Genomic DNA, 72089 nt, shown 5'->3' with positions numbered 1-72089 from the left:
CCATGGCGTTTGTGGCACAGAACTTTGGGGTAACCCCGAGTGAGGCACAGTTCCGAGCGTTGCTAAAGTCGGACCTCTTGAAATTGGCCAAACATTTTAACTTGGAGGTCCGAACTAATTTGAGGAAGGCAGAGTTGCAGGCCACGGTGATACAATCTATGGTGGGATTAGGAACATGGGACGAGTTAGCCTGGGAGTGGCTACCCGAAGAACCAGAAGACGTTGAGCTCCGGAAACTGGAGTTGCAATTACGGAGCCAGGAACCGATTAAAGAAGAAGAAAGGAAAGCAGAAAAGGAAAGAGCAGAAGAAGAAAGGAAAGCAGAAGAGAGGAGAGAAGAGAAGCAAGCAGAGGAAAGGAGAGTGGAACGAGAACTCCAGGAAAGGTTAAAAGAAGAAGAAAGGAAAGCAGAAAAGGAAAGAGCAGAAGAAGAAAGGAAAGCAGAAGCGAGGAGAGAAGAGAAACAAGCAGAGGAAAGGAGAGTGGAACGAGAACTCCAGGAAAGGATGAAAACAGCGGAAAGGGAATTAAAGGAACGTGACATGGAGCTTCAGCAAGAAATCAAATTCAAGGAGCTGGAGTTAATGAGAGAACGGGGAGAGGCACCACCCTTGCTGACGGGGTCGACACCTAACCAGAAAACCTGGGATGTGGGCAGACATGTGAGGCTGGTTCCACCGTTCAGTGAAAAGGAAGTCGCGAAATTTTTCCCACACTTTGAGAAAGTGGCTCGACAATTAAACTGGCCGGAGGAGGCCTGGACCATACTCGTGCAAAGTGTGCTGGTGGGGAAAGCTCAGGAAATTTATTCGGCGCTACCAATGGACCAATGTGCAGACTATGAGGTACTGAAGAAGCACATCCTCAAAGCCTATGAGTTGGTTCCGGAAGCTTACAGGCAGAAATTCAGGAATGCCAGGAAGAGGGAGAGTGAGACCCATGTGGAGTTTGCCAGAGTGAAAGAAAACATGTTTGATCGGTGGTGTGAGTCAAAAGGAGTCGGGAAAGACTTCGAAACATTGCGGGACTTGATCCTGGTGGAGGAATTCCAGCAGTGTGTCCACGAGGACATCAAAGTGTACCTGCAGGAAAAGAAAGTACCGAAGTTGTGGGACGCAGCCACCATGGCAGATGATTATGCCTTAACCCACCGAATAGGGGTCCACAAACCTAACTCCTCGCCTAGACTTCAGCAGGGGAGTTATGGAACACCCGGTGCGGAGAACGACCTTACATGGCGGCGGCCTCGAGATGATTATGGGGACAACTATGATACCCCAACGGTTAGAAATCCGAGGGCTACGGGCCCAAGACAAACTTATTTTTCGGGGGGCTCAAGGCCGACCCCGAGGTTCTCCCCCGGGCCTACTTGTGCTTTTTGCCATAAAACTGGACACTTGATGTCCCAATGTTACCTCCGAAAAAGGGAGAACCCGGAACGGAATCAGTCTAGTGCGACTCCGAATGCACTGGCAAGTGTGAGAAATCATTCTTGGAGAGCAGAGCTGGGGGAAGATTCCCCTGTCAAAGGTACGGCGTCCCGGGAGAACCTTGTTCAGGAGGGCTACAAACATTTCATTTCAGAGGGGTTCGTGTCGCTGGATGGCGACCCGAGTAACCAGAAGCCAGTTAGGGTATTGAGGGACACAGGAGCACACCAATCGTTGATGCTGGAGGGCATTTTGCCATTGTCGGAGAAGACGGCAACTGGGGTTAGTGTGCTTTTACAGGGGGTCGGGGGCTATGTTAAAGCTCCGCTTCATGTCATCCAGTTGAGTTCTGAGTTGGTATCCGGGCCGGTCACCGTAGGCTTACAAGCCACCCTTCCTGTGGAGGGAATCTCTTTTATTATCGGGAATGATTTGGCCGGGGGGCGAGTTTCGGGTAATCCAATAATGGTGGACAAGCCCAGTAAGGAAAATAACACCACTCGGTTAGAGATGGAGATTCCGGGTATCTTTCCATCCTGTGCAGTGACTCGGGCTATGGGTAGAAAGCACGCGGAAGAGAAGGAGGAAGAAAGAGAGGGGGAGTTGGAACCCTTAGAGGTACGGGAAGACAACTCGAAAAAGGGAAATAACCAGGGGAGGGATTCCCAGGAATTTCGAGAAATGGTAGCGTCTGGAACGCAAGGGGACGTGGAGTGTCCGTCGGAGACCGCGGAGAACGAAGTGGAGCAAACCGCGCTGGTCCGAAGGAGACTAGTGGAAGAACAACACGAAGACTCGGAGATCCAGAGGTTAATTGAGAAAGCCGTTACGGAAGAAGAGGCTACGAAGATACCTGTGGGGTATTTCATGAAGGGGGAAACCCTAATGAGGAAATGGAGGCCCCCGGAGGTGCCCGCAGACGATGAGTGGAAAGTTCACTATCAGATTGTGGTGCCACCGCTGTACCGGAAGGAGATCTTGAGTTGGGCACATGAGACCCCTTGGGCCGGGCACCTGGGAGTGAACAAGACCTGTGACAGGATATTGGTACATTTTTTCTGGCCGGGACTGCGACGGGATGTGGCGGAGTTCTGCAAGTCCTGCCATTCTTGTCAGCTGGTGGGAAAGCCGAATCAAAAAATCCCCCCCGCCCCGTTAAAGCCAATTCCAGCTTTTGAAGAGCCATTCAGCCGAGTCATTGTGGACTGTGTGGGCCCTTTACCCAAAACCAAAGCTGGACATCAATACTTACTGACCATCATGTGTGCGTCCACCAGGTTCCCCGAGGCAGTGCCTCTGAGGAAAATAACGGCGGCAGTTATTGCAAAGGCCTTGATTAAATTTTTCACTTGGGTTGGCCTACCTAGGATCATTCAATCGGATCAGGGGACCAATTTCATGTCCACACTGTTCCAGCAAGTGGTACACCTGTTGGGGGTGGAACAAGTAAGATCCAGCGCCTACCATCCCGAGAGCCAAGGGGCCCTGGAAAGGTTTCACCAGACTTTAAAGAATATGATCCGAACGTATTGTTTTGAATGTGCCAAGGATTGGGATGAAGGGATACCCCTATTGTTGTTTGCGGCGAGGGAGTCCGTGCAGGATTCCTTGGGATTCAGCCCGTTTGAACTGGTGTTTGGACACGCAGTGCGGGGACCGTTGAAATTGGTGAAAGAACAGTGGTTACTACAGGAGTCCCGGACACCGATGGTGGAGTATGTGGCCACAGTAAAAAACCGATTGGCAAAGGCGTGTGAGGTGGCACGACGGACTTGAGAAGGGCCCAGGGGAAAATGAAGGAGAGACATGACAAGACCTCGCAGATAAGGAATTTCAGTCCTCAGGACCGGGTGTTAGTATTGCTGCCCGTTCCAGGTCAGCCCCTCCAGGCTAGATATTTCGGTCCTTATGCAGTGGAGGAGAGGGTGAATGAGACAGACTATGTGGTGACCACTCCCGACCGACGAAAAAAGCGACAGTTGTGTCATGTCAACCGACTGAAGAAATATCATGAGAGGGAACCGGTGGAAGACGTAGTTCCTGTCTCACCGGTCGTACCGGTGACAATGGACGGAAACGCCGGTGTGAAGTTTGATAACTTGGATGACCAGGCCTGCCCCAAATTGACGAACACCGAAGTGTTGAATCATTTGGATGAGAAGTTAGGTCATTTAACAAGGGAACAGCAAGGACAACTGTCCAGCCTAATGTTCGAATTTAAACATTTGTTCACAGATGTACCTGGTCGTACGGACTTAGTATATCATGATATCGAGGTGGGGGAGGCCACTCCAGTGAAACAACACCCCTATCGGATGAACCCGGTGAAGATGGAGTACCTTCGGAAGGAGATGCAATATATGTTGGACAATGACATCATCGAACCAAGCAACAGTGAATGGAGCTCCCCATGTGTGTTGGTTCCGAAACCCGATGGCAGCTTCCGGTGTTGTACGGATTTAAAACGGGTGAATGCAGTGACCAAGACCGACTCCTATCCGCTCCCGAGGATTGACGACTGTATTGATCGAATAGGCCCAGCTAAATTTGTTACCAAATTTGACTTGCTGAAAGGGTATTGGCAGATCCCTCTTACCGATAGAGCCAAAGAAATCTCAGCTTTGGTCACTCCGAATGGGTTATATCAGTACAAGGTCCTCCCTTTTGGGTTGAAGAACGGGCCGGCGACATTTCAACGACTGATTAATAGGCTCATTGCAGACCTGGAGGGGGTGGAGGCATATCTGGATGATGTAATCATCCACACCATGACCATGGAAGACCATATTAAGCAAATCCATGCATTTTTTCAGACGATGTCCGAGGCAGGTCTGACCATCAACTTAGCCAAGAGTGAATTTGTAAGAGCACAGGTAGTGTTCCTCGGCCATGTAGTAGGGCAGGGTCAAGTACAACCAGTGACCGCCAAGGTAGAAGCTATCGATCGCTTCCAAGTCCCAAAGGGGAAGAAAGAGCTGATGAGATTCTTAGGTATGGCGGGGTGGTACCGGCGGTTCTGTAAGAATTTTTCGGATGTGGTAGCCCCTTTAACGAGTTTGTTGAGAAAGGAGACCCCATTCGTTTGGGATGGCAAATGTCAGGCGGCCTTTGCCCATGTCAAAGCGATACTAATGAGCTCTCCGGTCCTAACCGCTCCGGACTTTCAGGCACCTTTCAAGTTGGCCGTAGATGCAAGCGATGTGGGGGCTGGAGCGGTCTTGTTACAGGAAGATGAGGATGGGGTGGACCACCCCGTGTGCTACTACTCCAAAAAGTTCAATAAACATCAGGCAAATTATGCCACCGTGGAGAAAGAGACCCTGGCTCTCCTGCTAGGGCTTCAACATTATGAGGTGTATTTAGGAATCACGTCCTTTCCCATAAAGGTCTTTACGGATCACAACCCCTTAACCTTCATTCAAAGAATGAAAAATAAAAATCAGAGGTTGATGAGATGGAGTTTGGCTTTGCAGGGGTTCAACTTGGAAATTGAACATGTACGGGGCCGGGACAATGTCGTGGCGGACGCTTTGTCCAGATTGAGTTAATCTGGGGGGGGGGGGGGGGGGTTGAGTTATCTGGTTTGTTTCTCCAAATTGGCCGGCAAAGAAAGTTTTCGCTGGGTTCAAACTTTCTTTCTTGAAGGGGGGGAGTGTTACATATTTATGTGAATGTATGTGAATTACCATTCAGGTCTTTGCTTATCCGTGTGTAGTATATTAAGTTGTTGTGTAGTTGTTGTGGTTGGAGGGTCAGGAGCCCTTCTGAGGGAGTGGCCGGAAACGGAAGTGACCGGAAACGGAAGAGGAAAAGAGACGAGGAAAAAAGGACGAGTATTATTCTTCCTCGCCCCGCACCGACAAAAGGTGGGATCGACCTTGCGCTGCGTGGAAAAGCGGCGTTCCGATCCGAAGCCTGTCTGGCGAGAGGAATTACCGGGACGTGTACCTGCCCGGTGGAGACGGCAAGTTGACGTGGGGCCGTGCATCGAACCCGCGTCTGGCCTCGTTCGCGGCACCGTCCAAACAGACGCGTGCGGGTCACACGTTGGGGGCCTAACGCGCCTTGCAAGCGGCGTGGGGTTTGGCTTGCTCTACCGTACCCGCTCCGCGTGGCCACGAGGGGCTGCAGCCACGGTGCCTGGTACGATACCTGCCCGGTGGAGAAACGTCCACCCGGGGTTCGTTCAACCGCCCGAGTGCGGGGACGCCGACCAGTATCTTGGTCAGGAGGGGCCCAGAGACATTGTGAGGAGCAGAGACCGAAAGGGGGTGTGAGTACTCACCGGGACACACATATATAAGATGGCCATCTTACTCATAGGGAATTGGTTGTGTCATTGAAATATTGTTGATGGTTGTGTATTGTTGATTGCTCGGGGAAAATCTCCGTGGTTGTGTCATTGAAATTGTATGGTATCATTACCATTGGAAATATATCCTTGAAAATCAGTTGTCTCCTGGGTGAAATTCATATGGATTGCGTGGCGAAAGCGCCTATATAATACAGCTTGCTGGCGGAGTTCCTCTCACGGTCCGGGGGTCACCGAGACCAGGTATTCACCGAGGGGACCACGTAACACACTCACTTCCTGATACAACTGTCCAAGGAAACACCTTTGATTCATATTTCGACAAGGTATTCTGCCCAGGAGTTCGCCACGACTTGAAAAGATCGACAAGAGTAGACATTGTCTGGGAACAGTATCGTGCACTGATAATCAAAGGAGGCACAAGGGAAAAACGAGCAACAGGCACCCGACAACGCGTATCTGGTACTGCCAAAATCCCAGGAAATTGGCAGAAGTTTCAGGCGAACGTTGATAACAAGAAGGAACTGTTCTCATTCCTGTCAAAAAGATAACAGAAGGACAGTTCCCAGATGACCAGGATGTCTACATCACTGCAGGTGATCAAGTCCACCATGTTGGAAACAGTCCACCAATGGATCAATGCAACCATGAGGAAGCTGACACTCGTGTCCTAGTACATCTCCTCCACGCCCTCCAAACATCGTCACTTGCGATGGTTCATACTGGAGACACAGATGTTGTCGTAATCCTTCTGAGTAATTTCCATCACATCAAGGCTCTGAATCCGGACGCAGAAATCTGGATCTCCTTCAAAGCGGGAAAGACAACCAGAATGATCTCCCTGAACACTATCGCCACAAACCTGGGCACGACAACGTGCAAAGCCATGGCCCTCTTCCACGCAAAGCCATGGCCCTCTTCCACGCAAAGCCATGGCCCTCTTCCACGCAAAGCCAAGGCCCTCTTCCACGCAAAGCCATGGCCCTCTTCCACGCATTCACTGGATCAGACAGCACGTCTTCCTTCAAGTTTAAGGGTAAGCAATACTGCCGCAAGTTGATGCATGAAGTTCCATCCCTCATGGAGGAATTTGCAACTATCGTCGACACTCCATTCCAAACATCGCCAAGGCTGAAAGAAGTGGCAACGAACTTTGTCTGTAGGCTGTACTCCAATGAGTCAAACGAGGACAATGACGTTGACCTCGTCCGAATGAGGGTGTTCTCACAGAAGACGAGGGACGTGGAGAGAATCCCCCCATCGAGTGATGCTTTGGATCAACATCTCAAAAGGAGTGTCTTCCAAGTGAGCATCTGGACAACAGCCCAAAGGTCCATGATGCCTGTCAACAACCCCACTAATCATGGGTGGAAGGAAGAGGACGGCAAGCTGCTTCCCATTTGGACCTCGCTGCCCCTCACCAAGGATGTATTCCACCTGGATGTGAAGTGCACTTGCACAAGTACCTGCGCTCTGTGCAAGTGCATGAGGGCAAAGTTGAAGTGCACACGTCTGTGCAAGTGCAAATGCGAGAAGTAGCTGGACCAGAACAATTTCCAATACTGACATGTACATATGGTCGATTTGTAAGTCACTTTCTTATTAAAACTATTGTTCAAGGAGTTATTCAAGCAATTGTCTAAGCAGTTACTCACCGCCACATTGTAGCACAGTTAAAAGATAAATAAAAATGTCACTATATCATTGGGGCCGAGTATAATTGTCCAGTTTATTTTTTTTTAAACATGTTTCAGCTTTCCGGGCCTATGACCCTTGGTCTTTTTTTGTGCTATGGGCAATGTGCTTGAAATACAAGTTGCTACTCCTGATCCTGAATCCATACATACCTCATATGTTCAGATCGGATCATCCAATCAAACGTTATAACAGTTTCCATATTTCGCATAGGCCGGTGAGGGGTCAGGAACCCCCCACGTCCCCAGAAGCCCGATTTTTGATCTGAGTGCTTGACACTCGAACCAAAATTGTGCTATAGGCCCTTAAATTCAAATTGGTACTGAAAACGAAACTTTTGCCTCAATTTGAAATGAAAAGAAAAATTATCCATGCACGGCCCCCCACTATTTTTCTATAGCTTGTGTTCAAGGCTCGTGGGGGAATTTGTGCACATAGAACATGGAGGGAAAAAATAACTTTTGTGAGCCATCTCTGAACCTTTACCAATTTGATGACATATTATATAGGCAAACACGTATTGTAGTCAGGTTCACTATGTCAATAAATTATATTTCGTTCAAAATCATGGTAGATTAGCAAACCTATACATTTTTGGAAAGGTTATAGCATAAGGAAACTAAAAATCAATGTTTACATTTGGAGAGATACCTGTATGGCGGCCATTTTGAATTTTCAAAATGGCCGCTGTAAAATACATATTTTGTTCTATTTCTGCCTCTAATTACCCTAAAAACTTTAAAATATACTAAACCTATATTTTCAGGGACAAGGAATCCAATGAAAGTATCAAATTAGTGCTATGGGGAATGGTAAGACACGAATCAAAGGTTTTGAATTGCAAAATACTGTCTTTATATTCGCGATAAGTTGCATAATCAAATACATGTTATCATTTTGTACAGGCAGTTAATAACATCAAAATGTGTCACAATAATTCATATCACCAAACATACACAGGCAGTCAGCAAAATCATATATACACATGCAGTCAGTATAACTTCACATCTACACAGGCAGTCAATGACAAAATATACACAGGCAGTCAATGGCATCAAACATACACGATTACAGAATATGCCATTCAGAGTTCGTCATCACTGTCCTGTGTGTCGTATCCGACAATATAGTCCGCATCGTTTTCACAGTCCGTTCCAGACAAGCAAAGGTCGGTCAAATTGATTGGCAAATCGAATTGGTCGAATGGTCGATCGAATCGAATTCGATGAATCGAATCGAATCGAATCGATCGAATTGGTCGAATGGTCGATCGAAGCGATTGGTCGAATGGTCGAATTGGTCGAATGGAATTGGTCGATTGGTCGAATTGGTCGAATTGGTCGAATCCAATTGGTCGGAATTGGCAAATGTAAACATTGATTTTCAGTTTTTCCATGTAATAACGTTTCCAAAAATGTATAGGTTTGCTAATCCACCATGATTTTGAACGAAAAAACAAAGTGAACCTGACTATTGTGTATTCTTATCTGGATTTTGCTTTTTCTCTTTTTCTATAAAGGCAATATCAAAGTTCGCCTGCTGGGATTCCCTTCTGAACCCCAAGCTCATGAGATACACCATATATGTGTTTGCTTATTATTACCACCTACACGCAAAGGGAAAAGCGGGGTTAAGCAATTGGTTCACTTTGTCCGTTTGTCTGTCTACAAACGTCGGTTTATGATCGAGGAACTACTTGATTTCAATTGAATGTTATATTTTGAACACGAATCGGAAACATGAATTGGAAAATGAACATGTAGCTTAACAGAACTTTGGCTTTGAATTTGTCCTGATTGCACATGAGCAGAGGGGGGAGGGGGGAGGGGGGGGGGGCAAAAAAAAAATTCACGTTTTTCTGCTTGTCTGGCAATCAAACAGGATTGAAAATCATTCCAAACAGGAATCTTACTGTTTTTTTAGGATATCAAAAAGGGCACAAACAACAGGCTCAAATAACTAATGTAACATGTTGTTGTTGTTGTATTTCCCCTGGACAGTTCTCTTGAACAAGCCTGCATCACTGAGACAGACTATTGATCCTGCAGCAGCGACCCAGGGATCCCCCACATCCAGAATGGTGTACGCCGGCCTTAACAAAGTCAGGGGCACGACAAAGTTAGTTAGTTAGATAGAGATAGAGATAGAGATAGAGAGACAGACAGACAGACAGGGACAGGGACAGGCAGACATTTATGTCCTTTTATTACAAAAGTATAAAAAACCCAATACAACAACAACAACATGCATTTTAAGGCCATTTTCCCTGCTAGAGCGGGGGTTAGCCTTGCGGTCCCCATGACAATCTTCTCCATTTTGCCCTATTTTCTGCATCTCTCCTTGTAAACCCCCTTGCCCGCATTTCTTCTTCGACCATCTTTAGCCAAGTCTTTCTCGGTCTTCCCCGTCCTCTACTTCCTTCTACATTCATTTCCATCACTCTTCTCAACCAGTCACTTTCATCCTTCCTCAACACATGACCAAACCATCTCAACCTGTTCCTCTTCACAGCATCCATCACAGGCTCTATTCTCATCATTTGTCTTCCTCTCTCTCAACGACACTACGCACATCCACCGAACCATTCACATTTCCACCCTTTCCAGCCTTCGTTGCTGCTCTACATTCATTACCCATGTCTCGCTCCCATAAATCATAATTCATAACACTTCTCACACATGCAGCATACACCTTTCCCTTCAGCTTCAACGACACTCCCCTCCTCATCAGCACGCCACTCAGTTCCCGAAACTTCTTCCATGAACATCTCACTCTCGCAACCGTTGCCGAGTCTGATCCACCTTCTCCATTCAGCATGTCTCCGAGGTAGCAAAATGTTTTCACACCTTCCAGCTTCACGCCGTCTCCAAGGTCCAACTCAACATTTCCTCCATCGTGTGCTGTCGTGTTGTGCTTTGTGTGAATGATTGTGATGGATCCCTGTTTCGTTTCCTGGCTTATGGCGGCGTGTCTGCCCGTGAGATTTGCAGTACTTTGGTTTTTACTCGCCACCAAGTTGAAAATTTCGAACTGTAAGTACCCGCCATGTTTTTTCGTTGAGCCTCACGTGGCCTCGGTGTGCACCTCTCAACAAGACAGTCCATTTCCCCGTCTCGCCCCATCGCCCACCCTATCGCCCGCCCCATTGCACGCCCCATCGCCCGGCCCATCGCATGTCCCATCGCCCGCCCCATCGCCCACCCTATCGCCCGCCCCATCGCCCACCCTATCGCCCGCCCCATCGCCCGGCCCATCGCATGTCCCATCGCCCGGCCCATCGCACGTCCCATCGCCCGTCCCATCGCCCGGCCCATCGCATGTCCCATCGCCCGGCCCATCGCATGTCCCATCGCCCGGCCCATCGCCCGGCCCATCGCACGGCCCATCGCACGCCCCATCGCCCGGCCCATCGCACGCCCCATCGCCCGGCCCATCGCATGTCCCATCGCTCGGCCCATCGCACGTCCCATCGCCCGGCCCATCGCCCGGCCCATCGCACGGCCCATCGCACGCCCCATCGCCCGGCCCATCGCATGTCCCATCGCCCGGCCCATCGCACGTCCCATCGCCCGGCCCATCGCATGTCCCATCGCATGTCCCATCGCCCGGCCCATCGCCCGGCCCATCGCACGGCCCATCGCACGCCCCATCGCCCGGCCCATCGCATGTCCCATCGCCCGGCCCATCGCACGTCCCATCGCCCGGCCCATCGCACGTCCCATCGCCCGGCCCATCACCCGCCCCATCGCACGTCCCATCGCACGTTTCGCCCGGCCCATCGCACGTCCCATCGCCCGGCCCATCGCACGTCCCATCGCCCGGCCCATCGCACGTCCCATCGCACGTCCCATCGCCCGGCCCATCGCACGTCCCATCGCACATCCCATCACCCGGCCCATCGCCCGGCCCATCGCACGTCCCATCGCCCGCCCCATCGCACGTCCCATCGCCCGGCCCATCGCCCGCCCCATCGCACGTCCCATCGCCCGGCCCATCGCACGCCCCACCGCTCGCCCCACCTCTGCACGCACCGCTGCATGTACCGAGCTCGACTATCCACTCTAACTCCTCTATCCCGAGGCCTATTCGCTCCACTCGGCAAAAACTTTTGTCTTTAAACAACACCACTCGATTGACTCCTGGGCTCGTGTCAGGCCTCAGAGAACTTGAAATCGGCGTTGGTCTCCTGAGAAAACGCACAAAGCGAGGCGGGAGGAGAAAGCAGAGAAAAATACCGATTGTGATTTCTCTTCGCGATGAGTGACGGCCCGGCCCACATTTTAATAATTCCTGTGAAAAAGTGTCACCTGTCAACTTCAATAACCTCATCTATCCCTGTAGAACATACACAGCACCAAAACAACACCGTTCTGACCTGTATCTCGCCTTATTCAACGCTCAGTTTGTAAGTAGTCCTGACAAGCGAACCGAAATTACCTCTTTTATTCAAGATAATGATATCGACGTGTTTTTTCTGACCGAAACTTGGCTCCGACCCAGTGGCGACGAAGCGAGATGTGCTGATCTCACCCCACCTGGATACACCCTGCAGTCATTTCCTCGCTCCTCCAGGGGTGGGGGCGTGGCCGTTATTTACAGAGACAACTTCTCTCCCTTTGTCTCCTTCACCACGACTTTTTCGTTCGACCATTCATCCTACGAGCTAGCCCATGTCACCTTCACTCTGTCAGAAAACACTCTTCATTTCTTCTGCCGCTACCGACCTCCACCTAACCGGAAAAACAAGCTTACTGACTCTATGTTCGTGACCCAGCTTCCTAATCTGCTCGACCACTGCAATACTCTTCCTGGTTTCGTCTTGATTCTTGGAGATTTCAACGTCCACTACGACCAACCACAACATCCTCTCACTTCAAAGATCATTAACCTTTCTATTTTTAGTCTGTCTCAGTCTGTCTCCCAACCTACACACGTTAAAGGACACATCCTGGATTGGTTAGTGCACAGATGCGATGATCAGTTGGTGCAGTCCACGTCAGTGACCTGTGCTATCACCTCGGACCACTTCTGTGTCACCAGCCACCTGAGTATTGCTGTTCCTCGTCTTCAGCCCACCTTCATCACTGCCCGCAACATTCGTGCCATCGAACGTTCCGCCTTTAAAGAGGACCTTCGCACCCGTCTCTCTGGCCGTTCCTATGTCACTGCAGAAGACCTCGACTGTTGCCTCCGCACAGCGTTGGACTGTCATGCTCCAGCGACACGGCGCGCCGTTCCCAGACGCAGGAGTACTCCGTGGTTCAGCGCAGTCAGCGACGAAGTCAGGGCTGCCAAAAAGGAACGACGACGTGCCGAGAGACAGTGGCTGAAGACTGGCCTCACAGTCGATAAACAGTTGTATAACATAGCTAAAAGACTCGTCATAAAAATCATTCTGAAAGCAAAAACGTCATATATTTCTGATCGGATTACTAGGAGCTCCTCCTGCAAGCAACTGTTCAGCATTACCAACCGCCTGGTTGCCACCAAAAATAAATCCGTTCTTCCCACTGTGTTTCCTCAAAACGAACTACCCCAACGCTTCCTGCATTTCTTTCACAATAAAATTCAGTCAACAAGAAACAATCTTGACAAGCAGTCACTCCTTTCCTTCGATGATGCTGAACACTGCTTTCACGGACGACCTCTTAGTTCGTTTACTCCTGTTACTGAGGAAGTTGTCAAATGTACAATCCTCAAGTCAAACACAAAAACATGTGATCTTGACCCCCTTCCCACCGATTTGTTTATTGGGTGTTTGGACACCCTCCTCCCATTTATTACTGCAGTTATCAATGATTCTCTGACTACGGGTTCATTTCCGCTTCTCTTTAAGCAAGCTCTGGTTAAACCACTTCTTAAAAAGCCCACCCTTGACCTTAACGACATGAAAAATTACCGTCCTATCTCCAACCTGTCTTTCCTGTCAAAGATCACAGAAAGAATTGTGCTATCACAGATGAATGACCATCTAGTTTCAAATAATCTTTTAAATTCTCGCCAGTCAGCATATAGACCAGGCCATAGCACCGAGACCGCTCTCCTAAGAATAACCAATGATCTTCTGACCTCTCTTGACTGTGGTAAGGTTTCCGTTCTTGCTCTTTTGGACTTGTCTGCCGCCTTTGACACGATTGACCATAGTGTCTTAATTCGTCGTCTTGAAATCACATTTGGTATAACTGGTACTCCCCTTTCTTGGCTGATGTCCTATCTTACTGATAGAGTGCAAACAGTTGTTGTCAATGGCCAGAAATCAGCTCCTTCTCTGCTTTCCTTTGGCGTTCCCCAGGGCTCAGTCCTGGGACCTATCCTCTTTATTTTGTACACTCAGCCTCTATTTGATCTTGTTGCCAGACATTCAGTTGATCACCACGCCTTTGCGGATGACAATCAGCTGTACAAAGGAAGCACGATTCAACAAATCGTGCCCACTGTTGAAGTGTTAGAAGGCTGTATTGCCGACGTGAAGGCGTGGATGACCCAAAACAAACTTCAGCTGAACGATGCTAAAACAGAGTCTATGATTGTAAGATCGCACAGATGTCCTCTACAATGTTCACTTCCTACCACTATTCATGTTGGTGAAACCGATGTAAACTTTGTTTCGTCGGCCAAGAACCTTGGTGTGGTTTTCGACTGTAACATGACATTTTCCAAGCAAGTACTTCAAACTTGCAAATCAGCATACTTTCAGCTGCGAAAGATCGCATCCATTCGCCACTTTCTTACTCCTCAAGCTGCTCTAACTCTGGTCTGTGCTCTTGTCCTCTCAAGGCTAGACTATTGTAATTCTTTGTATGCTGCCTGCCCTCAGTTTCTCTTGGATAAGTTACAAAAGGTTCAAAACTCTGCCGCTCGTCTTGTCTGTAAGGCGAAGAAGTCTGACCATGTTACTCCGCTTCTTGAATCTTTACACTGGCTGCCTGTCTCTGCTCGTGTGCAATACAAAATTTGCACACTATGTTACAAATCATTATGTGGAACGGGACCTCACTATCTCTCCGATTTGCTCACTCTCTATGAACCTCGGTGACGGCTTCGTTCAAGCGACGACTCTATGACCTTAGAGCCACCGCGCACCAGCACCAAGTCGTTTGGCGAGAAATCCTTTTCCTTTGCTGCAACTCTGCTCTGGAATGACTTGCCTTCCTCTGTTCGACATGTTGACTCTCTTCCTGCCTTTAAAACCTCCCTCAAAACCTATCTGTTTCACAAGTCTTTCAAAGTCTAAGTCCTGTTTTCCCTTTGGTTTGAGGTGGGACAGAGATCGAGAGTATGTCTGTGTACATGTGTGGGGAAGGGAGGGGAGGAGGAAGGGGAGTACACATCTGTGGGTTTTGAATGGGGAGGGAGAGGAATAGGGCAAGAGTGAAGGTGTGTCTGTGTCTGTGTGTGTGTATGTTTGTGTGTGTGTGTGTGCGGTGTGTGTGCGTTCGCATGATAATGTAAAGCGCCATGAGGGTAGTTTACTCTGCATGATGGGGCTATATAAGACTCCTTTATTATTATTATTATTATTATTATTGTTATTATTATCTGCAGCTCCCTCTGTGCACACCTTGCATTTGAATGTAGCTGCCACACTGGTTAATGACCCTCTCAGACCACTACATTTTTGATGAACCCACTCAGCGCACATTGTACATTGAATGGAGTTCACTCCGACACCCTTCCTACACACAGCACAGGGCCACTTCCCAGTTTTTTCCACCTCACCACATGCTTTACCACTTTCTATCACCTTCGTCTTTCCGATATTCACCTTCAGACCTTTTGTCTCCATACATTCCTTCCACGTGTTCATCTTTTCCTTCAGTCCATCCATACTTTCCGCAATCAACACCAGATCATCTGCATACAACAACTTCCACGGTAAACCCTCCTTTACGGTCTGAGCCAGCACCTCCATCACAGCTACAAATAGTAGTGGACTTAGTACCGACCCCTGATGCACTCCCACCTTCACCTCAAACTCACCACTGTTCCCGTCCTTCGTCCTTACAGCTGTGCGTGCTCTTTTGTACATTGCCATCACAACTCTGATCAACCATTCCTCCACTTCTAACTTCCTCAATGCCCATGTCAATACTTCGCGTGGAACCCTATCGAATGCTTTCTCCAGATCAACAAACCCAAGATATAAACCCAATAAATGATGATTTAAAGAAAACAATCACAACAGTTGCACAAACATTTACATGATAAATAAACAAATTATAAGCAAATAAACACGCAAGTATTAAGGAAAACAACTACATAGTAAATACTAACTGACCCTCAGCTATTTTGCAAAATGCATCTCTCACACACCACTGCTTCTCAAAGAGTTGTACCTCTGAACAACAACAAAATTCCAGCTTCACTCTTGAAACACAGAGAGATTTAAACATTTCCAAAACATCCGTACTATACGAATCATTCTGTATCTTTGATTTCCTGGTCTTATATATCGCTAACTTGGCTTGCGCAAGAAAGAAATGAATTAAAATTGTTGTTGGGGTATTGAACCGCCCACTAGGACAAAAAATGAAGGCAGGAAAATCAAAAACACAGGAAAACCGTGCAAGTAACATTTTTAAGAAAACAAATAAAGGAGTCAACCGGTCACAGCGTACATACGCATGGGGCAAGGTTTCAGTTTGTCCACAAAATGGACATTGCTCACTTATCGCTTGCGAGAAGCGGTGAATTAGGGAATCTGTGGGTAGGATCCAATGAGGAATTCTCCATTGAAGATCCCCAACACGTTTCAGCACAGGCTGTTTATAGTACCACCCCCAAATAGGGTAAAGTGGAGGGGTATTCGGCAGGACTGCAGGCCATCTACAGGGTACAGGGAAGGACAACGAAGGAAAAAGGATTTTAAAGCATTGCACATATAGGGTCTTTTGATTGCTCCCAGAAAAGGATAGAGAGCGGCCAAAACGAATCGGTTCCAAACTGAGAGAACCAGATAGACAAAGATTGGGGAAGGGTGGAGAAGATTCAGAGGTGGGTATGGGAGGGTTGCTTGCCCAGCCATTTGAGGCACAGTAGATGTGAAGCACCATTTTCAAAAAACTGTCAACTCTGCGACACGATCTAATGCCAACCGTCAAAACCAGAGTGGTAGCACTGATCCACCTGTCATTGGTGGCGTTTCTCAAGTGACACACTGTTGTTACTGAGGCATTTATAACCTTTTGAATGAAGGTGCTTTCATTCACCCACTCACCAAATACAGAGTTGTGAAATAATGGTTCGTTGAAGAACATGGATCGAACATAAGTCGGGGGAGACAGGTAAAGGCTTGCCACACATTCAGTAGGCTTTGGTGAAAGGCAGGTAGCATCAATAGGTCTATCTTGGTCGAGTCCATCAGGAACAGCTCCTGTGCAAGGTCCAACTTCCCCGCTTGATGTAAGATGCATCTGGTAAGCTGTCTCCAGGCCAAACATGGTTCAAACAAAAAGCGCCATGTTGTTCATAGGCGGAAAGCCATGATGCGGCACTTGACATTGACCAGCCCTTGGCCACCCTCTGCAGTTGGTAAGTTTAGAATCTCTGGTCTCAGCCAATGCTTTCCGGACCAGAAGAAATTGGTGATGCATTTTTGTATGTCCTCCACCAGAGTTTTGGGCAGCTGCAGGGAAAGAACCTTGTACCATAACTTAGTGGTGACCAGAGTGTTGATGACTAGTACCCTACCTCGGTAGGACAGTTGGCATAGCAAGTTCCTCCATTTCAGTAACAGTACTTCAATGTGTGCCAACAAGCCTTCCCAGTTATGCCTCACAAAATTCCCAGGGCCAAGGAACACCCCTAGGAACTTAATCCCATCTCTTCTCCATGAAGGATTGGCAGGGAGAGGAGGAGGGAGAGTAAATAGGGGGGCAGGTAGGGGGTAGGTAGAGGGTTGAAGCCACAGCGCTTCTGTTTTTGTCCAGTTTATCTTGGCCGATGATGCCCTGCTGAAGAGATCCAATGCACTCATCATCAAATCAACATCTTCTGACTGTCTGATGCAGACACAGATGTCATCTGCATAAGCAATGCTTTTTAATGGGTGGGTTCCAAAAGTAACACCAGACAAGGACTTCCGAAAGGTATTTAAGAGGAGCTCAAGGGATAAAGCGTACAAAATTCCTGACAGAGGGCAGCCATGCCTTACCCCTCTCCCAACACAAAAGGGGGGGGGGGGGGGGGAAGTTCATTGTTTATCTTTAAGATAGCCGATATGTTTGAATAACATAATTACATATGGGATAGAAAGAGAGGTCCAAAACCAAAACATTTTAGCACTTCAACAAGATATTGTTATGTCTGGGGGTAAAGCAATATCTACAGCCAGATAGATCTGTGTAGGTAGGTATTCGACTGTCGCGATAGGGAATCTACATGTAATAAGTTCTGTTAGTCAGGTTTGTCGGGTTAATATGTCTGCTTGTGAACATACCAGGATGTTCGAGTGTTAGATAGTATAGGGATTAAGAATAACGCCCCTGTGTGTCCAACCTGGTCATCAAACCTTTGTCCCTTATGGCAATGCACACCTGTAGACACTTAGTTAGGCCCTTTAGTGCATGCATTAATTAAATTCCCTTCCCTGACATGACTTTGGAAGAAAACGGACAGGAAGCCAGTTCAGGGCACCGCCACATGGACCGCAGCCAGCTACACCTCCGCTAGGCCTCGAGTAACATGCTACGTGCTATGACCACGCTACACGCTACGTGCTATGACCATGCTACATGCTACGTGCTATGACCACGCTACACGCTACGTGCTATGACCACGCTACACGCTACGTGCTATGACCATGCTACATGCTACGTGCTATGACCACGCTACACGCTACGTGCTATGATCACGCTCCAGCCTTGTGAATCGGTGGAGGGCACTGATTGGGTGGCGCGCCGAGGCTGACGTCACCGCCGCAAGGTTGTAAAAAGGGCGCGCCGAACTCTATGCGCAGTCCTAGCCCGAGTTCGCTGGCTTGCTTCTGGGAGTTCTCTTGAGTTGAGTGGAGTTCGCTTGCTTCTTGCACGTTCTTTGGCTCTCTGGTACATTCAACTCTTGGGAGAGCTGACTGGGACTTGGCAGACCGATCTTGTGTGGAGATCAACCTCGTGTGGAGCCGCTAGCTTGCGTTGGACGTGTGGTGCTTGGAGCGAGGCTTGTGGTGCTTGGAGCGAGGCCTGATGGTGCTCGGAGGCGGACGGAGAGGGCCGTGTAGGACGTCGACGGATGCAAGACGACAAGACAGATAAGATCATTCCACATTTTCCCGAACATAAAGGACGTTTGTATGTTCGTAATTCATTCCCTCGTCTGTATCTGAAGTCTGGTGTGTGGGATCCCAAATTAGGAATTAGATTTATTGTCACGTTTACCTGTCCCTACCTTTTATTTGAATAAACCCTTGCATTATTTTTCATTCCTTGTTAAACCCGTGTCCGTTTGAGTTTGTTCGCCTTCCACAGGTACGCGCTTTTACCGCGGCTTCCACTTTCCTTCTTCCTCCCACGTTTCATAGTTAAATCCGTGTTCGGTCGTCGCCTCCAAGTAAAGCCGTTTTTGGTCCATCCGCGAGCCCTGGTATTAACCAAAGGGTCCGCGCGACAATATGTATGAGAAACACAGTCAAAAGCTTTCTCCTGGTCGAGGAAGATCAAGCCACAACTTTCATAATTAGTCTCACAGATTTTAATGACATCTCGGACAACAGAGATATTATCCTGAATATTGCGACCAGGAACACAATAAGTCTGGTCCATGTGTATAATGTCTCCTAGTAGGGGTGAGAGACACAAGGCCGAAGCCTTTGAGAAAATTTTATAGTCCATACACAATAAGGACACTGGCTTCCACTGTGATATGAGCAATAAATTTCCTTTTTTAGGAAGCAAAGTAAGCACGGCTCTCCTGCAGCTCAGTGGAAGTTCACCCTTCTTCAAGCTCTCCAGGAAAACCAGAAGCAAATCAGGTCCAATCAAGTCCCAAAATTTATCGAAGAACTCCACTGGCAGACCATCCAGGCCAGGTGATTTCCCTCAGTCCAGGCTTTTAAGGGCAACAGAAAGTTCCTCAAGCGTGAGCGGTGACTCCAGAGCAGTTCTTTGCTTTGGAGTTAGTGTAACGACACCATCAAACAAGTTCGGAACAAGTTCTGCATCGACATCTGTTGCCTGGTAAAGTGTGGAGAAGAAGAGTCTTGCATCCTTCTTAATTTCTACAGGGTTGGTCGTGAGTGAATTATCAGGACGTTTGAAAGCAGTAATTTGGGAATGAGGAAATTTTGTTTCAAAATCAAAGAAAAACCGGGTCGGAGAATCCAGGAGGTAAAGGTACTGAAAGCGTAGTCTCGTTAGCGCTCCTTCGGTTTGATTAGAAATTATATTATTAAGAAGAGACTTCTTCTCACATTACATAATCTTAGTTTATTTTGGGGGGTAGGATGGGTTTTTTAATTTGTTTGAATCTGGAGAATCTCCTTCTCCAGCTCCACTTTCATTCTGCGTTCTGCCTGTGTGTTTAGAAAATAAAACTGCTGACAGAAACTTCTAATTTGGACCTTTGTGTTGTCCCACCACAAATCGCTGGTCCTTAAAACTGGATTTGGAGCCTCTCAGTTTGGACCACACCCTCTCAAAGGCATTCCTAAAGGAGGGGTTATCTAATATGGAAATGTTTAGTTTCCAAAAAGAGTGGCGATTTGGAGATAACCCTACACGGTAACTCATGGTAATGAGGTGATGGTCGGAGAAACCAGACGGGGAAATTTCAGTGGTGAGGGAGAGGTTGGCAAATGGCAAATTTATATAAAATCTATCAAGTCTGGCAAGGGCCACTTGATTATTGGCAACCTTACACCAGGTAAAAATTGATGGGTGCCTGGATTTTGTATCCGCCAGATATCTTGAAAACCAAAATCTCTTATTATTTTAGATAACAGTCTGGCTGGTCCGGGGTGAGGTTCTGCACCATTCCGATCGCACTCAGGTTGCAGGGTGCAATTAAAATCACCGCCTATTATAATGCACTTCTGCAAGTCTAACTGCATCATGTGGAGTTGTAACCTGTCATAGAAGGTTCGTCGGTCTGTGCCCTTTGAAGGGGCATAGACATTTATTCAAGTAAAATTTATGTCTCCATCAACAAAATCCAGTGAAGCGAAATGACCTGGGATTATTTCCTGAAATGAGAGTTGGAGCGGGCAAAAATGGGGATTAATTAGAAAAGACTACTCCTGCTGTACGAGAGGTTGAATCGCTAAAGTAGCCAGCCTTTTTCATCATTTGGTTCCAAATAGCGTGAGACGATGGAGTAGAGTGGGTTTCTTGTAAGAAAGCCACATCTAGTTTCCGTTGCCTTACAAGGTTGAGCACTTGGAGCATCCTAGACTGGCTTGCACCACCATTTATATTGAGGCTACCAAAGATAGTCATAGAGATGTAAAAAAGGTAAGGAAAGGGAAATAAGCGTATCATCCTTTTCGTTCGTGTTTTGCCTTAATAATGTGTTTCTTAAGCCTACTGAATTGGAGTTCCGTGAAATTGTGGTCAATTTTGGGGGTATAAAAAAAATGGGGGGTATAAAAAGATTGTAAGACGGAGCAGCTCGCACCTCACCACACATGCACAGCCGCTATATTGCCACATCCAACACACAAACGGCCAGTAGGGGGCGAGAGAGAGAGAAAGAGAAAGAGAGAGAGATAGAGAGACAAGAGGGAATGGGCCAGTCCTTGGGGCACTTTGGCCGTGACCGTGCTGCCCTGACAAATCCGGGCAGCAGGGAAGAATGGGGAAGATTTGGCCCACGACTTGCATTGGGGGGTACAACCACTGAAAATAAGCATCCCTGATAGTAATGTAACGTGTTAAATAAGTTGGTGTAAAAGACGCTGACTTAACATGAAGACAATGCATCAAAGGCGGTAAACTTCCAAAACTTTTTTTTCTCCAGCCTTTAAAATCTTTTTCTTTCAATTGAATTGTACACTTGAACATTACTTGTATCCCATTCTTCCCTCCTGGTCTTCAAGACAGCTGTTCACCACCACCTCAGATTATCCCCAATCCAAAACCATGATCTTTTTTACCCCCATTAACTCCACCACCCACTCCACCTCCATCCCTTCTCATTCCAAATTTCCAGTTTTCCCTCCTGAGAGTTCCTTTCTGTATCCATCTTGTCCACCCCATGCATCCTCTCCGGCCGCCCATTTTTTGTCTGCCTCTTGGCTCCTCTCTGCTGTTCCTTTTTTTCCCCTGTTGCTTCCTGAATTGTTCAGTGTGCTGGTACTAGCTCTTCCAAGAGCCTCGACTATGTATACAAAAAATAAAAACACAAATCACCTTTTTGGCACTTTCAAAACCTTTCCGTTTAGCAGTACTTGAACAAAATATTACGGAATTTTGCGTCAAGACCAATCAAATTTTCCACTCGTAGACCCTGCCCATGTCCTTGTTTATCAAGACTGTGTGGGTTAAGGTGTTCTATGAACCCTATAAAGTTACACTGATGTTTACAAATATCTTTGTCCTGCATCATCATGTACCATATGGTTCTGCCAAAGCAGTTTCTTGGCTAGGGTTAAAATCCTGGATGGGTCACCACTCAGAGACTATGCATTTTTATACTCTGATGCATAAGAAAACGATAACTTTGTGTTCAATGCAAATATTGCACACCTTCATGAAAAAGAAAACGTATTCAAATCACCAGATTTACAGTCACGTGAAAAAGTAAGTACATCCCATGTAAAGTTTTGACTTTTTCAATATATTTCAACATACAGCTATTTGATCTTCATTTCAACAATATTGATAGATAAAGGTGATATATTATAACAAATATCATGAAACATTTACATTTTGTAGTCCATTGTACAATTTAAATAAACATAAATGCAAATTTCGCATGTGGAAAAAGTAAGTACACCCTTGGCTCTAATAGGTGGTATTGCCCCCTTTGGCAGAAACAACCTCAAGTTGGCGTTTCCTATAACAGTCTACCAGTCTCTGACATCGACTGGGAGAAATTCTTGCCCACTCCTCCATGCAGAATTATTTCAGCTGTGCGATGTTTGAGGGGTTTCTTGCATGCACAGCTTCTTTCAAATCCCCCCACAACATCTCCATGGGATTTAGATCCGGGCTTTGACTTGGCCATTCCAGAACCCTCCATTTCTTTCTTTTCAGCCATTCCTTGGTGGATTTACTGGTATGTTTAGGGTCATTGTCATGTTGCAAGGTCCACCTTCGGTTGAGCTTCAACTCTCTGACAGATGGCCTCACATTATTCTCAAGCACCCTCTGGTACAATGAAGAATTCATAGTGGATTCTATGATGATGAGCTGCCCAGACCCTGATGCAGCAAAGCTGCCCCAAACCATAATATTTCCATCACCATGCTTTACAGTTGGTATCAGGTTCCTGTGGTCAAATGCTGTCTTTGGTTTTCGCCAAACATGTCTTCTGGTACTGTGGCCAAATAGCTCTACCTTTGACTCATCTGTCCAGAGCACATTGTTCCAGAAGTGCTGGTCTTTGCCTAGGTGTTCATTGGCAAACTTTAGTCTTGCCCTAATGTTCTTTCTGGACAGCAAAGGTTTCCTCCTGGCACATCTCCCATGTAGATCAAATTTGTGCAGCCTCTTTCGATAGGTAGACTCGTGCACTTTGATATGAACAGTGGCAAGAGCTACCAGTAGGTCCCATGATGACATTCTGGGGGTTCTTCGAGACTTCTTTCAGCATCTTGCGGTCTGCTCTCGGGCTGAACTTGCTGGGGCGGCCTGGCCTGAACAAGTTGGCAGTTGTTTGGAATCTTCTCCACTTGTGGATGATCTTCCGGACAGTCGAATGATTGATTTCAAATTGTTTGGAGATCTTTTTTAATCCCTTCCCAGACTCGTAGGCATCTATAACCTTCTTTCTGAAGGCCTCAGAGAGCTCTTTTGATCTAGGCATGGTGACACCACACACTTCAACAACAAAGAGCAAACCAAACTAAATGTCTGAGGTTTAAATAAGACAGGTTCCTCCAAGATCCTCTCTAACGATGTTCTAATCATTTGCACCTGAGCTGGTGCACCTGAATCTAATTTTAGGTATTTGAAGTAGTGATAAATGTAGGGGTGTACTTACTTTTTCCACATGCGAAATTTGCATTTATGTTTATTTAAATTATACAATGGACTACAAAATGTAAATGTTTCATGATATTTGTTATATTATATCACCTTTATCCATCAATATTGTTGAAATGAAGATCAAATAGCTGTATGTTGAAATACGTTGAAAAAGTCAAAACTTTAAATGGGGTGTACTTACTTTTTCACGTGACTGTATACACAATATACATGGATATAAAGTAATAGCGAGTATGTCCACTCTTTTCCTTCCAACACATGCAATGAAATTTTTCTCGGGACAATTCCAAATAATTTTGTTATGGATAAACTCTTGTTGATTGGTGTATGTTGTGTCGTAAAGTACTCCAAGAATGAAGAATTCAGTAAGGTCTAACTGTTCTATTCAATCCAACATCGGATGCACTTCTCGTTCCAATCCTCTCCATGCTCCGTCCTTTTCCCTGAACTCCTCCTCCTATTGGCCACACCCCCTCTAGCATACCTTCTATGCACAACACCACATGTCCCCCTTTCTTTAACCACATGCATACCATAACTCAGTGACCAACTATATATATATAGTTAACTAGAAGATGAAATGTGGTAATGCCACAGCATGGATTAACCATAAAACAAGTAATAATAGACATGCAACAGTTTATCATAGCTTCCTTTTCTTACTCTCTAAGAACGTTAGATTACATCATCACATAATCTCATGTCCAGACTGGAGGTCTGCGAACTCTGGCATCCCGGCCGACCGGCACAGATTCTGATGTGTCTTGAGCTGGTGGTGCGGTGATGACAGGAAGGAGTGGTTGCTCAGTATCGTCTCTTCCATTCCCTTGGCAGGCAGATGCTAAATGAGAAGCATTCCAGATCCGTCCATCAGACAGTTTGTATGTGTGAGATCCTCTTCGCTCCATAACTTGGAGAGGCGCTGAAAATTTAGATTGTCCCTTTTGGAGGATGCCAGGTTTCCTCACTCGGACGAAGGAGCCACATTCAAAGTTCACATCCTTTGCCCCCCGGCGTTTGTCGGTGTACGCCTTTTGCTTGTTCTGCTTCTCTTGTACTACGAGTGCTGTGTCTTTGCATGATGGTGTGTTGGCCTTTGGCATCTGTAACCCAGATACATGCAGCTTGGTGTGCATCTCTCTTCCATGAAGCAGTTCAGCAGGTGATCGCTGTGTCGTGGAATGTCGGGTTGCCCGGTATGTTTGAAGAAAGTCCGTTGTAAATGTTTTCCAGTCTTTCTCCTCGATGTTAGCAGTGAGCAAGCTTTTTTTTAAGCTTCGATTGAATCGTTCTATTTCTCCATTTGCTTGCGAGTAGTAAACTCTTGACTTTCTGTGTGTAATGTCGCTGTCTTTCAGAAAGCTTTCAAATTCCCGAGAGGTGAATTATGAACCATTGTCGGATATCAACTCTTTTGAGTTACCTTCTCTACTGAAGACAGATGACAGGAACTTGATCACTGTCGTGGAAGTGACCTGGGAGGTGAAGGCAATTTCTGGCCATTTGCTAAAGTAATCGATGAGTGTGATAGCGAAACGACAGTCCCGTGGTGCAGAATCAAAGGGCCCCACTATGTCGATTGCCAGTTTCTCCCAAGCTGCGTCAGGATAAGGAACCGGCTGCAGTGGTGATGCGTGTGTCACTGCTGTCTTGTCGTGCTGCTGACAAGTAATGCAAGCTTTGATTGCGGACTGTACGTGCACGTCCATTCCTGGCCACCAGTACAGATCCCTTAACCGCTGCTTTGTCCTCACTATGCCCTGGTGAGTGTCATGCGCTAATTTGATGAAATGTGGTTGTAGTGCATCCGGGACAAGAAGGCGGTGAGTACCTCTCATCATGCAGTCCTCTTGTAATGACAGTTCACTTTGCAATCTGAAGTAAGCAAGGAGATCAGGATCCAGGTCTTTCAACGTTTTCGGCCAGCGCTTTGTAAGCATTTCCCGCAGCTTTGCTTGAACAGGGCAGCAAATACAGGCAGTTTTGAATTATTCAGCTGTCACAGCAGTGAGGGTTGATGTGAGCGTGAAAACCTCAACATCATCCTCCAGGCTTGGCTTGGCTCTGAAGTAGGCAGTGGCAGGCGAGACAAGCAATCAGCTGTTACATTTTCAGAGCCAGGCTTGTAGTGAATGTCATAATTAAATGACAGAAGCCGTGCGGACCATCTGGCCACGTGCATTCCAGCTCTTCCCAATCCTTTTGTGGAAAGCAGTGTAGTGAGAGGACTGTGGTCAGTGCGTAATGTGAAATGTCTGCCCCAGAGATAAGTGCTCCACTTCTCTGTCGCCCACATGCATCCAAGTGCTTCCTTTTCCCCTGTGGAATATTTTCTTTCCAATTTGGTCAGCGTTCGGAATGCAAATGCGATGGTTTTCTCTGTTTTGTCAGCGTGGATTTGCATCAGGACCGCTCCAAGACCATAATCAGAGGCATCAGTTGTCACGATGGTGTATAGCTCTGGATCAAAAAGAGCGAGAGCTGGACTACTGACAATCAGTTCTTTAACTGAGTCAAAACTTTGCTGTGCCTTGACTGACCAGGAGAAGGTGGATGGTCCCGGGAGTAATTCTCTCAGAGGTTCCATGACCGATGCATAGTTAGGGATGAAATTTGCATACCATGACGTGAGTCCGAGAAAAGAGCGCAAACTCTGCACGTCTTTTGGTGGGGGTGCTTGTGACACCGCAACAACATTGGCAGGGTCAGGTTTCAGTCCTGCGTGTGACACCACATGTTCTAAAAATGACAACTCCGTCTGTCTGAAGTAGCATTTTGAAAGGTTAAGTTTCAGCCCAGCTGCATCGATACGTTGTAGTATCGATGCAGCTCTGAGGTTTTTATCATGTGCTTTGGGAGTCCCTCCAAAAACGATTACATCGTCGAGGTCACACTGAGCTCCGGGCTGGTTTTTTTAAATGGCAGACATCATCCTCTGGAAACAACTGGTTGCTGAAGCGAGCCCGTAAGGGATTTGTTTGTAGCGAAACAGTCCCTCATGCGTAATGAAGGCAGTGAGGTCCCTGCTGTGCTCATGCAATACAACCTGGTGGTACGCACTTTGCAGATCCAGTGTGGAGAAAAGTGTGCTGCCTCGCAGCTCGGCAAACATCTCCTCCATATGCGGAAGAGGATATCCGTCAATCACCAACACTTTATTATTTGGTTCTCTTAAATCCACGCACAGACGAATCCCTCCGTTTTTCTTCATTGTCACTACAATTGGTGAAACCCACTCTGAAGATTCAATTGGCTCAATTACATCCAATTTAATGAGCTTTTTCAACTCCTGAGAAATAGCATCTCTCTCAGAAAAAGGCAACGGCGCAGCTTTTGCTGGACTGGAGTCACATTGGGTCGTATTTTAACGAGATGAATAAACCCCTTTGCACCGCCCAGGGTGTCGTCCTTGCTGTCACCTGTAACATTTGCAACTGGAGTTTGATTTGCCATTTTTTGGGTGGTAGAGGTGATGCGAACATTCAGCAATTTCATGTCGAGACATTCAACAATTGCATGTCGACTGCAGCAACCAGGTCTCTGCCCAGAATGGCAGTGCCGCTCCGCACGATGTAGAATTCAGCAGGTGCACAGTGATTCTCAAAAGTCACATCGGCATGCAGGCAACCACAACCAGGAATCGGGTTTCTCAGGTAGCTAACTTAGTGTAGTTTTGGCTCAGTCAGTGACACATGATTGAAACCTTGCATGTAGACAGATTCAGGAAGTATGGATACTGCCGAGCCTGTATCTAACATTAGTTCAATGTCCATCGGCTCTCCCCCAGCAACAGTAACTTGTACAGTGCCAGTATTAGTACAAGTCTCCCACTTTTCGAGTCCTATTGTCTACACTCAACACATTTACGTCCAGTACAGTCACTTCGTGAACGTGTTTTGAGCTCAGGCATACTTCAGCAAAATGTCCTCTCTTTTTGCAGCTGTTGCACTGTGCGTCCTTTGCTGGGCATCCATAGTAATTAGCTGTGTGGTTTACAGAACTGCATCTATAACACATCTTCCCTTGAGCCGGTTGGGATTGCTGATCTGAAATACCTCTCCCAGCGAGTCTAAAGGGTCTTTTGCTGTTCTGTGGATCCTGTGTCTGCACAGGGTGTATGTATGGCCTGTATGGCGCTGGTAGCCCCTTGGCCTATGATCTTGGCTTCCGCCATTGCCGACTCAGTCTGTCTAGCGATGGTTATAGCTTTCTGTAATGTCAGTCCCATTTCTAGTAGTAACCGTTCTCTAATGCGAGGTGAGTTTGTTTTCTCGACCAGCTGGTCCCGGATCATTTCGTCTGCCAGCTCTCCAAACTCACATGTGACGCCCATCTCCATCTCCCTTAATGAAGCAATGTTTTGTGACGTAGACTCGCCGCCATTTTCCTGACCACGTTGCCGAAATTTATATCGTTCTGCCACGACATTAACTCTTGGGACAAAAAAAATCCTCAAGGCCACAAGTGCAGTCTCATCGCTATTATCAGCTACTGTTAATGTATAGAAGAGTCTCTGACCTTCGGTGCCCAAGCAATGTATCAAAAGTGCGCGCTTTCTCGCATCAGCAAGTGTAGTCTCCTGTATCGTCAGCACCTAGTTTTCAAAGACACGAGTCCAGGCCGTAAAAGGCATCGAAGGCTCACCCGGGTTTTGCAGAAAGGGTGTCGGTGGATTCAAGTTCAATCCCATGCTCGCCGCCTGTTTGTTGTGTCGTAAAGTACTCCAGGAATGAAGAATTCAGTAAGGTCCAACTGTTTTATTCAATCCAACATCGGACGCATGTCCCGTTCCAATCCTCTCCATGCTCCGTCTTTTACCCGGCCACGACCCCTCTAGCGTACCTTCTCTGCACAACACCACAGTGTTCCATGCTTTTTCCAAGACCTTCCAAAGTTTTATACAAATTTCTGGGATTCTTTTATTATTTTCTTTGTCCAAATAGTCCCACACCGCTTCAATGATGTTGAGATCTGGGTTTTGATGGGGCCATTCCATGCCCTGAAGGACTTCAACTTCCTCTTTCTTTTGCAAATAAGTTTTAAATATTTCAGCGGAGTGTTTTTGGATCATTATCTTGCTGTAAGATGAAGTCTGGACCAATAAATCTTGCTCCATTAGGGAGAGCATGGTGGATTAAAATGTATTTGTATCTTGCTGCAGTCAATATATCCGCAATTTTCAGCAATTTTCCAACGCCACTTGAGGATATGCATCCCAAACTTCAATTGAACTTCCTCCATGCTTAATTGTTGGCTTCAAGTATGGTTCTTTGAGTTTCAGTTTTTCATCGTCTCGTATACTATACTGTCTTCAATTTGATCCAAATAATTGAAACTTTTACTCATTTGTCCAAAGCACCTTTAACAATGTTCCGTAGTTCAATTTCTGTGTTCTTGTGTATGTTTTTTTTTTAACCTGTTTAGTCTTATTTTCTTTTCTTAAGAGGTTTTCTTACTGAAACACATCCTTTAACTCCTGATTTTAAAAAGTCACCTTCATACTGTTGATGGATGGATAACGACACCTGAGCCTTCTGCCAGTTCTGTTGTCGGTTCAACCTTGTCTTCTTTCAAATATTGCTCATCCTTGTTAGAGAGATTTTTAGATTATCCAGTCCTGTTTTTTTTATTTATTGCAGATGATGTTTATCTGTACTTGCTGATTGTGCTTCACATACCACATCTTGAAAATTGAGTGGTGTGAGCTATTTCATTCAATGCTTCCCTTTATGCAGAAACACAATTATATAGCAATCTTCAAACTGAAAGTTTAGCCATTTTGTTTTAAGTTGGCAATTAATCTTGATAGATCTGTATTCTGCAGTATGAAATGTGGGCTTTTAGCTTTGTGGATGTGTGGAGAGGAACACCTGATGTTAATGATGAGGAACACTTGACAATGAGTGATCAATTCGATTTGATTGGTAAATGTGATCGATTAACTACTACAACACTTCAAATATTCTGCTCACGTATAGTTTACTTCAAGTTGTTGTGATGACAAGTTTTGAAGATTCTCGTCGATGTAAATTAAAGATTGCTAAATGATAAGCTTGGTTTATTCTCACCAAAACTAAACTGTATTGCGATACCAGTCAACTTTTTATAACGATCTGGTATGTCGGTGATTGAATTCGGACATTCGCCAGTCGCCACATTAAAATGCTATGTGCTCCTTCGTTGCTTAATACTAAAATTGGATAATAATGCAAGGTAGGGCATGGATAATATTATCAGTAGATTACAGATATATTTGAAATAGATGTTGCTAAACGTTCTACAGATGTACATGTTGTGTTAGGCTGTGATAAGTTAGGGATATTGTGGGAGTGAGTTTATGTTTTTTATAGGGGTTAGGGTTAGGGTATTGAAATCAAGAATGCTGTGATTTTTCACACATTAATAACCATAGAATTAGGACCAACAACTTTTTTCAACATAATTAATACACAAAATCAACCACACCGAAGAACCTGCCAATATCCCTAACTTATTGTGAGTCGTGTATATATATATATATATATATATATATATATATATATATATATATATATATATATGAGCGTACGCTGGATCAGCACGTCGCTGCAACCTCCCGCTGTGTCCTTGGACGACTCCTCAACACCATCCCGACACGCACCACTGTACTGTGTACACACCACGGAATGAGGTATTTTTACGGCGGCCGGAGTGTAAATCCTGCCACCAACCTCCTTGAGAGAGGACCCAGTACCCTGGTACTCATTTACACCAACCTCTGAAGGATGAACAGGCTGAGTCAACCCCACCTGGTATTAATGTCAACAGCTGAACAGAATTAGAACTCAGGACCTTATAATCCCAAATCCGCCGCCCTAACCATTGGGCCAACACCAGGTGTCCTCATTTATGTTATCTATCTATAATTCCAGTAATCTCTGTGTGTGTGTGTGTCTGTCTGTGTGTTTGTTTGTCTGTGACCGCTGTTTCTCGACAACCACGGGTCCGATATACTTGAAACTTGCCAGGTATATTGCTGGGGACCCGAGGATGTGCCTTTTCAAGGTTTCATATTAATCGGACAATTACTTACCGAGATATGTCCAAAAAACGCTTCAACCAATCAGAGAGCAGCGAGCTATCACGTGTGCCGAACCGTTAATGCAATGCAAGCGTTAATGCGTTAATGCAAGGCTTTTCGTTTTTTTCCCTCTTCTCTTTCTACTTTTCCTTGCGATTAAATTGCAAACAGCCAAAATACGTTGGCGCTAATTGAATAATTGGCCATTAACACTAAAATAATCGTAACTGCGATATGCCAACTTCCGGACAGTGCAGCCTTCCATGTTGTTGTTGTTTGCAGCAGCTGTTTGCAGCAAGGGAAGGCTTTTCTTTTTTCCCCTCTTCTCTTTCTACTTTTCCTTGCGATTAAATTGCAAAAAACCAAAATACGTTGGCGATAATTGAATAATTGGGCATTATGTTTTACAACTAATAAAAACGAATTTGCGATTCATTCGCTTTCCTGCGCGTTTGTGTACGCGATGGCGATTTCTTTACCAAACTCCGGAAGCCGTTCGCTTTGGACCAAACCATTGCATGTAAATAGAGGGGGGGGGTTCTGTGGTCGTTGCGAATGGACCAAACCATTCATGTAAATAGAGGGGGGGGATTGTCACTGTACTCGCAAGCCGTTCGCCGTTCGCTTTGGCGTTGCGAATGGACCAAACCATTTCATGTAAATAGAGGGGGGGGATATAATTTTAGATAGATATATAGTACGGGCATATATATAGTACGGGCATGCCCTAGTAATAATAAATGGCCATTTAAAAAATATTTGATGTACGTAGGTTAAAACACCTTTGTAAGACTAATACTTTCCTTAATTAAAATATCACTCAATGTCATTATAGGATCTGTGTCCCAGTAACAGCAAGGTTTAATGACCAAGCAATAATTTATCAGCCCTAGAAAATTCTCAGAAATGAGTGAATAAAAAATTTCCACAAACATTCATTGATGTAATGGTGACCATTGTAACATCATACTAAAATACGCAATTTGGTGTTTGCCTGTCTGTCTGACGATTTTTAACCGCGATACATTCCGTCGTTACTTATCCAATCTCAAACAAACTTGACAGGATGACTAAGGGTTACACAATGAAGGTTGTAGCGCATTCATTTGCCCCCGTCCCCAAGGGGGTTTTCGCCCCCGAGCAGGGTTTCCCCCACCATTGCCGTCAATGGTGTATAGAGTGTTGAGGTGTATATCCGTGTTAAGTTAGCTTTATCGTGGCGTTTTTCCAAGGCCGCTTCTAATAACAAAACTAACGATAATAGCATAATATTAATGTTATTACAAAACAATATAATACCATTAATATCCCACCTCCCCAAGGGGTTTTCCCTCCTTGAACAAATATCGAGTCAACATTTATAAATAGCTTATCATGGCGTTTTCGTTGGGGCAACCTCTACCGGAAGTAAAAATATAATAAACTACAAACACATATGATTAGCTTTTTAAACAGTCGTTAATGCTGTTTATAATATTAAATAAAGAAATTTGGAGGAATCCTGACATCCGTGAGGTAAGTTTTACTTACAGAACTGAGCAAAGATCTACTGTACTCTATATATCCCACAAGCGTTGGGTTAATAACATGACCCTTTTTGCCGCTAACGTGGCGTTTTTCGTTGTGAACTTTTGAAACTCGCTCCTGCCTTTTAACACGAAACTGAAAAGGAGGAAGACCGGGGTGTGCTCATTTAACAAGCAGCTAGCTTGCGCTTGCCAAGCTAGCCATTTCTTAACTGTTTTGAATGGAGTGTTATATATAATTATTACAGTTCGGAATTATTTAATTGAATGTCATGAACTGCTTTTATTTTTTCTGGTGGTTTCAAATGTTGATGAAGTGTGCTTCTTAAACTGGGCATGAAAGCCTGGATTTGCTACCGTTTAATCTTTAATGCATGGGGGGAGGGGGCGGAATGTCAATTATCTATGCCAATACTTCAGCTTTGCACCAGGTTTGCCTTGTTTCATAATTATTTTTTTTTACATTGTCAAAGAGTCACCCTTACATTAATGAATTTTTGTATAATTTCTTTTTTATTCATGGGTAGAATGTAATGCATTGTGGTAATGGGAATACACTACTCCCAATAAGTTAGGGATATTGGCAGGGTCTTCGGTGTGGTTGATTTTGTGTATTAATTATGTTGAAAAAAGTTGTTGGTCCTAATTCTATGGTTATTAATGAGTGTGAAAAATCACAGCATTCTTGATTTCAAAACCCCAACCCTAACCCCTATAAAAAAATTAACTCACTCCCACAATATCCCTAACTTATTGTGAGTAGTGTAGATCGTTTCATGACTTTTTAATGTGGAAAATGAATATGATCCTAATAAAGGGATGTGGATTTGTAGTTATATTTGTGCTTATAATAAGAACAATAATTTGGGCTTTGAGAGTAAGAATGGCATTGTTCAAGGGTATGATAATGACAAGACGTTAAGTAAGTTGATCAAGTTGACAGAGTTGGTATTAAGGGAAACATGATCGTCTCATAAGTACAATTGACATTTATTTGAAACAAACACTTTAAAATACGAAAAAATTGTCGACATCACTACCAATAAATTTAGCAATGATAGTGATACCCACATCGGCAAAGCCCACTCCCTCCTCTTCCCCTGTACACACCAAGTATGGACCCAAAATAACACTCCCTCCATGCAGATGTGATAAATCGATGGCCGCAAAGTACAAACACACTTCAATGATTTCATTATCTTGCAAATTCATTTCGGTGTCACAATCATTAAAAGCAAGTTTATGATCAAGTGATGTGAAATACGTTAAAATTTAACAAAACTACAAAGTGAAATCACTTTTTTTGGTAATGCATTTGAATAGCACAAGCAATGAAACATTTATTGAACGATTTAATGAAACATACCACCACCAAACAAAGACAGTGTACGTCAGAAGTCTCTCTGGATTATGGAAAGATCCAAATGTCTTCGTTGATATAAAGAAAAATCAGAGCAGAAAGCGAGATACAGTAGGCCTAATATGAAAAATAATTATTGCAGCATTTTCTTGAGCAGTACATTGCCCACATAAGTTTTAACATCTTCATCTATATCGTGCAGTCCTAAAAATATCATGGATCATGCTGAAGGGGTATAAATGAGATACCACTTCACTAGGCATATGCTATAGTGTAACAATTTAAATAATCACCAGGTTTCTGAGTTACAATTGCTTTTCCTGAATTTATAACAACTTACCGAAGATACACCTGACATTGTTTTTTTTTCAATCAAGTACCAGGTTCGTGTATGTGTGTATATATATATATATATATATATATATATATATATATATATATATATATATATATACATACATACATACATACATACATACATATATATATATATATGTATATATATATATATATATATATATATATATATATATATATATATTTATATATTTATATATATATATATATATTTATATATTTATATATATATATATATATTTATATATTTATATATATATTTATATATAAATATATATTTACATATAAATATATATATATATATCGCACAATAACACGTAATTTAGACCTATACTATGAAAGTATACCCGACATTTATATGAACATACAGAACACAATTTATAATAGCATTGTATACTATTTAATATGTTATACACTCCTATAAAAATATTCCTCTTGGTTTGCAACACAAGAACAACAAAAATTCGTGCTTTGTCTGCAGCTGCAAAAGCACAATATTATTTTCCCTGTTGACACTTCCTCGTTATTCACCATTCGATGTCGTCTCACTCGCTCTCGCTGCTGCTCTCTCCCGTATATGAGCCTGTTTGTCCTGATTCCAATGCTTCGCCGCTTCTGTGTACAACTCCCGCACCACTTTCGTTCCAGTAGTCGCTGTTCCTGATGGTACCGTGGTGTCTGCCAAGAATATAATGCAGCTTTGCATCGGAAATCTGCGGTTCCAGCGGCCGATATTCCGAGTCCGAGTCCAGCTCTGCGTCCGAGTAGACGTGTAGACGCGCCGTCTCACAATCCTGACGGCGCTTGGCCGTGGCCAGCTCTGCCGCATGTTTCTTACGCCATTTGGTCCGACGGTTTTGGAACCAAACCTGACGGGGAAAAGGAAATGGTGAGAAGCTTTGCAAACTCCATTTTTTAGATTTATAACGTAACCGAATATTTACTCCATGCAGATCCTGTGAACTTGTGAAGCGATACAACTGAGCACTGTATATTTATTTTATATTGACATATTGCCATTTAAAGGAATTCCATAAAGTTATGAGGTCTCTGGCTTTTATTGCACAAAGTACATCTTTTTTTTTTTTAAATAAAAAATAGAAAATAAATTTTATAAGAAAATGTATGCAGCTTTACAAAACGAGGCAGCTTTTACCTGTTGTTACCTGTTACCTGTTCACAGTTACCTGTTGGTTCCTTTGACATTTCCAAGCTAAAAATTAACATGAACTTTTAGTTTGTCTAAAACTAAAAGTTAATGTTTATCAAAAACAGTTTAAAGAAATTCATCCATTTTGTTTTGACGTCTCTTTCTCAAGTACAGTATAGTCTGTACACATATACTCCACCATATGTTTTAGTCTCTTAAGAAAAAGGCAATAATAAACTTGATATGAGGATTGTTTGTTACAAATAGTTCACAAAATTTAGACTGAAATTTAAACAACTTTTTTGCAGATAGTGACAAAGTTACAAAAATACATTCATTACGGTTGTTGTGTAGCTTAGTCAATTTAACAATGTCGTTTTTTGAATTACATATATATATATATATATATATATATATGTACAATAATTTGGAAAAATGTATAATGTAAACGTGATACACACGTGGCACCCTACCTCACCTTCACCTGGCTCTCACTCATACCCAAGGAGTAGGCAAGACGCGCCCGCTCAGGGCCCGCTAGGTACTTTGTCTGTTCGAAGGTTTTCTCGAGTGCAAAGATCTGCTGTCCTGAGAATGTAGGCCGTGTCTGTTTCTTCTTACTCAAACTATCTCCGTCTCCTGTTACCGCTTGAGCATCTACATAGGAGGGAGAAATGATATGCATGATGGTGAGGGACTACTGAAAGAACAGGAAGCATTTTAAGTGTTTGTTTTGCAGTATTTTAAAAATTATTTTAATTTAATTTTACCGATTCACAGATGAACATGTTAGGATTAACTTACATAATGATTGAACTAAATGTTCAGACTGCATTGAGGATGACTGGTGCATATAGTGTGTATCACTTTAAAATTTCACTCATATAAATTACCATTCAAAACGTTATACGAACAAGATATAGTAAGTTGTCCAGAACACCAAGGTTTTTCTATTTCTCAATATTTCTCTATTATTTTATATATTTCTCAATAAAAATATAATTAATTAGAACGGCGCTCAGTAGAGAGTATACCTCCGCCTGGTTCGACATATCATTCAATGGTGAAGTATCACTTAAAAAATTATACTAGCTGGATCCGGATCCGGATCTTCACCAAAATTGAATTGATTCTTCCTTGTCACACACACAACCTGTCCAACAAGTTTCGTCCAAATCCATCCATAAATTTTTGAGATATCCCGCGATGTATCGTTTTTGGCCATATCTCCAAATTGTGAAGAATCACTTGAAAGATTAAATAATTCTCATATCCGAATCCATATTCAGATCTTCTCCAAAATCGAAACGAATCGCCCTTGTCAGACACCCAACCAGTCCACCAAGTTTCGTCCAAATCCATCCATAACTTTTTGAGATATCCCGCGATGTATCGTTTTTGGCCCGATCTCCAAATTGTGAAGAATCACTTAAAAGATTAAATAATTCTCATATCCGAATCCATATTCAGATCTTCACCAAAATCGAATCGAATCGGCCTTGTCACACATTCAACCTGTCCACCAAATTTCGCCCAAATCCATCCACAACTGTTTCAGATATCCTGCTATGTATAGTTTTGGCCCTATCTCCCAATGGTGAAGAATCACTTAAAAATTAAATAATCCTCATATCCGAATCTTTATTCAGATCTTCACCAAAATCGAATCGAATCGGCCTTGTCACACATTCAACCTGTCCACCAAATTTCGCCCAAATCCATCCACAACTGTTTCAGATATCCTGCTATGTATAGTTTTGGCCATATCTCCCAATGGTGAAGAATCACTTAAAAATTAAATAATCCTCATATCCGAATCTTTATTCAGATCTTCACCAAAATCGAATCGAATCGGCCTTGTCACACATTCAACCTGTCCACCAAATTTCGCCCAAATCCATCCACAACTGTTTCAGATATCCTGCTATGTATAGTTTTGGCCCTATCTCCCAATGGTGAAGAATCACTTAAAAATTAAATAATCCTCATATCCGAATCTTTATTCAGATCTTCACCAAAATCGAATCGAATCGTCCTTGTCACACATTCAACCTGTCCACCAAGTTTCGTCCAAATCCATCCATAACTTTTGAGATATCCGGCTATGTATCGTTTTTGGCCCTATCTCCCAATGGTGAAGAATCACCTTTAAAATTCTAGTAGCCGGATCCGAATCCGGATCTTCACCAAAATCTAATCATTTCGTCCTTGTCACATACGCTACATCTCTGCAAAATTTCGTCCGAATCCGTCCACAACCTTTTGAGATATTTTGTTCACAGACAAACGGACAGACAAACAGACAGGGGTGAAAACATAACCTCCACCACCTTTTGGTGGCACAAGTAATAAGACAACATATGAATGCATCTTTAAAGATGAGGTTTATGTTACGTTTTTGATTTGTGAGCATCTCGTTTGTAAAACTTAATGAACACTCCACGCATATTCATCCCAAAGAAACGAGATACCGTAATCCACAGTGTACATTACCTGTCAGTGGATTTTTTACGGCATGACTCCACATAGAACCCGCTAGCATCCCAGGCCAAAGCAACGGTAGTCGATTAGACGCGTGACCACTCGGCTGGTTCTCCGCCGGGTGTCCCAAAAGCACCTTGCACAAGTCCGACGCAGAAAAGACAGAGGGTGTTGCTCCCAGCAGAAGCGCAGGGTGCGCAGATACCGCTCGAATTGCGGGGAACCCTGCCGCCAGGGCCGGGGATCCTCCAAGGATGTCCTTTATGCCGTGTGGGGTGGCGGTGGAGACCAGAGTATTGTTCGCTCCGGGACTCCCCACTCTCTTGTACAAAGATGGTGTAGATGGAAGAGACGTGTTTGTGGAACTCTCAGTAGTCTGCAAAGCGAGAGCAGAAGTGCCGACGAATCCGTGCAAACAATTTGTTTCCATCGGTTTCGTGGACAGCATTTCTCCAGGCTTGACTCAATTTTTTTTTTTTTTTTCGTCGAAGAAACTTTAGATGAAGAAAGGAGGAACGAAAAACTTTCGTTGAAAGTCCAAAATCTACAGCTAGCGGCTGTTCTTGTATCCGCGTCCTCCGCAACGTACGACCTTTCCGATCCTAACCCAGTGCTATTCGCCGTCGCTTGGTGTTCAGGTATTTTTTTGTTGTCCCCGCATCTGCCGGAGATCTCCCAGTTTGTCGCTGGAAGCCTTGCGGGATTGGCTGGGCCGGTGTTCACACAGGGTGATGCGGACCGGGACAAGAGGAGTGGGGTGGGGAGGGCATTGAGCAAGCGGGAAGGAGGTGCTTGGGGAAGAACGGTTTTCGCCTTTCGGCAAAGGTGATGAAAAACAGACTCACACTCAAAAAGTGAGATCAGAACCGTTTGGAGATTTGTATGCCATTTCTGGAGTACTGTATTCAGCTCGATGCATAATTATAAGGACTATAAAGTGGAAAAGCAACAACTTAATCCATTGTGTGACGTAAGTTTTACAATGAGTACATTTCAAGCTTTGTTTGCTGCAGTGAACAAGAAGTATTGGAAAATGTCTCCAAGATTTATGTGCGGGTTGATTGAGCGTGCTGTCTATTACGTTAATTGCGCAAAATGGAACCCAACGTTGGTTACAAATGATTGTTTTTATCTCTATAGCTTCTATATATATATCTACACAATTATGATATTCAACAAAAAAAACTTATTTTAAGACTTTTTTTAACCTAAAACTTGCTCAAATACAGAAGTACCGCTGTATTCGAACAACACACACAGACTATTCCTATTTGCAAAAGGGAATGCGGATGAAGCAGTCTGGCTCGTGTCCATCCTTACAACCCAAGGAAGGTGTACAGACCTAACCACGCAACTCGAAAAATACATTTTTATGTTAATTCCTGTTCGATCAGTATGAGGAATTGGGCTGTGCATCTCAGCAGAAGAGCCCACTCTGAGGTCAAATTAAGTAGATGGGAACACGCTCTTTTGCACTATGTTGGTTCCATACTGCCCCTCCGTGGACAAACTGAGAAGAAATCATCGACCTCCTTAATATTACAAACTTGTGGTAAAATTCACAAATCGTAATATAAGCAAGAAAATTCTGTGGGTCATTCATAAGGTTCTATGAACAACTTCAAGAAACGCCATGGATTTTTGTTTTTCAGTAGCTTATATATAACTACATACATAGAGCCTGGTGTTGACTTAGCGGTTAGGGTGCTGGCTTGGGATCCTAGAATCCTGGGTTCGAATCCCAGTCGATCGCTGAATTAACACCAGGGGGGTTGACTCAGCCTGTCATCCTTCCGAGGTCGGCAAGTTGAGTACCAGTTCACTGGTAATTCCCTGTGTGTCGCAAAGGGTGATTAACAGGGTTGGCGGCAGGAACGGCATCCGCCATAAAACATTGCTTCAAAAATGGGACCACAGTGCCCAAAAAAGGCCAAGCCCTGCTCTGTGGGGAAAAATGGCTTTAAAAGGCGGTTCTTTAAAAAAATATATATATATATATATATATAACTACATACAAATTGGGAAAAAAACATTTACAGTTTATATTCTGGCAAGCAGCAGTTTCTTGGCAAGGCTTTTATTGAGTAGTTTCCCATTGCCTTCCCAGCAGTAGTTAGGGCAGGAATTTTGAATTTTCTTTTTCTATACTCAGTCGAGGCTCATGTAAGAGCTTACACATATCTATCTATAATTCCACTAATCTCTGTCTGTGTGTGTGTGTGTGTGTGTGTGTGTGTGTGTGTGTGTGTGTGTGTATGCGACCGCTGTTTCTCGACAACTACCGGTCCGATATACTTGAAACTTGCCAGGTATATTGCTGGGGACCCGAGGATGTGCCTTTTCAAGGTTTCATATTAATCGGACAAGTAGTTACCGAGCTATGTCCAAAAAACGATTCAACCAATCAGAGAGCAGCGAATTATCACGTGTGCCGAACGTGGCGAACAGACTCTGCCTCGGACGGCACATTTGAGAGCGTATTCATTTATTTCACGTTGGCAAACTATGTTGGCGTTAAACTATGTTTTAAAACTAATTAAAACTACTTTGCGATTCATCGTAACTGCGATTCGTAACTGCCGTTCGCTTTGGCTTTGCGAATGGACCAAACCATTTCATGTAAATAGAGGGGGGGATTGTCACCGTACTCGCAAGCCGTTCGCTTTGGACCAAACCATTTCATGTAAATAGAGGGGGGGGATATAATTTTAGATATAGATATAGTACGGGCATGCCCTAGTAACATATAATAAAGGGAGCAGAAGGCAAGAGGGGGGAGCGAGAGGGAAACAACACCGGTAGAGAACAGGCACATCGGGAGATTCGTGGAAGGGGGAGGGCTGGGGCGGGTACCCGGGATAAACAAGATGGACACGACAAGGACTTTCAGGAAAGAAATCGGAATTTGAAGGAGGTGGATTTAGGGTGGATTAACGGGGGTATAAAAGATCAATGTTTTGGATGGGGAAAGATAAGAGCCTCCTCAGCGTCGACGAGTCTGGCATTTCACTCAGGCCAACTGGCACGGTCTTCAAGCAGCCATCAATCATCTGGACTGGTCTCCCATCTCTACTGCCTCTGACATAAATTCTTCCTGGGAATTCTTCCAAAGCAAACTGCTCTCTCTCATGCACAGATTTATCCCATCTCGTCTTCTGTTGTCTTACCCTTCCTCCCATCCATGGTACACGGAATCTTGTGGTGAGGCTATTGCCCAGAAACAACTTGCTTTCGTCTCCTGGAAAGCAAATCCAACGGAAGGAAATCTCATTTCCTTTCACAAAGCCCAAAACAAGTGTGTGTCCACCCTCAGGAGAGCCAGGAAACAATATCTCTCCGTTCTCAGGACCGAACTCTCTTATCTGTCTCCCTCTTCCAAATCCTGGTGGCGTCTGGTCAAATCTGTTTCTGGTGTTTGTTCCCCCTCCATCCCCTCCCTCACCTCAAATGGCCACACGGCTGACTCCGCGCGTGAAAAAGCTGAATGCCTCAACTCTGTGTTTGCCTCTAAATCTTCTGTCCCAAACCCATCCCTCTCTGTACCCACCGTACCCAGTCGTACCCAGCTGCTCCTGGACTCTGTGTCCTTTCCTCCTGACAAGGTGGAAAAGTTTCTGTCAACCCTCGACTCGGATTCTGCAACTGGACCTGACGGCATCAGCCCACGGGTCCTAAAATCCTGTTCTTCCGCTCTTTCACTCCCTCTCTCTGTTCTCTTCACCCTCTCTTTTGCTCAAGGTCATCTTCCATCTGCTTGGAAATCTGCTAACATCACCGCTTTGCACAAAAAGGTGCAAAAACAGATCCCAGCAACTACAGACCAATCAGCCTTCTCCCAATTATCAGCAAAGTCATGGAATCCATCATTGCTTCAGATATGAAATCTTTCCTCTTCTCCAATGGCTTGATCTCTGATCATCAATTTGGTTTCAGACCTGGACACTCTACTCTGGACATGCTGCTTCTGCTTTCTCAACAATGGATGGAGGTCCTCAATGCCAAACAGGAAATTAGAGCAGTCTCCCTTGACATATCACGTGCCTTCGATACGGTCTGGCACCCCGCTCTGCTCACCAAACTCTCCTCTTTTGGTATCAATGGAAATCTCCACGCATGGCTGGCGGACTTCCTCTCTAGTCGTAGTCAACGTGTGGCCCTGAATGGGTTTCTCTCATCTCCTCTTCCTGTTCAGGCTGGAGTTCCACAAGGCAGTGTTCTGGGCCCTGTGCTTTTTCTGGTCTTCATCAATGATCTCTCTGACTCTCTTGAAAATCCTCTGTATCTCTTTGCTGATGACTCTACTCTCTGTCGCTCCATTCTTCATCCCTCAGATCGGCAGTCTGCTGCCTCCTCACTCTCTGCAGACCTGGACAAAATCACAGACTGGGCAAACAAGTGGAACATGTCTTTCAATCCTGACAAATCTCACACTCTTACGATGTCTCTCCAAAAAGACTGACTGGACAACCCTCCCATCCACTTTCTGAATAAATCCTCTCCAAGAAGTTCTGTCACTCAAGCTTTTGGGTCTCACTATCTGCCATGATCTTTCCTGGGAAAACCACATTTCAAATCTGGCCTCCAAAGCCAGTCGCCGACTGGGCATCCTCCGTCGTGCAAAGTCCTTCCTTGGCACACCTGACCTCCTCACCACATACAAGGCTTTCATCCGCAGCTCAATGGAATACTGCTCTCCCCTCTGGGCTGGTGCTCCTGCCTCACACCTAGCTCGTCTTCACGCTGTTGAAACCAAAGCATTCAGAATCATTGGAATCTCCCGCGATGAAGCTAACTCCAAGGGCCTCTCACTCACTCACCGCAGGCAGGTTGGTGGTCTTTCCATCTTCTACCGACTCCTCTCTGGCCTTGCCCCCCCAGCTCTCTCTGGGCTCTGTCCCGCAAATATTCCTACAGGTCGCACAAGATCTGCCTGCAACCCTCTTATGGTCAAACTGCCAAAATCAAGACTCTCTGCTCACCTTCACTCCTTCATTCCTCTCTTCTCCCGCCTCTGGAACAAACTCCCTCACTCTCTTCAATCCCACTCCACCCTCCAGGTCTTTAAAACTGCTGTTCACCACCATCTCTTATCTTCCCCCATCCAAAACCTTGATCTTTTCTACCCCCGCTAATTTCACCCCAATTCCACTTTTTTGAAATACCAACTTCTGTCCTGGAAGTCCTTGGTGTCCTTGTGTTTTATACTTCTCCCTCCACCCCCCCCCCCCCCTTCCCACGCCTCCTCCCCACGCCTCCTCCCCCCAAGCCCTCTCCCTTCCACACATCTCCCTGCTCTCAAATGTTGTGTTTGTGTGCTTCCCCTTCTCTACCCATCTTGTTTTCCGCTCCCTCTTTTTGTGTGTTTTGTTTGTCTGGTTGATTTGTTTGTGAAGTAAATGTTAGCACTTTCACGAGCCTCGATTCAGTTTTCCAAAAAAAAAAAAAAAAAAAAAAAAAAGAGATGGTGGTGGACAGCTGTTTTGAAGATCTTGAGGGAGGAGTGGGATTGAAGACATTGTGGGAGTTTGTTCCAGAGGCGGGAAGAAAAAGACGAATGAATGAGTGGAGGTCAGTTAAACATCAGTCGTCGTAATGGTTTACGAAAGTCTAAATAACCCGATCTTGATCGGGTCACCAACTTGGATTTATATACTGTCGGACCCCGACATTTGTGGAGGATACAATCCTGGAAAATGCTGCTAATGTGGAGACATTGGTTCAATGGGAAAAGGGGAGATAGGTTTCCGGTGGTTCGAGATTCATGAGGTTAAATGTTGAGGTCCGACAGTAATAAAAATGAAAAACACGGTGAAGCCATCAAGCCGTGAGGCAGTGAAGCCTCAGTCAACCCACATGACAATATGTCTATTATTCGTGACATACTGTTTAAACGTCAGTAGCACTGTGTCTACGTCTATTAATTACGTACTATTGGAATGCACCGTTTAAACATTTAGACCCTTTAGGCTGCTTTGACCCCTTGACCCTTTAGACCGGTAAACCACTTCGACCTTTTAAGACCCTTTAGACAACTTCACATGCGTTTAGACATATACATCCTTTAGACCCCTTTGACCTCTCGAAACCTTGAGATACATTCGACCCTTTAGCCATTTAGACCATAAGACCACATCTGTATCATTTTAAACTCCTTTAGACCCTCTGTTTTTTTTTAAAGCAAATGGGCATTCCCACATCAAAGGTTGAAAGCCCTATGACCCCTTAGAGTGGTTGGACATTTTAGACCTTTACACCCTCTAGACCCCTTGAGACCCTTTAAACCCATTTGACTCTTCAGATTCCTTAGACTCCAAGTAAACTGGACCGTAAACGTCAGAACTTTAGACCCTTTAAACCACTATAGACCCTCTGGATCTTAGGGCTTAGACTATTGTGACCCTTAAACTCTTTCGACCCTAACAGTGTGTGTACCATTATGATTATTATTATCATTATCATTATGTACCATTGCCATTATCGATAGCATTATTATCGTTATGTATTACTATCATTATCATCATTATTATCATTATCATTATCAACAATATCATTGTTATTATCACGACCATTATTACCATTTTCAATATTGTCATTGTTATTATCATTTTGTACCAGTTTCATTATCATTATGTGCGATGTAATCATCTATTATTATCATTATGGATCATTATTATTATCATTATTATATTCCATTATCATTAGGTAAGATTATTATTATGTATCATTGTTATTGTTCACATTATGTACCATCATCATTACAATTATCATTATGTACCATTATGATTAATTAATCATTATGTACCATTATCATAATCATAATGTATCATTGTCAATATCGTTATGCATCATTATCATTTCAATAGTATGTAATTAATACACGTACTTATGTTCTGTGCAGGAAAAACAAACAGACAGAATGCAATCGCTCATCTCAGCACAAAATTAGCGATCTGCATAGGCCACAAAATAAGTTAAAACAAATAGGAAATCAGAGAGTTCATAGAACAAGATACCCCACGCAGTGTTATGGAAGATACTCCACCCTGTTACGAACAAGATACCCCACGCAAAAAATATGGACGTTCAGTGCTATTGAAGTAGTCCAGAAGCAACCCTGAACACCACACTTGTACCTTATACCTTACACCCCATTGAACCTTTATTTAAATTTAAGTACAGTAGTACAAAACTGGAGCTTTTTGGAAATATTATGATAAACAATTGCATTATGACAAGCAATTTCCCCCCCCTTTCCATGCCTCCTCCCCCCAAGCCCTCTCCCTCCCACAGATCTCCCGATGTCCCTGCTCTCCATCTTGTTCTCCCGCTCCCTTTATCATATGTTTCATGTTTTATGTGTCAGTTTGTCTTTTTGTGATCAATGCTAGCTCTTACACGAGCCTCGATCTTGTATAGAAAAAAAAAGAAAAAAAGAAAAAGAAAAGATAGACTATAGGTATGCATACTCCCCTTTAAGCAGCTAACCTCTGTTTGAATCCAGACCCAGCTATAAACGGTCTTCCCGGTGTTTTCAAAGGCAGATCAATCCCCATTTCAAACAAAAAGACACAAAGGTGTGTCCCAAATGCAACACCGTCTCCTCTGGTAAAGGTAATAAAAATTGTCGCTTTATTTTGGTAACCTGGAGTTTGGACTACCCTGTATGTATGGGCATTAGCTGAATGTGAACTCTCTGAACCCAGTTTGTGAGAAACCCATAAAGGTTTATTACATTAGAAAAGACAAATGTGATTGAACAATGCTGCTTGCAATTTCCAAATATTCGTTTGGATTGAACTTTCGAACACTCTTCTTGCTCACCAGCAGTCCTACCCATGGCAATCCACGGTGTATTAGCATCGCTGCAGATCCAATTTCATCAGAGTTGCAATTGCAATTTAAAATTACAAGTGCAAACTAAAGTGCAAGTTAAGTTCCATGAAGTGATTCCAAATTATTTTTATACAATCGGATTTCTCACTCAATTTTTACGTGGTCCTTAACTCCTGAAGATGTTGTTCATGCTCCTCAAGGATGCTTGAGGGCACCCTCGAGCAATCACTAACATTTCCGTAGGTAATTCCATTTCCACAATGTTTCCATCACAATTTCCAACTCAAAATGTCACTACTCCAATGCAGAATTCTGCATAAGTAGCCATCAACTATGGTGCGACGTCAGAATTTGGCAAAGGTACCAACACACAATGGTACCTATGCAAAAGGTACCTTGAAACTTTTCATGTCCCAAAGGGAGCACGAGCAAACGGAAAAGCTTGCATAAAAGTCGCATGAGAACAACGGAATTCTCATTGAAACAATGCTTGGGCTGCAACAGACCAGGTTGACAGTATCAATACGTGCCGGTAAGGGACCGAGGGTAGACTGGTCATGTGAGTGTGTTACCGCTTAGCTATCTTTTCACTCCACTGCACATTCAATAATTAGTTTTCTAACTTCAAATGAATCATTGAGAGGCCTGCACATGTTTGATTGTGTAAATGGAGATTTTGGTGGTGGAGACCTGTGCTCCCAGCCTGGTGTCGGCTTAGGGGTTAGGGTGCCGGCTTGGGATCCTGGGTTTGAATTCCGGTCAATCGCTGAATTAACGCCAGGGGGGTTAACTCAGCCTGTCATCCTTCCGAGGTCGGCAAATTGAGTACCAGTTCACTGGTAATTCCCTGTGTGTCGCAAGAGGCGACTACCAGGGTTGGTGGCAGGAAGGGCATCCGGCCATAAAACATTGCTCCAAAAAGGGGACCACGGTGCCCGAAAAAGGCCAACCCCTGCTCTGCGTGGAAAAATGGCCTATAAAGGTGGTTCAGATCGATACTCTTAACGGTGTTATGGTCTCCACAACAAATTGTGAACTCTTGTGTGGCTAAGAAACGATCCTGGACAGGTTGACTCTCTGTTGCAAGGTGTGGCTGAGCTGCCACAGGAATCAATCCCATAACTGCGAGGGAAATGCTTCAAGGCATTACTTTTCTACCTGTACCCTTAGAAAGCCTTTATCCACTGTCCCACGAAGCTGCAGATGGAAACTTTTGGTTGAAATGATATTGTTATTTCTGTGAATTTTCATTCTGGGACATGCCAGCAGTCGTACCTTCATTTGTCCAATAATGACTCAATAATAATGGATTTCAGTTGCATTTATTGGTGTTTGTGGTGATAACTGCACATATCAGCAAGGACGTGATGTCAGAAGGGTTTCTTGATAAACTTGAACTCCTGCACTACCGCAAAAAATGTACCTAGCAGAAAGAAAAAAAACAAGCATGAAAAATAAACCATTAGATGTTTCATCATCAGATCACAATCTATTACGAAAAGGAGAAGCATCCATGTGTGTCCATCACGCTTTATTCTAAATGATTCCTGCTGTCATAGAATAACACTCATGGTACCATTGGAAAGGTAATAATCAATTTACTTTTTTTGAATTTAATAGCCGGCGAAGCTGGTGTTGTCAATAAACGAGTACGTATTATGTTGAAAACCTGATTATGCCTTGGCTCGAGAATCCGAAGCGCAGTGGGCGCAGCCAGCTTGCGGAGGCGGAAGTATGCATAACAAATTTAAAACGTTCATTAGGAGTTTCTTTCACCCGTCGTCGTTTGATTCACAATCTTATGCACCTCCGATGTATTAATAAAATAATTTAAGACCAACATCGGCCCGCACGGGCCTGGTTATCTTCAACAAAACGCATCACCAAACACCGGACCCAATGAGAGTCGAGCATTTGCAAAAATATTTCTAAAATGAAAGCGCTTACTGGATGGAGTGCTGGAGACAGCCATCGACCGGATGCGGAAGTTTGCATAAAACAATTGCGAAAACGTTCAATAGGAGTTTGTTTCACCCGTCGTTCTTTGATTCACAATCTCATGAAACCTCTAATTAGTAATTAAAATACGTTAAGACCAACCTCGTTATCTTCAACGAAAATCGTCATCAAACACCAGAACCAATTATTATTACGCGTTTCGGACGGTGAAAACGGCGTCAAATATTCTAAAATTGACGAAGAATTTATTTTTTGGAAATCTCGCGGCCGTACGGGATAGTTTTTCACGGCCAGAAATACGGTATAAGCGGTTTACATATTTAGTTTAGAAATACGGATAGTTTTTCACGGCCGGAAATATCCGAAGTTGAGATGGAATTCACCGAATTAATCACTGCAAGCTAACGTCTTCTGGTGGACGAAGCTGCCGTGCCCGGAGAGTCAGAGAACCAGCCCTAGTGCCTGACAGCGACTGAAGTTAGAAGACTACACACTCACTGTGAAAACGTATGTTAAGCCCAGTTAAAAATAGGCCTTAAGCTAGCACGTCGTATAGTTACTTCCTTAAGCTTCTTGTGACATTTATTGTATTGTATGCAGGTATTGCCATTGGGGAGGACTGTCTGCTCTTCTCTTTTACCAAGTCTTACCAGGTACGGTACACCTACTACACCTACCTACTACCAACTACCTACCTACCTACTACCAACTACCTAACCTACTGATGCCATGGTGATTATTTTTTTTTTTTTTTTTTGTGTACAAGATCGAGGCTCGTGAAAGAGCTAACATTAATCACACAGAAAGACAAACCGACACATAAAACATATAACATGGGGAGCGGTAGACAAGATGGGGAGAGAGGGGGAAGGACACAAACACGGGTAAAATAGTGGCAAGAGGTATGCAGGTATTGGGGAGGACTGTCTGCTCTTCTCTTTTACTAAGTCTTACCATGTACGGTACCTACTACACCTACCTACTACCAACTACCTACCTACCTACTACCAACTACCTAACCTACTGATGCCATGGTGATGGGTAAAATAGTGGCAAGAGGTATGCAGGTATTGGGGAGGACTGTCTGCTGTTCTCTTTTACCAAGTCTTAGCAGGTACGGTACCTACTACACCTACCTACTACCTACCTACCTACTACCAACTACCTACCTACCTACTACCAACTACCTAACCTACTGATGCCATGGTGATGGGTAAAATAGTGGCAAGAGGTTTTGGCTTCGCCGGCTCATTGCGGCTTTGCAGTCGGTACTAGTAATCAATTTATGGTTGGAAAACGAATATTCGATTTAATCGGAACACTTTGTGTCCGTTTAACCCTAAGATATGCCTGTGACTTCCTGACTTCCGGTTTGAAGATTTTTCCACATATTTGTCAAATATGCAGCTGCCACTTCAACCTCCATTAAGGCTAAGTTTTCTAACATCGTGTTTTTCTGTGTTGTTGTTTGTGTTTTCGTCTAATTTTCCGTGTTACATCGTACCTTGTTGAACTGCATAGCAAATTCATTTTCGTGTTGTTCAAGGCCTACTTGAGTTGCTCCTTGGAAAGCAGCTGTGAAGATGATGTGTCCCTTTTGTCTCCGTATTCCTCATTTTAATTATTTCTTCCCAAATATTTTACTTCTGCCTCTTGAACATTATCCTATTTCCCTTCCTCACAAGCGCAAACGACTTTTTTTCTCCATTCCACAACAATCTCATTCCACTTGAATTTCCTTCTGCCTGTACTTCCTGTACAGCATTCTTTTTTTTTTTCTCCCTTTTCTCAACATCTCCAAACTGAATCTTCATTGAATATAAACACTTTTCTTCCTTTTTCCTTAATAAAAGCATTTTAAACATTTTAAAATGCTTCACTTTACTTATTTCTCCATCAGGAGCGTCCAACGTGCTCTTCTTCCTCAGCGTAATATATTTCTAATCTTCTTCGTTAAAATATTATTTCCCAAAACTTCTGTCAGCTAAACATTTGATCTACCAACCCTCCTCATACACCTACAACACAACCGTTCTCCATACCTTCACCATAAATTCTTACCTCCCATCCCATGATCCTTATCTCCGTTTGTCCAATTTGTGACTTTGGAATCCCCATCTCTCCATTTCATGTCCCCTCTTTCCACTTCCCCCCAAACTCTACTTCCTCAAAGCTTAATGTCTCCCCTTTCTACATCCCTCCTCACCCCACCCTCCCAATGCTTCCTCCTCACCAGACACACTGAAATCTTCCTCCGCACCCACCCAATCAAACCTTCCCCACTCACCCCACCACCTCAAAGCCTCCCAATCCTGTCCCTAACTGTGTGGACCTCAAACATCCGAACTCTCTGCTCCAACTTGATAGATTTCACAATGCAGACTGCTGCCGATAAACCAGACATTATCTGTTTAAAAAAATCCTCCACAGGACGTCCCTGACACCTTACTGTCTCTCCCTGGCTATTGTTTCCTCTGATTTCAGACAACAGTGACAACCATTTAACCACTCACCTTAACTCTCTCTTCCTCATATGTGGTGATTTCAATTGTCACGATATAAATTGGCTGAATGTTGGTACTTCTCTTACCGATTTCCGAACCGGATTTCTCCCAATAGCAAATCCTCCCTTCTGGACTTGGTGATGACAAACTTTCCTGAAAATGGCTCCTGCTCTTCCTCTGCTCAATTGGTCCATCTGATCATAAATGATTATGAAGAGTCAACATCTCTGGCAATTCTTAGAGAGCTGCTTCAGTGAGCCTGGCAGTTCACTCAGATAAATTGACAGCAACTGCAAGCAGCCATCTCACTTCAGGACTGGTCTCCCATATCTACTGCCCCTGAAATTAATTCACCCTGGAAATTCTTCCACAGAAAAATTATGAACAGATCAATCCCACCTCACCTTCTGTTATCCTACCTTTCTGCCTATGTTACACGGAATCCTGTGGTGAGGCAGTTGTTCTGAAACAATTTTCCTTTTCTTCCTGGAAGGCTAATCCAACCGAATGCAATCTCAGCTCATTCCATAAAGCCCACAACAAGTGTGTGTCCACTCTCAAAGAGCCAGAAAAGAACATCTGTCCAACTACAAGAATTAACTTTCCAACTTGTCCCCTCTTCTAAAACCTGGTGTTGCCTCGTTAGGTCTATCTCTGGTGTATGCTCCTCTTCCATCCCTTCCCTTTCTTCAAATGGCACCACAGCTGACTCTACACATGAGAAGGCTGAATGCCTCAATTCGGTTTTTACTTCCAAGTCTTGTGTATCTAACCCCTCGCTCCCTGTAGTCATCCTACCCAGTCGCACCCAACTGCTCCTGGATTCTGTGTCTTTTGCACCTGATTTGGTGGAGAAGTTTCTGGCCACCCTCAAATCTGATTCTGCAACTGGATCTGCCAGCAACAGCTCAAGTGTCATAAAACCTGCTCTACTGCTCTTGCACTTCCTCTCTCTGCGCTTTTCACCCTATAATTTGCCCTAGATCATCTTGCATCTGCTTGGAAATCAGCCAACATCACTGCATTGCATAAAAAGATGCTTGTAACTCTTTGTAGAAATTGTGACATTGCCATTGTGTGCAGAGTGTTAATTCGTTTCCTTTTTCATAAAAGTGATTGGTGCACAGCAGCGCTACGAAACCACTAATGACCTTAAGCAAGCAGAGAGACTTGCTTTTAATGGAATCGCCCCAAAATGCTCCGGAAAATGTCAACCTGTGTCGTACAAAGTCCTTGGCACACCTGAACTCCTGACAACATACATAAACCTTCAGGCACAGCTTGATGGAGTAATGCTTTCCCCTCTGGGCTGACACCCCTGCCTCACACCTTGCTCAGCTTGATGACGGGGAAACTGAGGCCTTTTTGAAATTTTATTTATTTATGCTAAGGCCCGTAATCGAGCTCACACACACACACACACACACACACACACACACACACACACACACACACACACACACACACACACCCTTCAAGATTCTTGGAATCTCCCATGATGAAGCTGAGTCTATGGACCTATCACTTTCCCATTGCAGACAGGTTGGTGATCTCTGTCTTCTTTGTCTCCTTTCTGGTCTTGCACTCTCTGCTCTTTCTGTGCTTTGTCCTCCACAGCTTTTTTCATAGCGCACCCATTCCATCATCAACACCTTTCTTGTGAAACTACCTATATCCAGGATCACTGCTCAACTCCACTCAATTGGTCCTCTTTTTTTCCTACCTGTGGAACCAACATCCACATTCTCTTCAATATAATTCTTCCCTCCAAGTCTTCAACACAGCTGTTAACTACATCTCACATTATCCACCATCCAATACTCATGATCTTTTCTACCCTCATGAACCCTCCACTTCGAAGTCCACTTCCTTCAAAATTTCCAGTTTTTCCTTCCTTAGAGTTTTTTTTTTTTGTGTGTATACTGAATCGAGGCTCGTGAAAGAGCTGACATTTACTTCACAAACAAATCAACCAGACAAACAAAATATATAAAAAGAAGGAGCGGAAGACAAGAGAAGGGGAAGCACACAAACACTTGAGAGCACACAACATTTAAGAGCAGGGAGATGTGTGGGAGGGAGAGGGCTTGGGGGGAGGAGGCGTGGGAAGGGGGTGGGGGGGTGGGAGAAGTATAAAACACAAGGACACCAAGGACTTCCAGGACAGAAGTTGGTATTTCAAAAAAGTGGAATTGGGGTGAAATTAGCGGGGGTAGAAAAGATCAAGGTTTTGGATGGGGGAAGATAAGAGATGGTGGTGAACAGCTGTTTTAAAGACCTGGAGGGTGGAGTGGGATTGAAGAGAGTGAGGGAGTTTGTTCCAGAGGCGGGAGAAAAGAGGAATGAAGGAGTGAAGGTGAGCAGAGAGTCTTGATTTTGGCAGTTTAACCATAAGAGGGTTGGAGGCAGATCTTGTGCGACCTGTAGGAATATTTGTGGGACAGAGCCCAGAGAGAGCTGGGGGGGCAAGGCCAGAGAGGAGTCGGTAGAAGACGGAAAGACCACCAACCTGCCTGCGGTGAGTGAGTGAGGGGCCCTTGGAGTTAGCTTCATCGCGGGAGATTCCAATGATTCTGAATGCTTTGGTTTCAACAGCGTGAAGACGAGCTAGGTGTGAGGCAGGAGCACCAGCCCAGAGGGGAGAGCAGTATTCCATTGAGCTGCGGATGAAAGCCTTGTATGTGGTGAGGAGCTCAGGTGTGCCAAGGAAGGACTTTGCACGACGGAGGATGCCCAGTCGGCGACTGGCTTTGGAGGCCAGATTTGAAATGTGGTTTTCCCAGGAAAGATCATGGCAGATAGTGAGACCCAAAAGCTTGAGTGACAGAACTTCTTGGAGAGGATTATTCAGAAAGTGGATGGGAGGGTTGTCCAGTCGGTCTTTTCGGAGAGACATCGTAAGAGTGTGAGATTTGTCAGGATTGAAAGACATGTTCCACTTGTTTGCCCAGTCTGTGATTTTGTCCAGGTCTGCAAAGAGTGAGGAGGCTGCAGACTGCCGATCTGAGGGATGAAGAATGGAGCGACAGAGAGTAGAGTCATCAGCAAAGAGATAGAGAGGATTTTCAAGGGAGTCAGAGACTTCTGTATCCATCTAAGAGTCCAAGAGTTTGCTTCTGTATCTAACTTTTCCAGCCTCTGTATCCTCCCTTACCCCTCATTCCTCCCTTACCCCCCATTCCTCCCCACACCAATTGTTTGTCAAAGCCTCCCTCTATAATTTTGTCCATCAACTCTACTGTTGCAGTCCCCCCCCCTCTCTCTCTCTATTGGCCCATTTGTTCTGTTGCGTCCTCATCCATTCAGTGTTCTAGGACTTGCTCTACCACAATCAACTATGTATACAAAAAAACCTCTTCCATCCTTCACGATCTGCCTATCTATTTTGAAAAATGTATTCTTGTCTTCTGATGTGGTTAAGTTTTTTTCCCCCATTCTTCATACATCTTCTTTGCTATCGCTATTTCCTTCTTCAAATGTTTATAATCTTCTCTATTTTGAGGATCTTTACTCTTTTGCAACTTATTGTAAGCTTCTTTCTTCTTTTTGAGCACTTGCTGGATTCCAATTCCACCACCATGTTTCTCGTGGTGTCGGGCACCCAGGTTGTCCCATACACCTTAAGTGTTTGTCCATTGTCTCCTAATGCCCTTGTAAGTCATGGAAAAGTACACTGATGCTCACTTATCTATTGCCTCCACATGATTTATGTAAAAGTTATATTGCAAGCCTTAGATAATCTTTAAAAATATGTTGTCTTCTCAAGATCTGTTCACACATTAATTAAATGGTTCATGTTCAATGCCTCTTTATAATGACTCCAAAATCTGATATTTCCATGCTTTGTTGTGTCTAAATTTCTTCAATTTGAATTTCAGAGTTCTAAAGATCTTAAACAGATTAAACAAATTTGCCTGGACCTCTTGGGAAGAGGAATGCAAGATTGCTCAAAGTTTGAACTTGGCTGCTCTAAGGGTCTAAGGCTAAGCCTTTCTGCTCAGGCATCTTATCAACCATGTTTACCAGCCTGCTGCACCCTGGAGTGATACAATTTCCTGCAGCGTACGACAATATTCATTCTCTCAACTAATCTCAAATTCGTTTTCTCCAACTTCATATCAGATTTTAATATTCCAAGACATTATTTCTTTATTTATTTCATCCCACTCAAAATGTGTTTTTGTATACTGAATCGAGGCTCGTGAATGAGCTGACATTTACTTCACAAACAAATCAACCAGACAAACAAAATATATAAAAAGAGGGAGCGGAAGACAAGAGAATTGGAAGCACACAAACACTTGAGAGCACACAACATTTAAGAGGAGGGAGAGGGCTTGGGGGGAGGAGGCGTGGGAAGGGGGGGGGGGAGGTGGGAGAAGTATAAAACACAAGGACACCAAGGACTTCCAGGACAGAAGTTGGTATTTAAAAAAGTGGAATTGGGGTGAAATTAGCGGGGGTAGAAAAGATCAAGGTTTTGGATGGGGGAAGATAAGAGATGGTGGTGAACAGCTGTTTTAAAGACCTGGAGGGTGGAGTGGGATTGAAGAGAGTGAGGGAGTTTGTTCCAGAGGCGGGAGAAAAGAGGAATGAAGGAGTGATGGTGAGCAGAGAGTCTTGATTTTGGCAGTTTGACCATAAGAGGGTTGCAGGCAGATCTTGTGCGACCTGTAGGAATATTTGCGGGACAGAGCCCAGAGAGAGCTGGGGGGGGCAAGGCCAGAGAGGAGTCGGTAGAAGACGGAAAGACCACCAACCTGCCTGCGGTGAGTGAGTGAGAGGCCCTTGGAGTTTATATTTAAAAAAGTGAGAGATTGAGTCTATATCTAACATTGAATCATTCAGGCAATTTGTCAGAGCTCTGAGTAAAATTTTGCCAAATTAGTTTTTTGTGTTTAAATATCGCAATTGAAAACTTAAACGAACAAACAAATATATTTAGCATCCTGAGAAAAGGATATTGGAAAAATGAAAGCACAGGGCATACATATAACCAATTTAACCAGAGTAGTATTGATCACAGGTATGAGGAACAACATTACATGGTGATGATACTGTACTCTACTTGATACAAGTTAATATTTTACAGATGTGAGGTTAAATGTATATATATATCGAGACATTTATTGAGAGACTCAACCTGAAACAATAACCTCTATTTCATTACTTGAGGAATATATATTTTTACTTGCGTCGTGGCACATGTCTACAAGTGCTCCGCATGGTTGTTGTTGTTGGCGTTGTTGTTGCGGTTTATGTTGGGGATCGATTTTTTTTTTAATGTGCACCCATTGGTCAGACAGCTTCCGGGCCACACTCATATTTGTCGCTTGACTCCACCCACTATGGCACCCAAACAAAATAATATGGCCACCGTCTTGGTTTTCTGGTGGGCCTAAGACATCACTGTAGGCCTCTGCTGATTATACAATGCCCGGGTTTTTTGCGTCAGATTTCCATTGGCTTTGTTTGGGACGAGTGTTATACATGATGAGGGACCCCAAAATATCGAATAAATGTCAAAATAAAAGCTATTAGTAAGGTTTAATCAAGCCAGTCAGCACGCACAGTATGCGCTACCCTAAAAAAAATAGTGTTACGTAATTTTTGAACAGCCCCATATTGGGTTTAAACAATCCAAGAAAACGTGACGAATCAGCTTATTCTGATATAACCATGGTTGAGGGTGACATGGATGAGAGGTGTCAAGTTCCTTTTTTAATAGCACATTAAATGTGTTTCACAATTGCGCGGTTCATCTTTTAAGAGTGCTTTAAATACACGTTTCCCAATGGGCCCGTTACTGGATTTTGTCACGGTGCACTCATTTTTGTTTGATACCCATACAAATGCTTGTAAAAGAAAAAGTAGAAACATTTTCTCAGAAACTAAGAAACACTTTTGTTTTTACCTTGGTTGAATTAAATACATTAGAGAAGGCATAGCTTACGTATTTCCATTGAAAAGAGCGACCACAGAAATTGAAGATACACCAAAACTGTTTGAGAAGAGGCTGTAGTGCTCTCTTTGCCAGAGAAACTTCACTTTGCTTGGTTCACCGACGAAGATCTCAGCATCCAAAGTGTAGGTGTATGTCTCGCCGGGAATGAGTTGCACATAATATCTGGTGCAAATGATAACATGCAAAAAGACATTGGACTATCTCAATAAGGCATTGCTGCAAGAACAACCTCTGATTGAGCTCCAGATCAAAAATGATGCTATCTCAAATAATTCCAATATTTCTTTTTCACTCAATAAGGAGACAGCTCATTCATTTAATTATAGATAATGACATTTCTTTCGTTCAAACTATTAATCTTCAAATCTACATTAAATAAAATTACAAGACTTGATTATGGAATTTGCAATACAATTAAACAAATAGGAGGGGTCACATCTGCACAAATCCATGGCTCAATTTTCGACAACAATGAAAAAAGATTGTTCATACCAATACCCCGGCTATTTCTGGACCATTTTTATTTGTGAATGATGTATAAGAGTTTTAGCACAACGATTAAAAGGTTTCCTGAGATGGGTAAGGCTGTTATCGGTGTGAGATGCATGTTCAGATGGTGAATCAGGTATATAAAAGGATATACTCTCAACTTTGACACAGGAGGAAGCCATTTCGGCCATCAGGCTTATTCTCTATCAACATGTACCAGATTAATTCAATCTCTCATTTTGTCAATTTAATTTCACTGAGGGTGAGAGGATAAGTGCGGTTCACATTAGAGTGATGACATCACCAAAGGTGCTAAAATATATGCAGCGTGTCCCAGAATTCACTACGGAACATAAAAAATTAAGATTACATTTAATGTTTTTAATAATAGGGAATATGATTGGTTGAATAATTAAATATTTGATGAAATAATTCAACACTCGTGCGAATGGTTGACCATATTTTCAAAACAAAAAAATTATTATAAAAATAAATATTACTTATTCTATGTTCAGAAGTGATTTCTGGGACATCCTGTTCACTCCGGGGGAAAGCTTCTGTTCCACACTGGTGAGGGCAAACTAGCCCAAAATACGTCTCCACGGATGCTCCCTCTCTGGGGTGGACTGGTCCATAAAATTGAGAATTAAATTCTCTTCTCGGTATTGGCTGCAGTACATTTCTACAGAAATGCTTTGCGAAGCTCGTGCCTAATAGGCAGAGCCACTGTTTATCCAGCAGAGCCTTTAAAAAAAATTGTGGAAATCCTCACCACCTGAGGTAATTGATTAGGTGAGAGCTGATTGGTTGGTTATTCCTTCCAATTTGGGTAAGAGACATGATTGCATCTTGATATGTGAATGTTAACTGCTATTGGCATTGCACATGGTGCGTGATTGGGACCTCAGTGGTGCACGTTTCTGTCTATGCTGTCGCTGATGACTCCCCAATAAATTAATGAAACTGGTCAGGCGGCTTCTGGGCATGTGATATTGAGATTCTCATATATGTGCTACTTGTCTGCAGTTGTCGAGGAACCCAGGTAGGGTTTGAAACAGCAAAGGACTTACCTTGTATAGCTTTGCTTGGTTGCTTTATGCAGCTTTCTTTGACTGAAATAGCAATGGGGTTCATTATGGAAATCCTAGCCACCTGGGGTCATTGATTAGGTGAGAGCTGATTGGTTATTCCCTCCAATTACAGGTAAAAGACATTATTGGGTCGTTTTATTTATATGAATGAATGAATGAATGATCGTTTTAAGGCCATTTTCCCTGCTAGAGCAGGGGTTAGCCTTGCGGGCCCCATGACAGTCATGGTTCCCTGTTTGAGGCAATGTTTTTTTTATGGCCGGATGCCCTTCCTGACGCCAATCCTTAGTCGCCTCTTACGATGCGCAGGGATACGGTGTACCTATTCTAAATCGGGGTACACACCGGGATCATTCATCCCAACAAGCTGGTACTCAATTTTCCGACCATGGAAGGATGTTAGGCTGAGTCAACCTCCCTGGCGTTAATTCAGCGATCGACCGGGATTCAAACTCAGGATCCTAGGATACCATGCCAGCACCCTAACCATTAAGCCAACACCAGGCTGTTGACTTGGTGTGAGCCAACCATTCTGTTTTTTAAGGGCTTTTTAATTCTATCCAATATGGCTGCCAGACCACATGACCAATGACGTCATAAATTTACATTCTCCAATATAATTGTTGCATAGATCATGCTCAATAAATTTCAAACTGATCGTTTGAAAATTTTACATGAGTAGACGCATATTATGGTGAAAAATTCGTGTCAATCGAATCAACGGATGCTGAGACGATGAATCTTTACGTACACAACTGGTCGCTTAACCTCGGATTTTCGTTTCGCAAATCCAAGGTGATGAAAATTGTGTGAATTCACTTTAATGTGATACATTTAATGTGGACTAAGGAACCTAACATACCTATTTACATTAATTATTATGAGATAAATTTATCCATTTTAGGTCGTTTCACTTAACGTGGTTTTCAAGAATGCAACCATGACGTTTAAACGAGGACAAAGTGTATATGCAAGTAAGGGTAAATTTACTCTGCTCTTAGACCAGCCGATATACAATGAGTTTATTTTCCGTTTCGGTTTTAGACATTAGGATTGAATCAATGCTGCAGCTCTTTTAGAATCGATAAAATCAACAACAGGTAAATAATAAATATAGAAAATATAAAAAACACAGGTAAATAAAAACACAACTTACGGTGGCATCTGGTGCTCTTTGGTGTTTCCATTTGGGCCATAGAGAGCAATTCTAAAAGTCCCATCTACTTCACTCAAGCCCTCCAAGGTTACTGAAACTTCATATCTCCAGCCTGGTTTGAAAATATCGGATTCACAAATCAGAAATTCACAAAAGAATCCAATATTAGAACATCCAATAAAAAAAAATTCCCATTTTATCTCGCTATAATTCACCAAATGCCCGTCTGTCCCCAGGTACCGCAAAAACGGCTGAACCGATCGCAATGACATTTTGGATGGGTAATCCTGGGACCCCCTGGAGTAAAATAGGCTATATTGTTTTTCCAATTTCAGCTTTGGTCTCCAGCATTTTAAGGTTTGGACTCCCGCATAACGTTATTGTCCCGGGTACCGCAAAAACGGCTGAACCGATCGCAACGATTTCCTGGAACCCCTGCAGTAAAATCCTACAATAATTCACCAAAATAACGACATGAAAATTAAAAACGGCTGAACAGTATTTCATGAACATTTCATTGCAGAATTGAGGAAAATCCTGATGAGTTACGAACCTGCCATGAATGCGGAAGTGGACAGATTACGGCAATGAGCTTGTTTGATAATATCCCAATACAACCGTCATTTAAAACAGTATTTTGTTAAAGTAGTATCAATTGATGATTGGAATTGAGTGAATACAATTACGATTTTGAATTCGTAATTGTATTCACCCAACCGTACGGAACTTCACATCAGGATTTAAATATTTGTTTATGTCACGAATGTTATTAAAAGTTTATTTTTTATATTAATGCTATTTAATTTGTGATTGGAGTTATGCTGTTTGGAATGAAAAAAGAGATATCGAGTTCAAGTGAATGACGAAATGCCATGACGGTTTCTACTTTCTAAACGTGAAATTTGCGGATCGCCATGTGCAGATTCGCCATTGACTGGGTATGGAACAAATGTACCCGTTTGTTTGCTAATGGGTACGTTTTTCATGGAAGTCCTTCACAAACTTCCTGTCCATGTCTGACGTGTGACTGAAGGTGCTACAGGAATGTGGAATTTATTGGTTTCATGCTTTAGCATTCGCCGTTTCTGCATTGTCTGTTTGCTCCTGGCCTCCCACCCGTGCGTAGCTCGGGCTCTTGAGTACCTCACTAGTTTTCATAATTCCTTCTCTGCTGTTAGATTTCAAACATCCACCACACTTATGTTGTCTGAAGTGTGCAACACCTTGTTTTTTCCTCAACAAAACAATGTGTGTCCCTTGGCTCATTAAATAAAAGGTTATGAGCTTGGGGTGGATCAAGCTGCTAAGCTGCTAATCAAGCTGCTTTTGTTTTTTTCAACAAAACAATGTGTCCCTTGGCTCATTAAATAAAAGGTTATGAGCTTGGGGTGGAGGAAGGGAATGTTCAGTATTGTGCGAATGACCTGATTTATTGATTTTATACATTGTGTGTAGACACATGGATTTTACTTTATACAATTTGCTGAATAAGATTATGACATACTTTTGTCTGATCTGTGCTGTCTTTTGTGTGCATCTTATCCATGCAAATAAGAAAAGGTTAAGCAAATGTAAAATGACGGAAATTACATTCATTATTTGGGAGGGCGCACTGGGGGGCTCCGTGGATCCGTCAGAGCTTTTATTAGTAAAGGGAGTGGTGCTCTAAAACCTGCTTGTGGGGCCCTGCATCTTATAATCTTCGCAAAGAAACGCCAAAAGCTGATCGGCAATTGAAGAACTCACCACCCCCAGAAAATATCAATGCCTTCGGGCGAATGATCATCTTGCGGGAGGTGGGGGTAAATGTATTGGGGCCCTCGGTGGAAGAAATACCATCAGAAGGCAGATGAACTAAATATTTATTTAATCAATGGCATCCACATTTTTCTGCAGCCCGCACAGCCTTTATCAATCAATCAGGTACTTCAGTCATACATCTGCTTACCAATTTTTATGACTTGACAACAACTTTTTATGACTTGTTATGAGCAATATGTGCATCACCAAATCCCTGTGGTGGGGGGAAATTGGCAAAGTAACAGGCATTGGACCAGTGCTGGGAATCACAGTCATGATCCTGCACATACGCGGATCAAGATATTGTTCGCTCTGTACTGATTTTGGATGACATCATAGTTCAGCAGAATCTTTTATTGACTCAGCTGCCCTTTTTACGGATAGCACAGCTGACCTCAATTTGAGGTGCTTCACCTCAACAAGAAAAGGTCACCTTAAATAAAGCTCATCCTCCATGTAGCGGCTGGCCCATGTGCGGGCGAAACAAAAAGAAGCCTAGAAAAAAACTACTGTAAATATTGCGACATGGAATGTTCGCAATGTACAGACAGACCACACTAATGTGACCATCCAGAAAGGCGAACAGCAGTAGTAGCTCTTGAGTTGAAGTGCTACAATATATTCACATAGCAGCTCTGAGTGGGACTAAGTTTGAAGACGAGGGTCAGCTGACAGAGGAAAAAGTAGGCTATACTTTCTTCTGGAAAGGTAAACCAAGAAAGATCCACGCATGTCAGGTACTGGATTCATGATCAAAAAGGAACCTGTCTCTTGCCTTAAAAGCTTTCTGACAGGTGTCAACAACAGGTTGATGAAGCTACCTTTTCCACTTAGGATCTACTATTACTTTTTTCCACTTTTTTTCCATATCCCGCCCGAGGAGGCAACGGAAATGTTCCACCCAGATCTTAGCAGCTTGATACGACAACATCCAAGAGAGGACAAGTTGATCGTCCTAGGAGACTTCAATGCCCATGTTGGCCAGGATTGCACCACTTGGCATGGTGTAATCAGAAAAGATGGCATTGGAAAAATGAACACAAATGGACTTTTGTTACTATATGTGTGTTGAAAATCAACTGGTAATCACCAACACAGCATTCTGTCTTCCAGACAGGCACAAAATCAAGTGGATAAATCCACGCTCTCGCCAGTGTCACATGATTGATTATGTACTTTACTGGATTAGCAGAGAGACTTGCAAGATATTCCATAACACGTTCTTCATGGAGCCGATTGCTGGTCAAATCACAGGCTCGTGCAATCAAAGCTATACCTTCATCACTCGTGTGATCAAAGATCATATCAAAATGTGCAAAACCCAAGTCTCTTCATCTGCTTGGCATGGTAATGGTGACTTAATGTTGCAGATCTGAAAAATCGAAAGACTGCAGAATAGTTCACCACTCATCCTTCAGCTCCACTTAAGATACTCCTAACATTACAGATGATGTTACTGCATAGTGGAAAGCACTTTGTGATGTGATCTATGAGTCTGCAGTCGAATGCATAGGCCATACAAAAGCATGCCATGCAGACCGCTTTGATGAAAATGACAGAAATCCCGCACTTACTTGAGATTAAACAGAGGGCATGAAATGCTTCTATAGCTGGCCCCACTTCTCATTTTAAGTTCACTATAAAGCAGTCACCAGTTCCAGTGGATAATTTGTCAAATGAAAAATGACTGGTTTTCCCAAAAAGCATATGAATTGCAGACGTTAGGTGATCAGCACGACACCAAGCGCTTTCATGAAGAGATAAGATCAGTTGACAGTCCAACATAATCTACAGTCATGCCTTCAACTATCAGTGAAGAACAACTATCAGTGATGCTTCTTCGCGGTGGTTGTACTCCCCAACACAAGTCGGGAGCCAAATCTTCCCCATTCTTTCCTTCTGCCGGATTCGTCAGGGCAGCACGGTCACGGTTAGAGAGCCGATTGGGCCCCATGAACCGGCCCTTTCCCTCTTTTCTCTGTCTATTCTCTCTCTCTATCTCTCTCTTTCTCTTTCTCTCCTCTCTCTCTGTCTTTCTCTCTAAATCTGTAGTGGCCCTGACTTTGTGAAGGTGGGGGTAGAACATCCTGCATGTAGGCAGTGTCTGGGTCGCTCCTGGGAGATTGATTGGCTGTCTCCGTGCCACGGGCTTGTTCGAGAGTACTGTCCAGGGCTATACAACAACAACTAGTGAAGATGGAAGCACTCTCAAATCAGAGAAAGTTGCAATGCACAACTAATGGAAGGAACACTTCGCTGTCAGATATTGAACAGGCCATGTACTCTTTCTGGTGTATCGACTCAGCCAGATACCCTGGCTTCCTCTCTGCGGTGACCTTGGTGATCCTCCCACTCATGAGGTTTTTAAAGTAGTTGGTGAGATGAAAAAATAATAATCACATGGCCCAGAGAAGATACCTGCTGCGGTAATCCAAAGTGGTGGAAATTGTGTTGTAATTTGCACCTGCTATTTCAATCCCACAGCAACTCACAGATGACAATATTATAAGGACCTACAAACAGAAGGTATATAGGAGTGACTCCAGAAGTTACTGAGAAATGTATCTGCTCTCGGTCATTTGGAAGATCCTTGCCTGAATGAATCCTCTTTGCCAGACTTATTTCTCAAATTAGTGATTAAGTAATTCCTGAACCTCAGTGTGGTTTTCATCCTAAGAGAAGTACAATAGACATGATATTCACTGCTCACCAAAGAGAAAATATATATATGGAACAGCATCAGCTGTTGTGCACAGCCTTTGTTGACCTAACGGCCTAACCAAAGCATTTGATACTGTAAACTGGCCTGCACTCTTGAAAGCAGTCACCAAATTTGGCTGTCCTGACAATTTTTTTAGCAAAGTATGCCAATTCCCTGATGGCGTAGTTAGAAGAGTCAGCATGAAAGAATAGAAATAGAATGGCACCAGCTTTGACAAAGTGGAGTATTCCCATGTCTAATACAGGTGACTAAAATGAGTGTTTTTACAGAATGCTCATTGGTGTGAAATTGACCAAGTATACACACGAGAATAGTCGGCTTTGGCTCCAGTGTTCAGGTAGAATAATTGATTCACAACTCCAGGAGTAACGGCATATGTATTTGCCAAATACCCCATTCTTGGGCAGCCACCATCAGGACAAGTGACACATTTTCCCTGTAACAGAAATGGACAAACAGTTTTATTTGTTGCTCTTTTTGGTTGGGTTCACTAAAATGCTAAGACACATGTTTGCTTTGCAAATATCAAAAGTTAAACACTCAGAGGTTTGTTTTTAAAGTTAATTTTTGAATCAAATATTGATTGTAAGCAAGATTACAAGCAGCATGCTTAATAATGATTCATGAACACCAACCTTTTCAGAAGAATAAATAAAAACAAGCATTCTGAGTTGCGCTGCAATACATGTCCCCTACCGGCAGTCTGTCGTCCGGAAAACTGTTGGGGAAATTACCAAAGTTCAAAGTGCCATAACTTTGTCAAAAATGATCCAAACGTCGTGAAGTTCGAACTTTATCTGTAACTTATCATGAGGAAACCATGTACCAAGTTTGAAATCATTAGCATTAAGAGTTTAGAAAAAAAAGTACGGAAAACTGTTCTTTGTGTGACGGACGGACGGACGGACAGACAGACGGACAGAATGACAGACGGAGGGACAGAGTGCAAACCTATAGTCCCCTCCAGTGTACACCGGTAGGGGACTAATAACAGAATAATAGAAGACGAAATATTAGATTTATTGCAAGAACAAAATATACAAATGTCAGGCAGGAAGGCAAGTGTGTTGACTCTGATGGCATCCTGGGGTATGCTCTCCCACTACCCAAGAGTTTTAGTCTAAATTAAGACTAGTTATTAGTCCCCTCCCGGTGTACACCGCAGGGGACTATAGGTTTGCACTCCGTCCCTTCGTCTGTCAGTCCGTCAGTCCGTCAGTCTGTCAGTCCATCACGCAAAGAACAGTTTTCCGGACTTTTTTCTAAACAACAACAACAACAACAACAACATGCATTTTAAGGCCATTTTCCCTGCTAGAGCGGGGGTTAGCCTTGCGGTCCCCATGACAATCTTCTCCATTTTGCCCTATTTTCTGCATCTCTTCTTGTTAACCCCCATGCCCGCATTTCTTCTTCCACCATCTTTAGCCAAGTCTTTCTCGGTCTTCCCCGTCCTCTACTTCCTTCTACATTCATTTCCATCACTCTTCTCAACCAGTCACTTTCATCCTTCCTCAACACATGACCAAACCATCTCAACCTGTTCCTCTTCACAGCATCAATCACAGGCTCTATTCCCATCATCTTTCACAATTCATCATTTGTCTTCCTCTCTCTCAACGATACTCCGCACATCCATCGAACCATTCGCATTTCCACCCTTTCCAACCTTCGTTGCTGCTCTACGTTCATTACCCATGTCTCGCTCCCATAAATCATAACACTTCTCACACATGCAGCATACACCTTTCCCTTCAGCTTCAATGACACTCCCCTCCTCATCAGCACGCCACTCAGTTCCCGAAACTTCTTCCATGCACATCTCACTCGAGCAACCGTTGCCGAGTCTGATCCACCTTCTCCATTCAGCATGTCTCCGAGGTAGAAAAATGTTTTCACACCTTCCAGCTTCACGCCGTCTCCAAGATCCAACTCAACATTTCCTCTTTCTGCAGCTCCCTCTGTGCACACCTTACATTTGAATGTAGCTGCCACACTGGTTAATGACCCTCTCAGACCACTACATTTTTGATGAACCCACTCAGCGCACATTGTACATTGAATGGAGTTCACTCCGACACCCTTCCTGCACACAGCACATGGCCACTTCCCAGTTCTTTCCACCTCACCACATGCTTTACCACTTGCCATCAGCTTCGTCTTTCCGATATTCACCTTCAGACCTTTTGTCTCCATACATTCCTTCCACTTGTTCATCTTTTCCTTCAGTCCATCCATACTTTCCGCAATCAACACCAGATCATCTGCATACAACAACTCCCACGGTAAACCCTCCTTTACGTTCTGAGCCAGCACCTCCATCACAGCTACAAATAGTAGTGGACTTAGTACCGACCCCTGATGCACTCCCACCTTCACCTCAAACGCACCACTGTTCCCGTCCTTCGTCCTTACAGCTGTGCGCGCTCTTTTGTACATTGCCATCACTACTCTGATCAACCATTCCTCCACTCCTAACTCCCTCAATGCCCATGTCAATACTTTGCGTGGAACCCTATCGAATGCTTTCTCCAGATCAACAAACCCAAGAAACAACTTCTTCCTCTTCTCCATGTACTTTTCCTGCAACTGCCTCACAATAAAAAGCGCGTCTGTTGTTCCTCTTCCTGGCATAAATCCAAACTGCATTTCGTCGATCTTCACTTTCTTCCTTATCCTCCTCTCCAACACCCTTTCCAATACCTTCATTCCATGCTCCAATAACTTTATCGCTCGGTATGAGCCACACTCCAGAGGGTCACCTTTCCCCTTGTATAGAGGGACGAGGGTACTCAGTTCCCAATCCACTGGAATGCGGCCTTCTTTCACCACCAGATTACAGATCTCTGTCATTCTCTTCACACTCCAACTTCCTGCTGCCTTCAACATATCTCCCACAACTCCCATCGGCCCTCCCGCTTTTCTACTCTTCATTGCTTTTATCGCTTCCTCAACTTCCTTCTCAGTTATCTTCTCTGCCGGTCCTAAAACTGGGTTACTCTCTATGTTGCCATCCCATTCATTCTCTGTATTCAACAGCATTTCCATATATCTTTTCCATCTTCCTTTAATTCCATCTGGGTCCACAACGATTTGTCCCACTTCATCCTTCAAGCAACTCACCCCCATCACATCACACCTCTCTTTCACTATCTGCTTTGCAATCCTGAATACTGCTCTCTGACCCTCTTCCGAATCCAAGCATTCTCCGAACATTTTCCTCCATGCCTCCTGCGCCTTTGCTACCTCTTTCTTTGCAGCCTTCCTGGCTGCCTTATAACTTTCATGCTCTGCTTTTTCTGCTCCCATACCCTTCGCCTTCTGCCACTCCTTGAACTTCTTCCTTTTCTCGTCAATCCTCTTTCCAACTTCATCATCACACCACCATGTTTCCGAGTGCCTCGGTGGTCCTTTTTTCCATCCACATACCTCAACAACGGCTCCCAACAGACTATCTTTCATTGACATCCAACCACTTTCAAGCTGAACCACATCATCCTCTACCCTGCTCAGCCTCGCTTTTAATGCCTCCCTTACTGTCACCTCTTTCAACCTCCACACCTTCATTCTCGGTTGGTACTTCATCCGCCGAGCTCTCCTCGCATCTTTCACCCTTATGTCGCAGACAACCAAGTGGTGCTGTGAAACAGCCTCCTCCCCCGGGATCACCTTTGTGTCCCTTTCTTTGGATCACTTTTTTTCTAAACGCTTAATGCTAATGATTTCAAACTTGGTACATGGTTTCCTCATGATAAGTTACAGATCAAGTTCGAAATTCACGGCGTTTCGATCATTTTTGACAAAGTTATGGCACTTTGTTTATTCTAGAGTTCTCCTCAAGCTGCACTGCGCGGGCCGGCGCGCGCCCTCAGCCTCGACTCGCTAACGTCAAAAGCGCGACACAGCGCGCGCTTTCGGGAGGGGCGGAGCCAAGCCTAGCAACATATATATACACACATCGATCATTGATCGTGAACCGGAAAATATAATAAATTACTGATATTTAGCGACTCGAAAGGTTCTTTATCAACAACTTATTTTCTCGTGCTTCTGCTGACCTGCCTGCAAGGTGTATAAATTGAAGTCCCGAGTGCGAATCACAGGTGAGCCCGTCCTGAGGTAATTAGCGATTGGGAACGATTCAGAATCTGTGGGTGAATATCCCTTGGTAATTTCCCCAACAGTTTTCCGGACGACAGACTGCCGGTAGGGGACATGTATTGCAGCGCAATACTCAGAATGCTTGTTTTTATTATCTTCATTGTATGTTTCATATTTTCAGCCTATTTTTCTAACCATATATTGCCTGAATTTTGCATTTTAAAACAAATTCGCCAAATTTGCAACGTTCACTTCAAGAATGTAATTTGCAACATGGACAACCTCTTGTCAATGCTTCTAATAGGAGTGATACAACTTTGATACTCACTCACTCACCGCAGGCAGGTTGGTGGTCTTTCCGTCTTCTACCGACTCCTCTCTGGCCTTGCCCCCCCCCCCCCCACCCCCAGCTCTCTCTGGGCTCTGTCCCGCAAATATTCCTACAGGTCGCACAAGATCTGCCTGCAACCCTCTTATGGTTAAACTGCCAAAATCAAGACTCTCTGCTCACCTTCACTCCTTCATTCCTCTTTTCTCCCGCCTCTGGAACAAACTTCCTCACTCTCTTCAATCCCACTCCACCCTCCAAGTCTTTAAAACAGCTGTTCACCACCATCTCTTAGCCTCCCCCATCCAAAACCTTGATCTTTTCTACCCCCGCTAATTTCACCCCAATTCCACTTTTTGAAATACCAACTTCTGTCCTGGAAGTCCTTGGTGTCCTTGTGTTTTATACTTCTCCCACTTCCCCCCCCCCCCCTTCCCACGCCTCCTCCCCCCAAGCCGTCTCCCTCCCACACATCTCCCTGCTCTCAAATGTTGTGTTTGTGTGCTTCCCCTTCTCTCCCCATCTTGTCTTCCTCTCCCTCTTTTTATATATTTTGTTTGTCTGGTTGATTTGTTTGTGAAGTAAATGTTAGCTCTTTCACGAGCCTCGATTGAGTATACAACAACAAAAAAAAAAAAAAAAAACTTTCGTGGGTGGAGGACCACCCTTTTTTGTGAAGTTAAATTCACAAAGGAAAATCACATACCTTTTAATTTACATATGAGGTCAGTTTTGGCCTAATATTTTCTCTTGGAGTGTTGCAGCATACCTCATTTTGGGGATCGGGGGCGGGAGTGGGGGGAGGTTAGGCCAGAACTGACCAAATTTCAAATTTAACTAATCAAACCCCAAAAAATTCTTTTGTGCACCACAAACAAAAGGCAGTTTATAGAACACCTTAGCCCACACAGTCTTGAGAATAAGGACATGGGAGAGGGCTTTTTCAACTCTTGCTTTGCATTCTGCACTAAATAGAAAGCCTAGGTGCCACCATAGTTGTCTAAATGCTGCATCTAACATTTACTCTGCCCTCAAGGTACGAGATGGCATTAAAGTGCCAAGATGACGATCAGTGTTCTACAATATTCAAGTATAAAATTAAATTAAAATGAAAGTTTTAAAGGCCATAGAAAAATATAAAAAACACTTTTCTCAGAAGTTTACCACCATTGATGCACCGTTTTATATAACACCTTATTTAACACGTTCAATTAGTTATTTATGCCTGTACGTTGTGTCCTTTATGACATCCCTCAAAACAAAGTTTCCTGTTTGGAATGATTTAATTTTGTTTGACTGGCAGACAGACAAACCAAAACAATTACCTTACTCCGATGCGCAATACAATTTGCCAAATTTGGAGCTGAAGTACTCCTAAGCTGCAGGTTCATGTTCTGATTCGTGTTCTCCAGTGGTCAGAATATAAAATTCAATTTCAAGTAAGTATTTCCTCGATCACATCATGACGTCTGTGGACAAACAGAGAACCAATTGCTTTGCGCATGTGCACGAGGTAATAACAAACAGATCACCAATGAAAATAACCACAATATTGTCGCAAAACCCAAATGTTCCCTATTCGGTCAGTCCGTAACCTGCAAGCAGGTGAACTCTAAACCCAGAGTTTATTTTAAATTCACAGCAAAAACGGTAAACTTCAGCAATCGTTGCGGCATGTCACAGCACACGTCAAAGTAACAGTGGACTAGCTGTTCTTAACGTGACCCCTACCCCCTTCTACTTTGCTTCCCATTTATAATATCCTGAAAGAGAACATTCACAAAGTCCCTACTTCAACAAGCTCCTCACACTTGCTAGCTGATTCTATATATGAAAATAACGAGAAATCTCTCAAATCCTGGCTATCTTTCTGTACAGGTTGAAGTCTAACTGCAACATTATAACATGTCCCATTTTAACTTTACTTTGATTTTATCATTGCTTGAATCTTGCTTGAACATCGTAATGTACCAGTACCCAATTCAGCACCGAGCAGATGCGAGGAAATAATTAGTGACAAAAATTAAATCCTACCTATATATATATATATATATATATATATATATATATATATATATATATATATATATATATATATATATATATATATATATGTATATATAAACAGACTTGGCATTTAATATGGAATCTTTTTTTTTTCTTGACTTGGGTTTACTTTCTTAACTCAGTATATCAATCTGGTGAGTTTCTTTTACACTTTGGTGATTTATTTGTGATAAGAACCATGTCACTGATTGTCTGTCGCAGCAAGAAGTCAACAACAGGATTATATCACAGGTGGCATGTCAAAATGTACGGACAGGTGCATTTGATGATTGGCTTCACAGTCGGGTACACAAGGGTTGTTGCGTTCTGTATTAGTGGAAAACAACTGCTGCACGTCTCCAAATGTTATTGCCGCTTCCTCTGGAGATGGTCCGTCAACTCGACAATGCTATTTGTCATGGAGTGGTGGCTTTACGAAATTACGGCATGAAACAGCGTGCTATTGCTCGGCAGTATGGCATCACTCAAGGTCATTAGGTCAGGTGTCAAAGATCCTGAAACGAAATGCTCAGATGGGTGTCCCTACTCCAATACCGAGGCCAGGACATCCCCGCAGAACCAAAAGGAGGGATGATTGCCAGCTGCACCGGTTAGTCTGCAATGGCCGTACCAAGTCATCTAATCGGCTTAGGGCTGAGTGGCAGCAACTGACAAATGTGCCTGTATCCAGAAGGCTAGTCAACCAACGACTGGTTCAAGCAGGCTATCGTGCCAGGCGTCCCCTGAGAAAGCCACGCCTGACCAGACAACACCGCCAGCGCCGATTGCAGTGGGCCAGAGAGCACCGTCAATGGCAGCCAGGACACTGGAATCACGTGATCTTCAGTGACGAGTCTAGATTTCTGGTCTATCGTCAAGATGGCCGCGTCCGAGTGCGCAGACAAGTGCATGAAGCCTACAACGAAGATTGTATAGTGCCAAGAGTCCAAGCTGGAGGTGGTGGGGTGACCGTTTGGGCTGCTTTTCATACAGGGGGCAAAACTGACCTGGTTGTTCTGAATGGAAACCTGAACCAGTTCAAGTACAGGGCCATTCTGGAAGAAACATTGCTTGCATTTGCTCGTGCAGCCTTTCGAGGAAACTTTGTCTTCCAAGATGACAATGCACGGCCTCATCGTGCTCGCATGATCCAACACTTTCTTGCTGACCGTGGTGTGGAGCATATGGAGTGGCCTACCATGTCCCCGGATATGAATCCGATAGAGAACTTGTGGGCAGAATTAACGCGTCAAATCAACCACTTGGACCAGCAGCCGACCTCTGTGCGTGAATTGCAGCAGGCTATTGTCACTGCATGGCAAGCGATTCCTGTCCAACCTTGGCAAATCTCATGAACAGCAGGCCTCAACGTGTACGTGCTCTCCTGAATGCTCGTGGGGGTTACACGAAGTACTGAACTGTAATTTTACTGTCCGTAATCCCAGTCGTAATTTAACTTTTGTTTTTGTTAAAAAAAAATTTGGTTAATGTGCAAAATAAAGAGATACTTCTGGAAAACATACAGAAGTTTAACACAGTACTGTCCATGAATTGAGTTCGATATCAGTTTACATCACTTTCAAGGATCAATTTATTTGTTTCGAAATGTCAAATGTGGTTTTTGTTTCTTTTAAAGTTCACATTAACAAAATCTAGAATAATTTCAACATAATTCCAATGAAATTTTGGTTCTAAGACATCTTGAAAAGTAAGTTCACCCCCACAAAAAAAATATTCCATATTAAATGCCAAGTCTGTATATATATATATATATATATATATATATATATATATATATATATATATATATATATATATATATATATATATACATATATATATATATATATATATATATATATATATATATATATTGTTGCGGATATGAGGATTGCATTTTTTTATTGTGTGCTTTATTATTACTAGGGCATGCCCGTACTATATATATATCTAAAATTATACCCCCCCCCTCTATTTACATGAAATGGTTTGGTCCATTCGCAAAGCCAAAGCGAACGGCTTGCGAGTACGGTGGCAATCCCCCCCCTCTATTTACATGAAATGGTTTGGTCCATTCGCAAAGCCAAAGCGAACGGCTTGCGAGTACGGTGACAATCCCCCCCCTCTATTTACATGAAATGGTTTGGTCCAAAGCGAACGGCTTGCGAGTACGGTGACAATCCCCCCCCTCTATTTACATGAAATGGTTTGGTCCAAAGCGAACGGCTTGCGGAGTTTGGTAAAGAAATCGCCATAGCTCGGTAACTACTTCTCCGATTAATATGAAACCTTGAAAAGGCACATCCTCGGGTCCCCAGCAATATACCTGGCAAGTTTAAAGTATATCGGACCCGTGGTTGTCGAGAAACAGCGGTCACAGACACACAGACAAACACACACACACACAGAGATTACTGGAATTATAGATAGACTAGGACGTGCCCGTACGTGGGTGCCCGTTCCTTGCCAAAAAAAAAAAAAAAAAAAAATTGGTGTAGGGGTGTGTGTGTGTAAACATCCTAGGGCGTGCCCGTACGTGGGTGCAAAAAAACATGCGTGCAAACAACAACAACAAAAAAAAA

The 72089-nt window shown here is 43.7% G+C and overlaps 2 protein-coding genes across 2 annotated transcripts; both read right to left on the bottom strand.

Moving 5' to 3' along the window:
• Positions 1 to 34264: 34264 nt before the first annotated feature.
• On the bottom strand, positions 34265 to 35763 carry LOC137423988 (homeobox protein Nkx-6.1). The gene is made up of 2 exons (XM_068111489.1): positions 35511 to 35763; positions 34265 to 34751 (listed from the first exon to the last, which is right to left on the bottom strand). Exons 1-2 carry the CDS (start codon positions 35715 to 35717, stop codon positions 34428 to 34430), a joined length of 531 nt encoding a protein of 176 aa, XP_067967590.1. The 5' UTR covers positions 35718 to 35763; the 3' UTR covers positions 34265 to 34427.
• A 10888-nt stretch (positions 35764 to 46651) lies between these two features.
• On the bottom strand, positions 46652 to 63509 carry LOC144891149 (pancreatic lipase-related protein 2-like). Its single transcript, XM_078773519.1, has 4 exons — positions 63339 to 63509; positions 58511 to 58622; positions 55763 to 55936; positions 46652 to 46769 (listed from the first exon to the last, which is right to left on the bottom strand). Exons 1-4 carry the CDS (start codon positions 63427 to 63429, stop codon positions 46700 to 46702), a joined length of 447 nt encoding a protein of 148 aa, XP_078629645.1. The 5' UTR covers positions 63430 to 63509; the 3' UTR covers positions 46652 to 46699.
• Positions 63510 to 72089: the final 8580 nt, after the last annotated feature.

The sequence above is a fragment of the Myxine glutinosa genome, chromosome 3, assembly GCF_964187855.1.
Source record: "Myxine glutinosa chromosome 3, kmMyxGlut1.1, whole genome shotgun sequence".
Classification (NCBI taxonomy): domain Eukaryota; kingdom Metazoa; phylum Chordata; class Myxini; order Myxiniformes; family Myxinidae; genus Myxine; species Myxine glutinosa.
This window is presented reverse-complemented; position numbering and strand designations above follow the sequence as displayed.

Excerpts from the sequence above, each read along its gene's own strand:
- LOC137423988 (XM_068111489.1), bottom strand. The coding sequence starts at position 35,717 with ATGCATATCATTTCTCCCTCCTATGTAGATGCTCAAGCGGTAACAGGA. Across the intron at positions 34,752-35,510 it reads TGAGTGAGAGCCAGGTGAAG|GTTTGGTTCCAAAACCGTCG; the intron begins GTGAGGTAGGGT and ends TTTCCCCGTCAG.
- LOC144891149 (XM_078773519.1), bottom strand. The coding sequence starts at position 63,429 with ATGGGGTATTTGGCAAATACATATGCCGTTACTCCTGGAGTTGTGAAT. Across the intron at positions 55,937-58,510 it reads AAAGAGCACCAGATGCCACC|ATATTATGTGCAACTCATTC; the intron begins GTAAGTTGTGTT and ends CATTTGCACCAG. Across the intron at positions 46,770-55,762 it reads GCTCTTTTCAATGGAAATAC|GTACATTTTTTGCGGTAGTG; the intron begins GTAAGCTATGCC and ends TCTTTCTGCTAG.